The sequence below is a fragment of the Lepisosteus platostomus genome, chromosome 1 (genome assembly GCF_059453375.1).
Source record: "Lepisosteus platostomus isolate fLepPlt1 chromosome 1, fLepPlt1.hap1, whole genome shotgun sequence".
Taxonomy (NCBI): domain Eukaryota; kingdom Metazoa; phylum Chordata; class Actinopteri; order Semionotiformes; family Lepisosteidae; genus Lepisosteus; species Lepisosteus platostomus.
In genome coordinates this window covers 57,272,174-57,344,262 of record NC_142611.1, presented here as the reverse complement: position 1 = coordinate 57,344,262, position 72,089 = coordinate 57,272,174, and the positions used below count along the sequence as shown (strand labels likewise).

General features: G+C 36.1%; 1 protein-coding gene across 1 annotated transcript; it reads right to left on the bottom strand.

The window, feature by feature from the left end:
* Nucleotides 1-13,065: 13,065 nt before the first annotated feature.
* ednraa (endothelin receptor type Aa) lies at nucleotides 13,066-33,890 on the bottom strand. Its single transcript, XM_088633148.1, has 8 exons — nucleotides 33,532-33,890; nucleotides 31,088-31,579; nucleotides 23,965-24,092; nucleotides 21,222-21,420; nucleotides 18,576-18,728; nucleotides 18,042-18,175; nucleotides 17,005-17,113; nucleotides 13,066-15,301 (listed from the first exon to the last, which is right to left on the bottom strand). The coding sequence occupies exons 2-8, from the start codon at nucleotides 31,523-31,525 to the stop codon at nucleotides 15,161-15,163; spliced, it is 1,302 nt and encodes a 433-aa protein (XP_088489274.1). The 5' UTR covers nucleotides 31,526-31,579; nucleotides 33,532-33,890; the 3' UTR covers nucleotides 13,066-15,160.
* Between the last annotated feature and the right edge of the window lie 38,199 nt (nucleotides 33,891-72,089).

Genomic DNA, 72,089 nt, shown 5'->3' with positions numbered 1-72,089 from the left:
TGTTTATGCAATGCACATTGCAAAAATATTTTTTTAATAGTCTTGTTCAATTTCAATTATCATTTCTCATTTTGTGAACCAACCTCTGTTTTACTTACTGTAGCTCCCAGCAGCTCATATAATGAGCGTCATAAAACAGCAAATGTCGCAATGTGGTGAAGCGGAGCACCTTTAATTATCAATCTTTGTAAATTTACAGGTAATCTAGTAGTCTACATGTGATATAAATTTGTAAATAAATAACATTTACTCTGGTAAGCTTTTTTAGTCTACTTGCTTAAAGTCTATTTGAATTAATCCAAACAGGTCAGGATATATATAAAAAAAAGATTTGTAATGAATTAACTTGTTTGATTAGCCTTGTAATAACATATGACTTATGGATAATGTGAAGAGTTACAGCACACAATGTTAAAGAATATGTTCTATTTGTTATTTAGATTACAGTTGTATGATTGATATGTAGGTTTTAGGATGAAAAACGACAAGACTCCACAGGGAATCAAATACACATTGATGTGATATTCACATGTCTGTATTGGTTAATAAGTTAAATTATTGTATTTTTGTAACTTGTATATTTATGTTATACTTGAGGAAGTAATGAGAATATTTTCCATGAGTTTAAAACTGAACAAATGCCATACTGTGGTGAAACGCAGCAGCGTAAATTTACAGATCTACAGTAAATTAAATTAATATGATGTGCCTGGATGGGCAATTTGTAACTATGCTTAGTTCTGGACCCTATGCAGACGATATAATCCGGAAGTAAGTGGAAAAGGACAACGAGGAGGAGACGACGAGAATCAGGGCAGGTTGACAAACAGGGGGGCGTGACGACAGTGAACTGGTGCTCTGGGGGCGTGGCCATGGCAAGTCATGTCCAAGGGAGTCCAGGGGGAAATCCGGGGCAAAGTCCAAGGTCCAAATCCAGTTGATCCATCCGAGACGAAGACAAGACAGAGTTAAAAACTGGAACGGGATCCGGTACAGGGACAGGGTAATTAGAACAGGATGACAAGGCAAGGCACTCTGAGCCCCAGACTCAGCAGGGTTAGGACGTCGATAGGAGGCCTATGTCCTCAAGCTGCAGACGTAGGGCAACTTGATGGTAGGCGGGCCTCCAGGCGTCTGTCTTCCAATGCAGAGCTGGGAGTAGCGAGAGCGCCCGGCTTAAGTAAGGAGGATCAGGATTGAGGAAAGGTGCATGGAATCAGCAAAATGTGAAAGAGCCGGAGCGCCCTTTAGAGGAGGCTGAAGCACTGCCAGATGTTTACCTAATCTCAAATTTTATCTGAATCTTTCTGAATTTCATTTGCTTCTTCTACGGTTTTGGTCAATCTTCCTATCTGCAAATTTCACTAGTTTCACTAGTAGCCAGAATCCAGATCACTGATATAAAGTTGTAAGAGTATCTGTCCTTGTTCAGAGCCTTGTGGTACTGCACTAAATGCATTACCCCAGTTTGAAATTTCACCTCTTGAATGGGGCAGTGGGATGGTACAGTGGAAGTTCTGTCACTTCACAGATCTACGGTCTTGGATTCAGATCTGTCTGTCTGTGTTGAGTTTGCATGTACTCATGCAGGTTTTCTCTGGGTACTCTGGTTTCCTCCAAAACTTGTTTAAGCACAATGCTGTCCACGCTAATTGGCATCTCTACAGTGCCCGCTATATGTGTGTGTTGTAGCATCCTGCTCAACATGTAGTCGTACCTTGAGCTATCCAGGGCAGATTCTGGTTCACTGCAACCCTCTGAAGATAAAGAGAGACACTAATGCCAGGAAAGTAAAGCTGGGGAAGACATTTTTTTGTGTGACCTGGTTAACACACTAACACATTCAATTCCTTAAAATATCAATTATTACCACTAGAGGTCCTTGTAACTCAATAAGTCACACCAGCATGCTTATCTACCAAAACTTCAGAAAAGGCTTTCCTGTATTTAGCTGAAAGATCTGAAAAGGTTGTACATTAGGAAAGTATCTTTTAAGGTTATATGGTTGACTTATTTCCTCAATAATATAGTTAGAAGACTGTTGCTGTTATTTGTTATTTGCTTAACAGACACCTTGATGCAGAGCTTCTTACAATAAACCGTATTAAATTACATCAAATCTGAGAAAAAAAGAACATGTATGAAGGTACAATGAGGTTAAAAGAAAAATTAAAACTAAATGAATAATATGAGAATTAGGCTAGTACAAGCTGGGAAAACAATGCCACACAAACTAAATGAAGATGTAAGAACTAAAACAACATAGAGGTAGTGTGAATACTGAGCATTAGTGTCAGTGTCCTGTAGACATGCATTCTGTGTTCACAGTAAATAAAAAAGTTACACTGCCAGTTTGAGAATTAAACAGATCAGTGCAATACCGTGTGAGAGTTATTGAAGAATGCAGCTGATACGCCTAGGTTTCTGCCTAAATGTGAGTCTCAGGAGGACCCATGAAAAGGGGGTCAGGGACTGAGCGGTGTGATTTCTATGGGTAGTTCATCCCTGCTCTGGGGGGATGAGGGTGGAGATTGGAGGAGTTCTGGAAGTGAGGGAGAGGGGTACAGGACGTCTGAGGGAAGAGAAGCAGCAGACAGGGCAGTTGAAACAATAACAACAAAAGTTTCCCACATAAAAATAGTCAGCTGTACTGTACCTCACACATATTTTGGAAGAACAATAATGATAAAAGAAGATCCTGGTTACAATTTATGAAGATAGCTCAAGCTAACTAATCATATTATACAGTACATCTAAAATTAGGGATTCCCAAATCCAGCCCTGGAAGGCCATAGTCTTGTTGGTTTCTTTTCAGCATACCTATAACTCTAAATGATGAGGCATGAAGGAGTGTAGCCCTTCTGGAATGGAGCTGATTGGAGTTGAGAACTCTCTCTTTACATAAATTACGCTTGTAAAAGTTTCTTCATACTTTTTTTCTGTTGTGTGCCTGTCAGACTTGTAAAGTCTATATATGTTGCATATTGTGTGATGATGAGTATAGAGCAAGTGGAAACAACATTTAGACAGCACCCAGATGTTGGCTAAAGCTGAAAAAGTAGTAGCAGGAGCATGGAGGGGCAAGTGTGTATAGACCCAGGACCCGAAAATCTTAGCTGTGGTCCTGCTGATGTACCCTTGAGCAAGACCTTTGTGTAGATCATTCTGGTGATTGATCACCAGTTGTACAAAAGTGTTAGCTGAATAAATTATAAGTTTTTAAGGTTATGAATAGTTGTGAAGTATTTCTGTTTATCTTTAGTTACTGCTGCCGTGGCACCTATACAAATGGATTAACATCCATACTGTATGTCAACAGTACATTGCACAGTACTGCAGATTAAAGCCGTTTTACATTTATAGTTTTTTCAGCTCCACATTCTAAATACATATCCTAATGGCATTTCCTCATTAAGGGGTTAGTGTGGAAAATAAATTTAAAATTCCTTGTAAAACAATTTTTTGCTGATGATAGAGGATATGTAAAACCAGATTAAAATTATTGTGTAAAGGAGGAAATGATAATTAATAACATTAGTAATTCCCTGCATTTTATCCCTAAGAAGTTCTAGTTGATTTACACTGAAGAGCACACCTACCTGGGTGACACACAGGAGCCATCATGCACTAGCAGCTCACTATACTGTAAAATTTAGGTAGAGAATTGCTTCACCAATTGAATCGGGGGGGCATTAGGCAGGCTAGGTTGTAGAAGGCCAGAGTGGAATTCAGTCAGGACACTGGGATGATACACCTACACTTCCAAACAGTCCCTAGGGATCTGTAATGAATGACCACCATCTAATTTCTCATCAAAGCATGGTATCTCCTACAAGACAAAGGGAAAGAGTCCACCAGTCTTCTACTGGTGCACCAAGACAAGTTACCACAGCAGCCTGGTTTTCCTGGGGGGACTCCCATTCCCAGAATGGACCAGGTCCAGTTGTGTTTAGCTGCTGAAATCTGACAAGATTAGGCTAGATTGTGGTAATGCTGTTGTGAAATAGATATTTGTCTCTTTACAGGAGCATTGAGAAGAAATTTTCTGAAGTATGTGTTCTTAATTGGTTTCATGCTTATTGCACAACACAGAAAACAACAACAAAAACTACCTTATTTACTGTGTTCAAACATATCCACAGGGTATAAATACAGCACCAGTAGATGTACTATCGAGTTATTAAAATAACATTAATTATTGAGGATGTTGTCTTATTGCAGAGATACTTAGAGTTTTGGCACTTAAAAGACTAAATCCAAAATTTAGTAATAGATAGGAAACAGCAGTTTCACAAAGTGAAGAAAAGCTTTTTATGTAAAAAGAAAATGTTTTAAGGAGTCAGGAACAGTCAGAAGTGTTATAATCTGCTGGTTTCTTATGCATTATTTAAAGCTTTCTAAATCTGTGTTCTGACTATTTAGCTTTTTTAATGACTTTCATGGCTCACAGTCCACGAATTCTTGTGAACACAGAGCTGGAGAGGTTCATTGTGCCCTAAAGGTCCATTTCAATTAGCATTTTAGCAGCGAAGGAAAAATAAAGTTTAATTTAATTAGTTTCTGAGCATGAACCTTCAAGATTCCAATACTATTCATTATGATTTTTAGTAGATTTGTACTCTCTTACAGTATGTTCTCTAACAAAATTAATCATACATTTATGTTTCCTTTTTTTTCATGTGGAGTAAAATGTAACAGTTTTGAGTTAGAATAAAGGACAAAGAAAATTGCTCTTCAGTAGCAAAGTGTTTGAAATCCATAAAATCTATTGGATGCCATGTGCTTATGCTTTTCTTGAGATACAGTATATCCACAATTACACTATATATATACATTTAAATTTATTACCATTGTGGTGAAAAACACAATTAAAATGAACTATATGCGAGTTATAGCTTAATCCCTGAAATGAACAGCCAGTCTTTTTCTTGACTTGTGATTTTCCTAAAACGGTTAAAAGACAGAGAACATGTCAGAGCACTAAGGATCAAAGATCTCTCTAAGCCAATCGTTCTCCATTTTAGCTCTCACGGTCATGACATCCTTTTACAGGAATTTCAGGACTCCTACTCCAAAAAATCATCAGAAGCCAAGATTAGCCTGAAACTTGGATCGCACCTTCTATCGTCTCTCAGTGATAGTTTTTTTTTAAACTCTATATTAATTTACAGATTTCTGCTTTCTCCCAGTTATCCCTTGGTTTGAACCATATTTCTCACTCGTTTTTGTGCATGATCACCTGCTCTATTCTTTGTTTTCCTGTGTTTTATATCTCTGCTACATTCCTCTTTCATTTGAAGAAGACTCAACTGTCAAAATGTTGTGTTTCTTGTTTCTACTTTTCAAAGTGGAAATGACCTTTACTGTGACCTTTGTAGCCAATGCCCACCTGTAGTGATTAGGTGGTTTGTCAAAACCAAAACAATAGCTGTTCTTCTCCACTTTTTCTCTTCTCTCGACTATCACTTACCTTTATCTCACTCACTCTCCTCTGCACCTATCTCTACAATAAAACTCCTTCTTTCTACAGCAACTCCTTTCTCCCCAGTAATTAACACAGCACATAGACACAACTTTATACACAATGCCCCTTCTGCTTTTTCATATGTAACCAATTGCAGATTTGCTTGTTGTTATTTGAACCTTAAGCAAGTGAAGGACTACTGTATAAGACAGATAACACAAGGCTCACATTTTACTTATTAAAAGTTTCACAGGTAAGACAAAATGTAATATTGGACAGGGGTATGGTTGTATAAAAAATGTTGTTTTTTAGCTACATGTATATTTGTTATTATCTATATGCTTTCCTCCTTTATCCACACATATTATCATCTGGCAATAACTCACGTTGACAATGACATACTGGATTCAGGTAAGCACTGTATGTGTTTATTTCTCTGGTTTCCATGACTATGTCATCACCACCCTGAAATCAAAACATAGACTCTAATGTTTGGAAACAGAAATTATTTTCTGCTCCAGGAGGAAAGGGGAGAGGTCCAAGTTGGATAAGAGGGGGATGGATTACGGGGTTGGATGATGGTCTCAGTCTCTTTTCCCTTCCTTTCAGAATTCAGCTTACTTCAGGCTGGTGAGTATAGGAGACACAGGAATGAGCACATAAGGAATTAAGTAGGCAGAAAGCCCAAGTCTGATGGGAGGAAGGAGAAGAGGGTGGATGTCTGAGGGTACTGGAAGTTAAGAGAATAAGTCATTAAGGGAGAACATACAGATAGCAGAGAAAATGAAGTGAGGAAGGGTGTGACAACAGAGCCTGCATTGGAGGGTTAGAGGAAGTATGATGGTGGGAACTTGGTGGGAGTTGGTGGGAAAATGAGAAGAAGTGGTCAGTGTCTGTCTGTCAGATGAAACTAGCTCATTTAATTTCCTGACTTGTAGTTCACAATCTTCTAATTCCTGTTAATGGCCTGTTAAACATGTGTCCCATTTTGTCATCAGGCAAATCTCAGTCAGAGCTTATGCATTTCCACAGCATGACAAGTTGTTTGGTCCAGGGTAGTTATCACCTACACAGACTGTAAATGTCAGTCCTGGTATTTAGTTGCTCATCATTAACAGGGTTTTGAACTTCAATGTATGAGTACACACCACAAAAAGATCTTGACAGATGTGTCGTAGCAGGTTGTCAGGACTCATTGATGTAGCGATTTTCTTATTCAATGTCATTTTCAATGTCACAGCCCTCCAAGCGATTTTGATTGTTGAAGAATGTGAGGGGACAGATATTGCCCTTTGCCCACAGAGGACAAGTATTTAAATTTAATTGTTTCAAAAAAAAAATTACAGGAGAGGAATTCATTGGCTCAGTTGTTAATAACTGGTTAACATTTATATGCCGCTGTACTTAATTTCTGGAATTTCTGCATTTCTTGGTGATTCTACTTCAACATAATTTTTGAACAATAAAAAAGGAATACTGTATTCTCCATATAAACATGTAATCAATTTACAATGGTGCAAATAAAATTAAGTTTATCTAATAGCTGTTTTATTGCCCAAAATGATCTAAACTAAAATGTTGCTTTTGGTAGTTGTTAATTATATGATTTAATTTTCCAATGACAGTTTGGTCTGTGGTGTAGACAAGGTACTTTGACAAATCCATCCTACTTTGTTAATGTTGTTATTTGTTGCCAGTGTTATTCAATGTTTGTAGTACAGATTGTTCATTAAATTTATATATGTCCGTATGGCTTATATGAATTAGAAATGGTCTTAAAACACACACACAAGCATCAGGAGTATTTGTGTCAAGGGCTGTCTTTTTAAAAGTAACTAGAAAATAAGGTACTTATTTATTTACTAAGGTACTCAATCTTTGAAATGAGCTGGAACCAAGGGTGTTTTCCATAAAACTGCTAAAGGTGAAATCACTTATAGAAAATAAGGTACTTATTTATGACCAACCCAGGTCAGGTCCACCATGTACTGTACAGTTGTCAAAGAGATAGCTAAGGCTGTACACACATGAATGCATCCATTAAAAAAACAGGGGGAGTGTAGGACACGAGTGTTTGAAAGTACTGTACATTCTTTTGAGCACTGTTCACAGGCTTCTGGGAACTACATTAAAACAGTAACCACACGAGATTAAACTGACAATAGCTGCTGGGCCATGACTTGGACATTACAGTAACCTTCCTTTCAAGTACATCATTCCCAATATTATTTGCTTTTTAATGTGCTGTAGACAAACAAAAGGCACAGCAAACATACAAAACTGTTGCACTGGAACGTAGGAACATCTGTGATCTTCCTGCCATGTGTGCCAATTCAATAGGCTGAAGAGGCAGAGTCATTTTTTATAGTCTATGTATCTTCAAAGATTCGAATCCAAGTTGTTTGTCCATTAATAATTATTTACCGTTGAGCAATATTGTAGGATTATGAGGGAAAATAGATTATTCAAATTACAACAGCATGACATTCTTGGTGATTCTTCATCTCCATGCAGGATGGTGCACCTCCTGACTCTTGCGAAGAACTTGCTACAGACACATCCGGCCCAAATGTGGCTTTCTGACTCAGTCTCCTGGAGATCACCATGCCTCACTTCTAAGTATATCAGGTACGCCGTATTGCAACCATGAAATCTCTGAATATCCTTCAACATGTCATGCTGTAGCTGACAATCCTGGGGATTTGCTTATATAAGCAATTTATAATGTTCTAATACATCTTAAATGCAGGACTTGAACTGTCATTGTAACGAAATACCAAACAGGACTAAATTTTTTTGCCCAATGCCATTTACATCATTCATGGCAATACTATATACTGTATGTAGACCAAAGTTTATATTCAGCGAGAACACAGAAACACAATACCTGATTGAGAGAGCAGTTAAAGGTGTTTTAATCATTTATCATATCTGACTTAACACTGGTTTTACCTGACAGTGAGTAATCTCTTACACATTTACTGTAAGAAAACATTACATTTGTGTTGGGATTTCAGAATGATAGCAAAAAATTACTCTTCACTTTAATAAAAGACATTTTTATTAGATTCAGAGAACAGAATTCCTTCTTCATGCTAAATTTCCTTTTGTGTGTTGTGTTTTGCAGAATCATATGGCAATTTTTCTGTCACTTAGTTCACCGCACATTTACAATATTTCAGTTTATATTATGGTTTATCTATAGAACCCCAGTTGGTCCACATACATGTACTGTACATAGAAATACTAGGGGCCCACACCTCCATAGCAGATACGCTGTGCAGAAGAAATGAAATTCGCTGTAATGGGTGTAGTAAAAATGTGTGTATGGAATTATGCTTGCTGCTTTCTCCACTTCTTCACTGGCCATCAACAGATTTAAAAGCAGAAAATGTTTGGCTCTAAAAGCCACATTCTATATAAAGGGTTTCCTTGGCTCCTTTGTGTCCCTCTGTTATTTGCTTGAGAGTTTTAGTTGATTCTGTGCTGGCAGGAACTTTTTTCCCACCAAATTCCTAAGAAATAAAACTATCATCATCTCCCTGAAGGCAATGCCTTGAATCATAAATTGTGACACAAGAGCAAAGCTTTCTCTTATGACATCCAGACATTTTTCTAGACCTCTTAAAACACTCTTTTGAAACTGATTCTGACATATCTAAGCACAAACCCCCAAAACATCCCCAAGGCCTTTCTTAATGAGAATGTGACACACTTTGAATCTCATTAAGGTATGTGTCATGGCCTCTGCAGCCAGAGGGCGCTCCTTCTCTGTCCTGTCTCTCATTTCCGGTTCTCTGCTGTCCTTCTGGTGTTTCTCCTTCTCTGGGGCTATATATTTCCGGGTCTTTCAGTCTGCCTTTGCTCACCATTGACGTTCGGATGTCCTGAAACCCGCCTAGCACCAGGTCGCCCCACGTCCGCTACCTGAGGGCATAGGTTTCTATACGGCATTCCCTGAACAGCTGAACCTGGGCTAACCCCCGTCTCACCACTACGCATAGGGTCTTTTCGCTCTCCTGCCATTCCACGGTTCATCCTCTCCGACATCCGTGACAGTATGTTAAAGGGTTCATGTAAACTCTGTGAACCTATGGAAATATGGTTACCAATTGACCAGGATGCCCTCTTGTTTTAATAGCCCGGTTTTCAATTAAAAAACTACATCATGTAGTTCAAACTTTAATGATGAAAAATTCTGAAAAGAAATTCCATATAAGACATCTTCTGCCTAAGCTGAAATCTACTCCGTGGTCAGTATACATTACTTCTACAGAAGAACAAACCACATTTAAAATGCTACCCTTGAGCATTCTGTTCAGTAGGTACTGTAATAATATGTTATATAAGCTCATGAAGTTTATATAAACTTTCATGTTTTCAAAGTATAAGAGCAAATTATTATTTAATTTCCTGTATGTGTATCCATTAAGGACCCACAGACTGAACTCCATTTCCAGAATCTTTTTTTTTAAATTGTATCAGAAATTTCATTAATAAATCATGTCAAATAATAATAATAAAAATAATATCAAATAATAATGACAATCATTAGCAGTATTAGTATTTTTATGAATCCCATGAATATTTTATATACAATATATACAGTTTAATCAGAGTTTTATCTTCATGATGCTGTTCTTCACTAGGCATTAAGGTAAAGGACAAGACCATTTTACACTCTTAGCATCCAACTTGAGAACAGAATATTTATAACCTTTTAATTTTTACAATCGGTGTTAAGTAATTCTGTGATAAACCATGCAAAAAGTCAATGTTGTTATTGTAAAAATATATATATTTACATAATGTTGTTCTGCTACACAATTATATGTTTCGGAAAAGAACAGAATTTCACAGATTGCTACAAGGTTAAGGAACTGCAGTATTTACTGTACTCGTAAGTTAACAGCAGTTAACAATAGCTCAGAGCAAACATGATCGTTTTTTGTGATTACATTTTAAACCAGATGTCTCCTGATCTTACTGTGTCCATGCCTTGAAAAGCCATAATCAAGAATTATCAGATGATTTTAACCATACCTCATAAACTAACGATGGGGTCATTATTGTACCTTTGGTATCAATTCACTTGTGTTTTCTTCAATACCTGTGAAGTCGATAGTTTGTGACATACTGTAGCCTTGGAGTTCACTCCATCATTCCATTAGTGGGTTTGGAGTGGCTCCACCATCAACAACCAAGACTATCCGAATCTAAAACAGTTTCCACTCCTGCTGCATGCACAGCCTAAACTCTAATCAAGCATTTGTTACATAGTTGGTCAACCAGACATTATGTGTGGCTTGAATGCTACCAGACCAGCTACCAAAGTCAGAAATGATTCTTCAAAGATTACAATTCCAATATTGAGGAGTACAGAATTAAGAGAAAGGCTTTACGGGTTCCATGTTTTTTTTATAAAATTAATAATCAGATGTAATTATCTGTATTCCCTTAACATGAATATACAGTATGCACCCAGTAACCGCTTCTTAAATTCATCAACTTTTTCATTGAAAAGCACTGTTGGCTTCTGATCCCTAAAGCTGTCACAATCCCATTCCCTGGTCATAACAATATCCAGATCTCAAGTTTATGGAAAACTGGTGGAACATAGAGCTCAATCCCATATACCACTCCTCTCATCACAACCTCACCTGAAGGCAATTCTGTTGCCTTACCAAAATTCCCTTTTCAGGTGTACATGTGTATTTTAAACCATTTTACTCCTCAAAGGAATATATTTTGTTGTTGGGTTCCTTTTCTGAACCAAAGCAACCTTCATTAGATTACTTAGAATTGAAATTATTTGATTAGGACTCCTATGGGAGGTTTCTATGGGAATTTCGCTTTTATAGATGCAAGTGAAGGAAAGTGGCTTTAAGCAAGCAGTGGGAAAAGGAGCATAAAACCCCACAGCCTTGTAACCAGAATGTTACCAGAAGGCTGTGGATTCAAAACCCAGATAATGCACTGCTATTCAGGAAGGTGCTTAACTCAAATTACTCTAGTAAAATGCTTATCTGTATTGGTGTACACCACTTTGTGTTGTTCTTCATAAAATGGTCAGCAAAATAGTATTTAGCTTTAGAAAAATATGAAAGAAGAATGGCCCATGCAAAACAATAGGGACCTTTTTAGTCCTTTATAAATTAATTATGGTAATCACAGTAATTTGTGTCTCTCAGAATTTAATGACAAAAAAAACATTTTCTGAAATTCCAGTCCTTTGAAGTTACATCTGCGAAAATGTCAGAGATCTGCCTCATTTCAAATGCTCCAATACTAGGATGTTTCTCATGTAGCAGGATATGTTAAATTGCCACACTCCAATTACATCCAATTCCAAACATGTTTGCTTTTATTAGTGTACTTAAAGGTCCACAGCTGACTTTGTAGTCCGGTTGTTAACATACTATACACAACACTCTTTTACAAGTTATTGCGAGAGCTTTACGAGTCTGCTTTGGTTTAAGTTTGATGTGGTTTGTTAATTTTTTGTGTTTTTTGTAAATCTGGTACAGTACAGTATATGCATGAGGCAGGCATTCTGCTTTCAATATGCAATCAATATGTACACAATATGCACCCAATCTGCTATTGTGTACTTTGCACCTAACACTTACTGTATTTCATAAGTTGGGAACAGCCTATTTAAGACAGAGAAGAGTTGTGATTCGAATTAGTAAACTTCATTGGTGTTATTCAAAACAGATTGTGATTATTGTTCCTTAGCTCTTGCTGAAATCTTTCCTGTTTCTCAGAGACACCTACAGAATAGAATATGTTTTATTCTATTAATTTATTAGTCCTATAGCAATGCAATACTGCAAACCTCTACCCATACAAAACCCCTTCCACATATATGTTAAAGCAATGATTCCCAACCTAGGTCATAGACCACTGAGACCACTGAGAACTCTGGTTTTTACTGTAACCAATTTCTTAAACTAAACTGAAAGATTACTGACTTAAATTTTCTGTTCAGAGTAAATTTAGATCTCTTAAAAGGGAGGGTAGTATTTGTAGTTTATAAAAACCTTATACCAATTTATGTGTTCTGGAACTCCCCTTATTCAGGTGTATTGAAATGTATCTTCTGGGACCTCATCAGAAGGAAAACAAGTTCTTAGTGGGAATATATGAAGCTGAGTATTCCCTCCTGTGATTTCTCAACATAAACTGTTCACCTGTTAAGAGCTGTTCAGTCAAAAATATGGGCAAGCAAGCTGAGAGGCTGTGCAAAATTCTGTATGTTGTCACTATTCCATAAAAGTGGGGTGTTTTTGGAACCCAGAAATAAATGTAGATAGAAGTTAATCAAAAGCCGAAAAAAACAAGCTGATTTGTTAAAGTCGTCAAACATCACTTTGGAGATTTAGAGCAGAATTGGTATGAACACCAGCAATAACAGTTCTCCCCCAGGCAAAGGGTTGAGAACCACTGTATCTCACAAACCAGAGATGTCCGCATCTTCACATTTGACACATATGGCCCGGAAATCTATGAAGTCAAACAGCCCTAGTACTGTGTACTTTGTTTTTTAAAGCTTTAGCATTTCCAGATGTTACACAGATTAATTTCTTGAACCAAAAAAATATTTTTAGAAAACTGAAAATATTTATTTCCTAAATGTCATTAGATAGACAGATATAATACACTTTACCATACAATTAATATGTCATATCTGTTTTAACTAATAAAATCTTATTATGAAATCATCAGCACTTTAATATGGAAAATGAACAAACATGAACAAAGCATAACTTTACATTTACATTTGAATTTTTTCTTTTAATGAGGAAATTATATCATTGCTTTACTAAAGTGTCAAAAACATGTTTTAAAGCACAAAATATCAAAGTAACCAACTTGATGAAACATACTGTATCCTCAAGCATTTCTAAGGTTCAGATTTAAGGTATGCTGCTGTTGGTAATCCTGAGAAAATAAACACTTTGGAGTAAACTGATCTCTTTATTTTCTGAATCCTCTAGCAAAAATACTCCGGTATATAATGCCTTTCATTCCATTCAATAAGTGTTAAGGCAATTTTGATTTAATTAATGATCATGGCAGAAAGTTTACCTTCAAACATGCATGCACAGATGTAATCTCTCTATATTTATTTAACCAATGATTTCATAAAACTGATGTCAAATGACTGAATCCTTGTTTCCACCAGTTTCAACTAGGAGACAGTAAAAAGCTTATAACACAATAAAATAAAAACTGGTTTAAACACAAATAAGTAAACATAAAAATGTTTTCCCTCATACAGTAATTGCATTTTTTCACTTTTTTAACAATTTCTAGCACTTTCACTCATCGTGATATGAGCGAATAGATGATTCCACATGGATATGAAAAAGCTCAATAGTGACATCCTGCTTTAGGAATGGCAACAGAGATTCCACGTGCTGTTATTCGTGTTCATTTTATTTCTGTTTGTTGCCACATACTAAATGAGGCATTTTAAGGGCAATTTAGAGTAATATAAAATACAAATTCAGTTGTGATCTTCTTATGGAAAGTGGTATTCAGTTTTTAAGGTTTCATAAAACACAAACCTCATCCATCTGCTTTCATAATGGACAATACATTTGTCCTATTATGTACTTTCTGGTAAAATACTAGGACACAGAAAAGGAAACTTTCCTAGTATAGATAAAGAAATCAGTACCAGGATAGCAGAGTTTCTTTCAGTATACTGTAGATAAAGGGGACTTAATTCTCTAACATAGAAATGGGTTTTTGGGATTATCAAGGTGAAATATGCCACCTTTTCGTTCAAAGGGTGTAATAAACAATGTCTTGTTTCTCCTTTGCTTTCTGTGAGGGAGAAAGGTACAATATATAGATATGTTTGAGCACAGACAAATGATATACTGGATTATCCGCATAAAATGTATGTTTTCAGCAAAGCATTTACAATTTTAAAACACTATTAATACTATTTTTGGTATGATACTCCTGATTTGCCTCCAGAAAATGCTTTCATTCACATGCAAGATACGTGAGTTATTAGCCACCAAACACTCTTTTCAGTCATTAAAGAATGTATGTATCCAGGAACATCTGATACAAGTGTAGATTTATAGTGATTTTCCCTTGCAAAAGAAATGACTTGGTTTTCAGAAATCAGCTGTGATGCACCTCAGCTAGGTGATCAGTCCATTGCTCCTTTTCCTCCATTATGGCATTCTGCCATCCATTTTGTGGGGTGAAGGAATGTAACATCCCATGATTGATATGAACGACCCAGATACACCTCAGCTACAGTACTCAACCGAGTAAGACAGCTGTAAGATGTGTCTGACTTTGTTTTTCTGAATTGACAAACAGTGTTACAGGCTTTCAGTTTTGTTTTAACCCCATATTGAAAATATATTTGTTTGTATTACTTCATATATTAAAGTGTACATTACAATCCACAGCTGCTCCTTGTTCTCCAAACAGCTGTAGCCTTGTAACAAATTGACCTGCAAATGATGTCAGATCCTGAAATTGCTGGATTTATTAGGTGCCACAATAACAGAGTCAATGTGTCCTTTGTTGTGTGGCTTCTTTTGCTTTCATTAAAAGCTGAGTGCATTTAAGCTGCCCAAGGAAGAAACTTCCATCCTCTCTCCAAGCACAGTTGCCGGCCATGCTGGTACTCTGTGCTGAAGAGTGTGCTCCAGACAGATCCATTCAATTATCGCTGTCCTTGCGCAAGCTGCGATCAGGGTTGTGGTTGTTCGGCTCCTGGTTTTTGTACTGTATGCTTGTCCCATTCAAAGGCACCATACTGCTTATCAGATTCCCCGAATAGCGCCAGCAACAGAGACAGGACTGCAAGATAAAAGGATGAATCAAATATACACTTAAGAAACATAATTAAGCAATCGGTGAAGAGCTGAGAGCTACATTTTTGTGTGAGTTTAATTTACACTAGTTGGGTATACAGCATCAAGGGACTCACATGTGTAGTTGGTGTCAGGTTTGTTCAAAGCAAATCTTAGCTCAGTGAGAAAATGCTTTGCTGTCCATTGTGATTTCCATGTTTTCAGGCCTTACAAGGCATGTGCTTACAAATTCAATTATTTATTAATGGGCATATCAGCGGAAAATAGATCCAATGTATCGGACTGCTGGTACTGCATTAAATAACTATAGTGTCAACAGTGGAATGTGTCTTAGAGAGTTACCACCTAGTGCATGATGTTTCAATAGGGAGGTGGGTTATAGGGCTCTATTTATAGTGAAGATGTCAGTAAGGTTTATTTTCAGTCTGATCAGTTTCTAATCATGTAGTCAACTTAAAGCTCAATATTATCTTTGGAGAGGTCACTCCCCTGCAGCCCTGTTATCCTTCCACAGCTGTGCACTGTGAGATCTCATTGAACTTAAATTCAAAGCTCTGCAATCCAACAGTGTGATGTTATGAAAAATAAACTTGTGTAATGGCTTCCAGTATTTATTCAGAAACAGAGGCATTAATACAGAAGCATTATGAAAATGTCTATTGATTCATAATGGCTGTTTTAAAAATAAATATTATTTAACATCAGTACGTGTGAAATAGTGTTTACTTTGAAGCGTAAACACAATGATATGTTCATTTGCCCAACTTGATTATAATGTTCATAAATGTTTTTTCTGAAGTACTGGTCTATACACACTGGTTTCAAGGTACAGTAATATTCACTTTTTATGCAAAAGATTAGTGGGATGATCTTCTAGAGAGGACTTTTCTCTCTAGAATAAAGAAAAGTCTAGAGAAACTTGAATAAAATTGCATTTTGTACAGTGTTTGTTGTTATAAAGAAAACAATTCCACAGAACAGGATTGATTTTGTTATAAAGCAGAGGTTTAAAGTCACAGTGAGCATAGTTCATTTACATATGACAAATGAGACAAACTGGGCCCAACCAGCAAATTTGGTAGTTAGTAGCTATTTGATCCGAAGGTCTCATTCTGCTATCCAAAAACATGGCTGGGCAGTTTCTTCCATTTTCACGCAATCCTATTCCAAACTCCATACTCCCATAACCCTCAAATTTGAGAACTACCATTATTTTGCTTTTGAATGGGACTGAAAAGTATTTCTTACCTGTTTTTGCTGTATAATGGGCATGTACAGTACTGTAGTCTATTACAAATTAATAACAAAGCTGCCCAGGAGTCCTGTTTTAATTGATCTAAGCTTATTGTTTAGCATGTCTCGAAATGGCATAAAAGGTGCTCTGAAGTTTTCTACCGCTGTAGTTTAAAAGGAATACACTTCTCCTGGGAAATGCTAATCTTTGAGCTTATAAAATGTGTTTTTTCTCGCCCACACGTCCACTGGTGGAATGTGTGGAGTTGGTGACCTCTTCTCAGATATGACATTATAAATCACTGAACAAGTTTACATTTTGTGAAAGGAATGTGTTAGTGTGGATATCATTTAAAATACAGTCACCCGTCAACAAGAAATCAATATTTATCTTCAGGAAAGGGTTGAACGAGCAGAGGAGAATGACCCACTGTATTTTAGAAAGAAACTACTTACTTTGAAACAATTTTTAAATTTCTTGCTCACCAAATACAGAATTATAGGGTTTATACAGGAGTTCACAGTTGCCAAATTAATACCAGCATAGTCGAGTATCAATAGAAAGCTGAAACACAGAAGAGAAAGTACTATTAATGACAAAAAAATCCAAAATAGAAATATGAAGGGAATTATTTTCAAATACTGTATATTTAGTAGCATCAATCTTTTCTATTAGGTATATACTGTGTATATGTTTTGGGAGACACTATATAAGTACAAAAGTAAAAAAAACATTAAATATTAGTTCAGGTGGGTAGCTGCGTCAGCATGTGTAGGCTGCAAAGGAACAAGTAATACTGTAGGTTTATTCCATGCTGAAAATACAATGTTTCGGCTGTGGAGCCTTTTTCGGGTGTCAAAATTACATTAATTACATGAAATTACATATTAAAAATTACATGATTTTAATGTATACTGTACTGAGTTGCAAATTGGGTTTTTTTTTCCAGAAGGAACTTTTTATGTATACTGTAGGAAGCAATGTCCTTTGTGAATGAATTTCACAAACATAACATTTGATAAAATAATAATTCAAACATAGGTCTACTAAGATAATTACAAACAGGATGAGGCCATTCAGCTCATTTAGCACATTTGGATAACAGGATGGCTAGGTATCTACTGTATACTCCCAAAGGTAGTTCTATACTCCCAAAACCCAAATCAAATACATTATGAAGTAAATCTACAGTGACAAAACTTACAGTATATATAACTCCTAGGGTATCTAAAAGTAACAAAACATAAAATTAATTAAATGATCTTTATTAAAAATCAATGAAAAAAATTAAATGAATTCAAAAGTTTAATAAAACACAATTCAATCATCTATTTCTAATCTTACATCATTTGGGGGATTGATTATTCTTTTGTAGGTGTACAACATAGTCAGAAAGTAAAAACCCTATATGAGTATTCTGATTCCATTAAGACTGCTTACTATGTCTCAGAACAACTATTTTAAAAATTGTCATAATAGAAGCAGCACTTACTTCAGAAGGTCACATCGTCCTTTGTCAGTGTCAATGTACACTGTTTTTTTTAATATCCTGCTTATGTGCAGTGGGAGCCAGCAAAGTGCAAAAATAAGAACTAGGCAAAATACGGCTTTGGCCACTTCACGCCTCTGCAGCCCATGGAAAACGAAAACATAGACAATTCAGTGAGAACACTTTTTGTAGACATTAAAATATATAAAGTCAATACTGATATTACATATGGATTGGAAACATTTCATATTGTTTTCTTCTTCATTATTATTACTATGAAGTGTACACAATGTTGTAGTTTATACAATGTATGATTGTCCAATGGTGGGATGTCCGAACAGCAAAATGGCAAATGCGAAGGATTCTTCTTATGGATGGAAAGCAAGAAAGGAAGCAATAAAACAACAGCTACAAAGGTGGCCTGTATGTCTGTTCTGTTAGAGGAAACCTTTCGGATACTGTTTGTCCTTCCACGTCCATTGTCATTTCAGTTCAACATGCATTGTAATGAGCAGTGGTAACTGCTGGAGGACGTACCTGTTTGAGATGTTCGCTCAGGACGATTCTCAGACTCCCATTCCTGTGGTTCAGCATCTCACACGTCATGAGAGTGTAGAAAAAGGCTGTGCAGGCCAGAGGCACACAAAAGTAGAATCCAAAGAGCCACCAGTCCTTCACGTTCACATAGGTCTGCAGAAGCAAATTAAGACGTTGAGATCTGCAAGATCTTCTCTGAATACTGGAAACAGTTTATGTTTTTTAGTTTGAAAAGCAAAATGAAATCTAAACTGCTGCTTCTGGAGATGCAAATATGCTGTTGGAGACATTAAGTATGAGTACTCTGTATCCAAACAGAGCATTGGTGAACACTGAGTCTTCATGTGCAGAGCAATCAAATTCCATCCTTGGAGGAGCAGATGGATTTGGGGCATTTTTTGTTTGGCTCAAGCAAATAGAACACATGAAAATTCCACCACTGATTCTTTATCCATGTTTGTTTAACTAAATTAATCTCAAAGTTTTGGATGTGATGTTTCCTATCAAACTAATTAAATCAAGACTACAATACGCACAGGAGGCCTGTAAGTCCACAGAAAGGGAAAACAATTTGAATGAAAAGTGCATTCATTTAGCAGGTACAATAACATGTAGGCTATTAGATTTTAAATACATAACCTGCAACATTTTGTGTTTAGACTACAACATGGTACCCATCAATATTTCATCTACCGAGCTGGTATACTGTACAGTATATCAAATTCTAAGTACAGTATGTTTCCTTTGTATTTTAAATTGTTAAGGCAGTATTATTCATGATTTTTTAACAGATAGCAAATGGCGTGCTATCTCTGAACATATGGGTCTGCTTTGCAAATGTGTACATTAGTGAGTATAGTGACTGCAGTCTCTCAGTCTGTCTTCAATTACTGTATCTACCATGAGTTTGCCAGTAAAACAATGATTTTGTTTTTTTTAAAGAAACAACATTCATGTCTTTTCACATGTTATACAGGACCATTTTCATTGTGTTGACATTTTAAAATTAGCTGTGCTATGGGTGCTATTTATAAAAACAGGAGGTTACGTGGCACTTTCCAAAAGTGTAATTAATCCTCTAAATCCTGCTGAATTCTACTCTATCTTGTACAAGCTGGCCTTCCTAAAGTTCCTCCTTGTTTAAATTGGTAAACATGTTTCCGATATCTGTTGTGTAGTAGGGCTGCTGGCCCATAATATCTGCCAGAAGTCACCCAAGTGGGCACTTTACTTCAGGGTTGGATGATGTTGGTTCCTTCCTGTATATAAAGAACCCTAGGATGTGAAGCTATATTGTGATGAGTGGGATGTGCAACTAATTATTATTTTTTAATTATTAAATTCACTGAAATTAATATTAAGACTATACATCTGAAACTCAATTAAAACTAATTTAAATGATTCATTGCTGATAAAAACTCTTCTTTCAATATACCAATGACAACAGTAATATTAATATAATTAATACATGTTTTTTAGTATGTTTTCTGAGCACATATTTGTAGTTATAATCCTTATTTTTGTTTAGATTTACTTCAGACTTCAGTTTATAGTACTTCATAGTTTTACATTATAACTGTATAAAATCTAAATGGTCTCCTAATTATATTTTCATTGTTTCTGTCTTTTGAACAGCATCATTACAATTCTTCCCAATTTACTGGTGCTGCTGTTTTTCCGAGTGATCTTTTATTTACCATAAAAAGGCATAAAAGGCTTTAGAGATGCTGTTTAATGTGCATGGCTTTACATTAAGAGCCTATTGCTACTTCAAAACCAGAAAAAAAAGACTTTTTGTAAAAGAGGGCAATCAACAGTACAAAGGTACAAACCCTCAAGATGAATGTCAAGTTATAGTTTTTTAACAATGAGGTTTGACGTCTTTTTCCTTTTTCATATGCAATTTCTGTACTTGCGAGCGTGGGTACATTCCTGAATACTGCTGACAATTTCCTTATATTCGCTGAATGCTATTTCAGGAAGGTGAGAATTCATTTTTCATTTTAAATCCACGTGGGGATAGCTGTAAAGGATGTAGGGAGGGCATAAATTTAATTGAAACTGATCCTTCAAACTTAAAGCAAAGCTGTTGCTCAAATTTATTACAGTAGGTTAATGCTGCCAAAAAACAGATAAAACAAAGGCCTTAACTGAAATCATATACTGTATGAACTTGACACCAATTCAATTCTTCTTCAAATGTTTGTAGCACTTATAGACAGTATATTTATGAACACTTTTGATAATCTGTAGATTATTCTTAATACAGTAGCTCTTTCTGTATGAAATAATAGCCCTTCTGTGTATGTTCATTTTATAGTTTTTTTAAACATAAATATGATTAAGAAGTACACATTTCTGACACTACTCCAAAGCAAGTTTATTAACTAGCTAAACAAATAATGTAAATTCCCTTTTATTGTAACATTTTATGTGTTGAAAAATGTTCAGAACTCTATTTGAATAGTGTTGCCAAGTCTTAACTGAAAAATAAAAATTTAAGCTTATTAATTTTACAGCAGTTTCTTTAGGAGAGTGCCACATTATTTTATAGCATGTTGTGAATTTAAATCTGAACCAAACTTTATGACAGCTCAAACAATTCATGTGCCTTTTAATAATTGTAGATTAATGAATCTGTTTTACCATCATTAGAGTGGATTTTGGGCTCAGCATGCAAGTTGAGATTGACATGTTTTTGTATTCAAAGTGGACCATGTCAAAGACGATAGCCTCAGGCACAGCCAGGGTGATTGATATGACCCATATGGAGATGATTTCTATAGCTGTCCGCAGTGGAATCCCAGCTCCCTGGACTCGACTCCATGAGGCCACAGCCCTGTACCTGCAACACAGAATAGATCTCTCAAAAACAGCCTTGCAATGACCTGTGCACTCTTTCACTGACACAAGATCCTTTACTCTCAATGAGTTATTTCTTAAGTAAGTAGGAAGTAAAACAGCACAGAATGTGGTTAATAAATTCTTAGCTTCAAACAGAATCATTTCCCTGTCAATTCTATTATTACAAACTGCGGATCAACGTCCAGACAATATTTTTCTTAATCTTACTACAATTTATTTTTCTTTCAATGTGATGGTTGACCCCTTCATATACAGAACCCACTCAATTGTACTTAATAAAAACTTTGATCACTTTTATAAATAGATTTTACAATATTGATTTGTTTTTTGGTGACTTGTTCACAAGGTTTACAAAACAGCAGACCAGAAATTAATGTTCTTCCCTTTGATTCTCTTTAAGATCTGCTGAATGGCTTTACAGGCGGCAAAAGACACAGAGGAAAACTATCACAAGAAATGAAAAGATTTGCACTTTCTTTGAACCATTTGTATTTGCAGTGTATTTGTAATTCCCCACTGCAGTGAAAATGTCCTCTCAGAGTGATATTTTTTTGTTGAATTTGCTGATCAATAGCATTAGTCTCTTTCCTTTGTTTTATGAGATTATCACAACTAAAAGTGCTCTTTATAGAGATTATTCAGGCAGCAACTTTACTGCAGCTTGTTAAAGTTGACCCAGTGTTTTTGTTTTTTAATGAAAGGTCAGAGGAAGGGCACGTTTCCTTAGGTTTTGATGAACAACATATTTTTGAGGTAGACCTGAAAGGTTCTTTTGTGACTAAGAATATCCTTGAGGCACTACGCATTCACATGACCAGATAAACAGCTCATCTTGGTGCAGAGCACAACAAAGCTAAATAATATTAAAATAATTAAAATCTCCCTCCTGGATCTCTTTACAGAAACTCCCAATGTATTGTTTTTGCCAAGATTGGTCTTTCAACTTCACTTTCTTGTTACATCTATGGAACTTGTTAGTTTAACCTAATGATACTTCATTAGAAATGTCCAGGTAACAATTTATAATGTGATGGTTAAAAGGGTAAAGAAAGAGTTTTGAGACCACTTTTTAAGGTACATTACAGACATTACAGCAGTGAACACTAGAAAACAGTAAGACGCTAAGATTGCATATCTAACCTTTTTTATAGTGCTTGGAATGAAGCTCACCACAATAATACTACAATAGAAAAAATATTTTTTTTCTTGTTCTACAGCTTCCTACAGCTGTACAACATTCTTAATAAACTGAGGACACACTGGACTGTCTTCACACTTACACAGCTTCTTCCTTAACGCCTAGTATTTTATATTAAAAAGGAGACAGTTAATGTCAGCATTTCATAAAATATGAAAAAAGGAGACAGTAATCAGTTCAGGGCCGCAAAGACTTCAGTGGAAGTGAATGAATGACATTGTTCGAGGTCTAGCATCTCGGTACGATATACTTCACTTGGAGTCAGCCATTTCTCTTCACAGCTCTGCTCTGTCTCTTGTGCACATCAGATTAACATTTAACCACATGTCATAAACTGCATCACTGTTGTTTTCATTAACGTATTTTGCATAAATATTTAGTCCCTACATTAAACACTGCATGGTCTTTACTGTTTACATCCCTGTACACAAACTGCTTGTGTTTTTAATTACAAAACCAACAACAACAAAACTACAAGAATCAAGGAACTTAGAAGCAATGAAACATCACGTAATCAGTTTACTTCTGACTCCAATAATATGGAATGTTCTTCGCTCCAACTAAAATATCCAACTAGAAACTATATTACTTATCTTAAGGACAAAAGCCTTTAGCTTATTAGTTTATCTTTCAACCCAGAGGCAAACATTACCACATTAAGTCAAAAGTCTTTTATTTAATTTATTCTTATGTATCCCAAACTTTAAATATTTCTTATCAAAATTAGTTATGCAGTGTGCATATGGGAAGTCTTGGATTTTCCAGACAGTACCAATTCTGAGGTGATAGGGGGGCTCTGAATTAAAAAGTCAATGTGTAGAAAAGAATATACCTGTTTATGTAATCCTTCCTATATACTGTATAGTATTTTACTACTTTTAATTTTGTGTATAAGAATATTACACATAAAATATTCTTATATTTATATATATGGAAAGAGTTCTGTTCGTCAGTTACATCTACTACAGTTTGTTTACTAAGTAAAACTGCATTACTTAGGTACTGGGCGATTATTATATATAGCTATAATACTATAATACTTTCAAACACAGTTTTGTAATTCATTTTATATTTCTATGTCCTGTCTGAAAATAGGTGTTTGTTGTAGTTTATTGTGAAATACAGCTGTACATTTGCAAGTTTGGGCAGAGCTACTAAGTTGTGAATATGCTGTTGCTTTATTGTGAAGCATTTCTAGTAGTTTGGGAATCACAGATGGGTACAGTTAGAGTCTGACATTGATTTGACCACAAATACTTTTTATATTCTACCAGATGTGAAATATCCAGGGCATCTAAAAGCTCAAAGGGGAGTAAGGATGAATACCTGTCAACACTGAGGGCACATAGGTTTAAGCCAGTGATCCCCACTGAGGCCTTCTGGAGGAAGGGGAACAGTTTGCAGAGGAAAAGGCCCATTGGAGAGTCATCAAAAGGCCACCGGTGTGCCAAAATCTGAGGGTAGAACAGAGCAATATTACCATAAAAAAACAAAGGAAAGTTGAAAATGTCTGCACGTGCTTCTAAGATCTGGGTACAGGAAAAATGATTAAGTGAGGAAGAAAAAATAAAAAACAACAACATTGGTTTCATGGTCATCTTTGGGTTCAAAATACTGCATGTGTCTTGGGGAACAATCAACCACTCATCCTTGAAGATTTAGATCAGGGGTCCCCAGTCCCGATCCTGGAGGCCAGATGTGTCTGCCGTTTTGATTAAAGCACTTCCTTCTGAAGAGATCCAATGAAGCCAGCAATGAGCTGAAACTCAAAGACACCCTGAAAACCTATTTACACACATGGCCTCCAGGACCAGATCAGGGGATTCTGATTTAGCTCCTTCAGCTACAGAGAGTCCTATACTGGAGACTAAAGGTTTGAGAATGGCTGAAATTGAGAAAAAAATGTTGTCATTAGCAAAGAGAAACTGTATCTCATTTCCAGTAAGGAGTCACGTATCAGTACAAGCATGCTTACAGCTGTTGCATCATACAAGTCAGAAGCCACCTTCAGCTGATTAAAAGAAAGTTATTTTCAGTTCTGTCTGAAGCACTCAATTGTGGGTGACCCTTTCTGTTTGATAACATGGATGATAACCTTCTAACAAATTCCCCAGTTCCCCAAAGGAAATTTTGCTCTTTTCAGTTTCTAGGTTTGGTAGGTAATTAAAAAAAGTGTTTTACTTTTTTAAGTGCAACCATTCAAGGGTAAGAAGACTGCAAAGTAATAAAATGCTATTACTGCTTATGGTAATAATGGAGAAAGAATCTGTTACTGCTTTCACATTCTCAATAAATTGCTGGTGTTATTCTTCTTGGAAACGATTACACAGCTATTAAATGCGTGCAAGAATTGATGCTGTGAGTTTGTAGACATTGAAGAATTGTTTCCGCAGAACCATCCATGACTAATTACAATTATTCTCCTCCTCCTGAAGGCACTAACGTCTGTCCTGAGGGGAAAACATGTTCCTTTTCCTCTTGGACTCTTTTTCATCAGTCCTAGTCTGGCAGTGTTCCTTTCTCCGGGATTGCCTTTGGCCATCACATTCTGGGGTGATATCTGGCAACTCACTGTGGCCTGTCAAGGAAATGTTTCAGTGGTGCATCCTGTGTTTATGTTTCCACAAAGCATGTGGTTTAATTAGAAGTGTGTAGGACAATGGAAGAGGGGAAAAGTAGTGGCATCAATTGTATTGCTACATTCTTTACAAAGTGATCCACTTTCAGTAACATCAAATGCTTGTGATGCATGTACTGTAGCAGTAAAATGACTTTATTTTCTAATCTCAGAAAAGTTTATTTTAAAATCCCTTCAGAAAAACGCTGTTCAAAAGTACGGTTTTCAACTGCTATGTTTAATAACAGTAAACCATCAAAAAAACATTAAAATGGAAAGTGTGGCAAGTTCTTTTGATATATTCTGCAAAAAATAAATGTGTTCTCTTATCTTGAAGTAAATTCACTTTACTGATTTCATTTTTAATTCCTTTTAAAATACTGAATGCCCTGTCAAAACAGAATGCTTAATATATACTGAATAAAGTAAAACAACAACTGTAAGACTTATCAGTACGCTTAGAAATACTCTTGCTAAAATAAGAATTGTAGAAGACATGGCACCTTCCATGCCATGATTTATGCATGCATTCAATGAGCTGAATAATTTTGTAAAGTTTGTGGAAAATTCATTTTAAATGGCTAACCTCTCTCTTGAAAGATTATTCAATCGTTCTTGTCAGACTCAAGTGGTAGAATGAATCTTTTGTTTCATGCTTTTTGTTTCTAGTAGAGTAGGGCTCTTTAATTGCCTTTGGCCAGATTCCTCCATAGCCCAATGTTCTGAACAAACTGCTATTAAAGCAGGGTTTCCCCAACATAAACCTCAGATGTGAATTGCATTCTGTCAGAAAATCACTGTTACTACTCATGGAGTTGTACAGTATGTTCTTTAGATTTCTGATAGTAGTTTTAAAAGTGTACAGGCAAAATTCATTTTGAATTACAACTTAATACAAGCACTACGTAAATCTCTAACAGGACGTGTTATAATTTGTTCAGGTTCACATGTTGGATGAAAATATTTTTACATGACTTTTGTTAACAGGATAAAAAAAGATTTGAAATTAACAAAGACCACTCAAATTGTTATTTGTAAGGTAAGATAAAAAAGATAAAAGAAAAAAAGAAAATGTACTGTACAAAGACCTCTGGTTATTAAACAAAAACAAAATAGAACACAGCAAATGTGTGCTATTGTATAAACAGCATTATCTATGTAGTAAGAAAACCCATTGCAATGGTATATTTTGTTGTAGATAAATTGCATCCTGATTTTTTGTTTTATGGTTTAAGAAAGAAATTGTTATGAAACATCCATCTTTAAATGGCTGATTTGAAGAGTTGAAGACCTGTGTTTTAGGTGGAATTAAACTGATTTGTTTTATTCATTTTTTGGTCACTAAAAAATAAAACCTTGAGTCAAACCAATAATTATTATAATTTATATAAAAATAATATGCTATGTATAATTATAATTACAATTATATTCAAAAGATATTCTAAATAACACAAAATACAGTAATATCTGACATAAATTATTTACTAGATTCCATATTAAACAAAAGGACAAAAAAACTTTGTAAACACTTTTTTTTCAATGTCTATGTGTAAATAAAATAGAAAAAAGGAACATAACTCAGTAGGTAACATTTGCTTCCCAATTCAAATGTTTGTCTGTCTTTCCCCCTAATAATTTTAAAATTGATTCACAATAAAAGTTTTATACATTTTATTCTCTTGATTGAAAGTTAGACTATAAACTGTACAATGGGCTTCAAACTGGTATCTCATATCACTAATAAATTAAATAAATGAACAACAGTTGTATACTGTATGTGTCATCAGAGTGGATGTATCAAGACACTTAGGAGTACATTACGTATTGTATACAGTATAAAGGCTGTCTATCTATGTGCAAAAAATTGACTTACTGTACTGTACAATATATTAATAAAATTCCATCATAGCTAGATGAAAGTACTGGCCTGTTTTGAGGCTGGTATAATGATATGCTCTGGAGACATTTTTATGAGGAGCAACAGACAGTGAGCTAATTACATAAGAGCACACTGGGGACCTTTTACGTTTCAAAATTAATTTTCTGTTTATTTCAGGTCTCAGGTATGGGACAGAGAAAGCAAAACAAGAGAAAAACAATAACTTAAACAGGGTGGATGTATTAAATGTTTAAAGATCTTTTTACACATTTTTTAAATGGGTATTTCAAGGACATGCTGTCAACATTTTACGGATGTGTAAATTGTCACTGTTCTTGTGCATTGTACATAGCTGGTTTCCAGACTGTGCTAACTATAGGGCAGCAAGAGGACCTTAAAAAAAAGAGAGGAGTACCTTTCATAATGTGTAATTATTTATGTAGATGAAGCCGACACCATAAAAACAGTCAATACCCACAGTAACTGTCCTATTGCCCTACCTCCAATCTTTAACCCAACTATTCCATTTTTTTAAATGTATATTTTCTCTTGTCTCTCATATCTGAAGAAGTATTAGCTCGTCTTATCACAACACATTGGGGGTACTGTCACGGATGTTGGAAGGGACGAACCGTGGAATGACAGGAGAGTGAAAAAAGATCCTGTGTAGCGGTGGAATGGGGGGTTAGCCTGGGCTCAGCTGTTCAGGAAATGCCATATAGAAACCTATGCCCTCAGGCACACAGCATTATTCCAATTCAACCCTCAACTTTTGACTGGTCCCTACCTTCTTCTCACTGCAAGACTTAGTGAGAGTAGCACTACAATTTGTCTCATCAGCTGATTTATTTTGACATTTCTTTCAATGTTACTGAACAGGCTTAGTGACTGTGGTCTTAAAACAGAGAGAAAATCTGAAATGTTTTCACAATTATCTCCAATTATCTAATCAAATTCAAGATCAAGTGCAGTATGTGCTAGTTTAACTTACTGCTACCCATCCATGACAAAAGGAATTCTGCAAAGTTCTATATTGCGGTCACAATTCTCACTCTCATCTCCATCCACAGTAACAGCTTCAGTCCAGGAGCATACATTTCTTTAATTAATGTTTAAGAGATAACTTGATCGTATGCTCTGTAGGATCTTGTAGGGCTTTTGTAATACATAACCTGCAGTTACATCTTGACTTAGAAACTATTGTCTTCGAGTGAAACAAAATAACTGTTTGGAAATATTTAGATATCTGTCTGTGATGCACAATGCACTGGTTTTTTCCCACACTCCAAAAATATACTGATAGGTTAACTGGTGTCTGGGACAATGGCTCTTGGTGTGAGTGTGTGTGTCTGCGTTTGCCTTTCTCCCTCACGATGGGCTAGCTTCCTGTCCAGGGTGTATTCTGTCTTGCACTCTTTGCTTGCTGGGATAGGCTTTGGCTCCCCCACAACCTTGAGTTGAAAGAAGGGGTTACAAAATGGATGGATAGAGATGTTAATTATAACATTGTAGCTAAAATCATACTAAGGAAGCACAATGGTCTACACCACTCTGCTGCAAGATTTGTAACTAGACCTTAGTACAGTAATCTGGTTAATAAGCATCTGGCTGATGCTTCTATCCATTTTTACATCTATTTCTAGGTGGATATTTAAATAGAACAATCTTAGTACCTTGCTCAAGGATTCAATAGTATTCATATGCCTGAGATTTGAACCCAAAACTTTCCACTTACAAGTCCAGAAGCCTGAACACTACTGTTTTATGTTAGATGTCCTTACTGTTCATCTTCGTTAAGTGGCCTCCTCTTCATACAAGGAGACTGAAAAACTGATTTATTATCTGTGACATACTAATTAGGAAAACCCTTCTTTACTTGCACAACTTATTTCTCTCATAAAGTTTGACAGAAACTGAGCTAATTAAATTAGTTTTTGGCTTTTGGTCGTCGTTCTTTTCAGTTTCCAGCAGACTGGAATTCGTTATAGAAAAAAACATGAAACTAGACCAATTTCCCTTTGCAGATGCTTTTAGCCATTAGCTTGCCACAGTGCTGGTTGATATCTGTAACTGCAATACTTGTTTCATAGATGTTTTATTTATTTATACTCATTTTATTTATTTATTTTTCTTTGGACTTTTATTGTGTTGAGGTTTTGTTAATAGCCTTTTTTAATGTAGTGGGACTCCCATGTATTTTCTTCACTAATGTTTAGTGGTAAAATTCTGATTTATCTGTCTAATTCTGATATGAAAATAGGCTGTTCTATTCACATGTACTTTTTACACTCCTTGCTACTGTATGTCTTGAGAATAAAATTATATAAAGCTGACAACATATGCAAGTATAATCAGATATGTGCACTTGGGAGTCTTCATGTGGAAAAGTGTTACAGTATGTGCACTCATAAGGGCACAGAGGTTAGCTGGCTCAATGAAAGAAAGAAGGAATGAATGCTGGGAATAGAGCTATCAAAAACACTGCAGCATGAAGTCACTAAGGGCAGGAATTCCCAGTCCATGTCCTGGATGACCTGTGTGTCTACAGATTTTCAGTACAGCTGGACTTCTTATGGCCTTATGCAGGTCATTATTGGCTCAATTGCACCGGTTAAACAGCTTCTCCCAGCTCTTTAGGTGGTAATGCTTTAAGGAGACCTGCAGAAACATCTGGCCTCCAGGACCAAGACTGGGAATCACTGCACTAGTGGTGGTACCACCAACTGACAGGAAACACTTGCCATTTGCCCAGATACGTTGTGTAAGTGTTTAACCAATTGCTTCCGTGCAGCAACAATCACAGCATCCATACTGAACATTACTGGGCTATAGTACTGAAGATATCAGCAAAGAAAGACATTTTGCATGTGTCAGAAATCTATCTGCCATTTGGCGAGGGCAGAGGCTGTGAATACAAGAAAAAAACATAATGTTTGCAAAGGTCTGTTAAGGGAAAAATTTTGTTCACAAAGTGGTAGGGGACCAATAATGCCAGCTTTTGGATTCATCTTGCTTTTTATTTTGTCACACACTGCACAAATCTGAAACATATGTCAGGGTAACTTAATCAAGCAATTCCTAACAAACAACAGCTTTTGGTCTTCTGACATTGTTTGTATTGTTGATGCTATATGCCGTCTAGTGAAACTGCTATAAATTGACATCAGAATGAGAAAATCGCATTTAGTTACATATGATTCAAAGCTAAACCCTGAAACAAAACCAAAGGGGATATCACATTTCAGTTCTTTTTTTCATACATCAATCCCCTTTATATAATTTTGGAGCACTGTTCATTTAAGTGCACTTTGGTCAACCCATTGGTAAATCTACACCATTCCAATGTAGTTTTTTAATATTTCAGCAGTATTTCATGCCAACATGTCCTGCACTGGTCCACTATACCACCAGAGTTTGAATCAACTTAACAGCTGGATGGATGCATTCATCAATGCCATCTACAACCATCTAGTGCCACTGACGTCAGTTGGATTACAGATAGAAGGCAGAACTTCTCAGTTGTCTGTTATCAGTGTTTCTACCAGTCCTCTCCATGCCCTTTGCCTGTTTGTTTCTGGTTGTATGGTGGACATTCCCAGTACTAAACACTTACCTAGTGGTTCCTTGACTTGAGTGGGTAATTTGGCCCAAACCACACATATATTTTATGATGCTCTTGCCAGAAAAGTTTTTACTAGCAATCAAATTATGTCATAGCCAAAACATACAGAATAAACCCAACATTATCCGTCTGATATTTAATTTGACTCTGGAGTTGTTTCAGTATGGATACTGAGCCATTCTGAGCCATCAGGACCCATTTAAAAATCCAATTGGTGTATTAGAAACGTAGTTAATGGCCAAACTGCCTATTAAAAATGAGGAGAGGATGCGGGAATTACTATCCCAAATAAGCTGGGATAACATTATGGAAGAATGTAATGAATTCCTACCTTATAGACATGGATGGGGATGTCAATGGCAATGTAGATAAGATCCCCTAGTGCCAGGCTGGCAATCAGTGCATTGGGCCCATTCCTCATGCATTTGTTCTGGTAGATAATCCTTAGAAGGGTGGCATTCCCAACCATGCCAATGACAAAAATGCAGCAAGATATCACCGTGGTGATGTACTGGAAATAACCTTGGATTTTGGTTTGTGAACTGCACATGGGCGGTCTTCTGGGAACACTGTCATTCCACTTTTGTAATATTGTAGAACGGTTACTGAAAGGGGCTGCGTTGGGGCTCTGGGAGCTCGGCGGTAGAGCGGTCAACAGAAAGTTCTCCACCTTGGCGGCTCCTGAAGACACATTGGCAACATCTGCCTGACATGTTCCAAAACTCACAGCACAGATAGCCACAAACAACATGCTGAACTTAGATTCCATCCTTGTTAATGAAGAATGACCCAATGGAAATTCAAAGTCCTCTGGTAAAATGACCTGAATGAAATTAGAAAAACAACATATAAATGACACAGTTTTCTAAACTGAATAGAATTATACTTAATGCAAACATATTAAACACTCAGTTTCTTAGTAAGCAAATAGCACAAACCACCAGTATTTATAAACATTAGCTGAAATTTAAATAGATGTGTTTGCCAACATGTAGAAGAACCTAGTTAAAATAAATATTTGAGGGAGGAGCTGCAAAGGAACTTGCCTTCTTAAAGCAAGAAGTATCTTCTGTTCTAATTTTCAGATTATTCCTTTAAATAATTTTTAACTTTTTAACTTTTAAACTTTTTAAACTATAACGTTTAAACTATAAAACTGATATTTGTGTGCTACAGATCTTTACTGTAAATATACTGTACTGTACAACTCATTGAAAAACTTTAAAATTGTTGCTTGTAGAAGTGATCTGTCGTATATTCACTAATAATGTGATCTTGTATCCTTAAATGCAATGTATGATTAACAAAATAGTTATGATAGGACTGTCATGTTCAATATTACAGTTCTAAAAATGCTGTAGACCTCCTGTATATCTATCCTGTCTTATTTGTCAGATAATGGAGAGTGTTTTTTTAGAAACTGTCAGGCAGCTTGTAGCACATGTTAAACTCTTCTTAATGCAGAAAAACTGTCATACTTCAGTGTTGTTTTATTTTGTTTTGAAAGGAGAGTTCTTAAAAAAATATTGATAAAATGGAATGCTAGCACATTACTTTATTTGAGACCAATTCCTAATTCAATATTTAATCATATCTACCATAATTAAGTAAAACTTTAAAATACTGTAATTTACTGTATTCTCTTTAATAAAAATGTCTCATTTTGAACTTTCCTTAATTTTGATCTTTCCTGACTTTTTTAGTCTGAGTGGTCCAGTTACTGCCTGTTTTGTGTTTGATTGTTTGGACAAAAGAAGGATACTTCTTCATTGTTGTTTTGAAAAACATCCCTCGCTCAGTTTTCATTAGTGTGGTTTTCCTTGATCTCCATTTCCTTTCTGTTTCTGATTTTAGAACAGCGACAGTAATTTCGCAATCCTGTGTTTTTGGATCTCTGAAAAATACCTTGTTTGGTTATGAGAAAAGGAGAAATGATATACTGTAAATATTGAACATCTTAAATATATTTTAAATATTTTCCTACAGTACATAGTGTTTCCCGTGGTTTTAGTTTAATATAGAGTAAGTGTTCTGTACTATGTTGACCCATAGGGTGTCATAATAAATACTTTTAAGGAATGTTATAGTGGTTTAATTATGTTCCAGTACAGAAAAGTGAAAAAAACACGGGGTGAAACTATAGAAAACTATAGTAACAGTGAGGTAAAACCAGATAACTAGGGCAAAAAATATTTTAAAGAGAATAGGAATGTATTTTTGTAAAACCACCTGAATATCATTTTATATAGAACCTCTCATTCTTCTAAAAAATAGTGCCAATGAAACAGTACTGTAGGCCAAATAACTGACCTAGTGTTCTTCAAATAAAATAATTTCTCCTTCCTATTATATATTCTTATTTAACAATAAAGGAGGTCTTGCTTTCAATCGGTTATTACAAGGTTGAGGAAATGTACGTCAAATAAAGTATTCAGCTGTGCTAACTTTTCAAAAGTACAGAATGAATCACTTTATCAGAGTAAGGCTTGCTATTAACTTTCTTACAGAGACTTTAATCTTTAGCAGACCCTTATGCAATAGGTCAATAAATCCCAATAATGTCTTGAAAACCTTATCATGTCTCTGCCCTGATTTGAAATTAAAATTCTGCCTCCTGAACAAGGTCCCTGCTGCTGTCTAGTACACAAAGAACTATTTAGCTGACAGCCCTTCATCTAGCATCACAGTTTAGGATCACTGTAACGTAAATGGGCTCTGTGACAGAAATAAAACTGATATATTTATAAATAATAAATGCATTTGGTTTTCACCTACCGTTCGTAAAATGTTCTTTTCCCCTTGGAACCATCTAATGAAGTTTCACTTAGGCCCCCAGACATCTGTATCACATCACATGAGTAATTAACAGAGTATCAAAGTATAGAAGTATCCCACTTGGTTTGTATGTCTGCTGTGAGGTGCTGAATATTGTGTCTCAGGGTTTTCCTGTGGAGAGTTACTTTTTTTTTTCACCTCAGAGTCTGTCTGAAAGGCAGCAGAGCATTTTGACTGGGTGGGATTGAAAATCTCCACCTCCTTCAAGTAACAGCTTGGGCCCCCAAAGGAAACACCAGCTCCAACTGCACTGCCTGCTGACAGTCATCTCAAAGCACAGGCTCACAGGCATCTGGGAACACAGAGTTCCTAATCTGTTTCCCTCTCAAGATCGTGCCCCTGTGCAACAATTTCCTTTGCTAAAAGCTTCAAAGATAAAATCTAAAAATATAATAAAACAGAAACAGTTCCATGCCCACTTTTCCTTCCTTTGCCATACTGGTTGCAAAAAAAAGGAGTACCCATGGAAAATATAAAATAAATGATTGCTTGTTCAAATTCTGAAAAGCGCATTTTTTTATCTTGATGTTGCACTGCAATCAGACGTCAATTGGAATTAATAGGATATCAGCAAAGTTGTGAAACTGTTACAGCGAACCAATTGATATCAACATTCTTCCATTGCCTCTGGGAGACTTAATGTGAGATTAAAGTGAAATTGCTGCAAAGATGGTGTAGGAGGAACACTTAATGACCACTGTGCAAACCACACTGCTGCTTTCCCCAGAATGAATAAAGATAATGTCAGACTGTAGCTGTCCACCTCGCAGATACCATTCCTTTTCTGAAACAAAACCTTAAATACAAACTGTTTTCTGTACCATTCACATGAATAAGTAACATACTCTATAAACACAAGTTTGCTTCTTCTTAATAAAATAGAATTGTAACTGTTTTCTGTTAAAAAATGTTTTAAAATGTACACTATATTGTTAGAGTAGCCACTATAGATATGCTATAGAAGCATAAATGTTATGGAAGTACTAAGCGCTTTTTATACAGTATAGACACATACAGTTCATTTTCTCTATTTTTTCATAGATTATCAGAAATGATCTAGATGTACCAGTTAGGAGGGAAGTGTAGAAACATAGAATAATAAATCCATCCATCCATTTAATAACCACTTCCCAATCCAGGGTCGCAGTGTAGCTAGAACCTATCCGGGCATGCAATGGGTATAAGACATTGTACACCCTGGATGGGTCACCAGTCCATCTCAGACAGACACACACACACACTTACACCAGGGCTGGTTTTCCCAGAAGCCAGTTCACCTACCAGTATGTCTTTGAACTGTGGGAGGAAACCAGAGCACCCAGAGAAAACCCATACAAACACGGGGTTTTTGTATGGGTTTTTTTGTATGCACAATCTCCATGCAGATAGTGGATAGCAGATACTGTAGGTCCAGTACTGAACCCATGGCCCCAGCACTGTGAGATAGAAAGGCTAACCACTGCATTACTGTGCTACCCAGAATAATAAATCAAAATGTACAAAAAAATGTCTATTGAGCACACGTTCTGTTGGTAAGCTCTTCTCTACGAATACAGTTTCACATGAAAAAAATAGTAAGCAAGACATTTATAGCTTACCATTAATATGTACTGTTCATTAAAACAACATGCAAGCTATCTACCCTTATACAGCAGAAGAACGCTGAAGATGTTAAAAGCTCACATAACTGATATAAATATTTGCTCCTCAGACATATCTTCCTGAATAAATGAATGTTTTCAATATCCTGTACTTACCAGTATCAAACAAATCCTCATCACATGTTGTTACCAGAAGGTACTGTAATGAACAGCACCATTTCAAACACAACTGTAGAAATGCTAAAGCAACATACTGTAATTACCTGTGTTGCTATGTTCAGCTCATAGATGAAGTTTAAAACAAAATGGATAATAAAACACTTTCAAAAATAATATAATTTGGTGCTGCAATTAATTAAATCAACATTCGGTGCATTTAAAAAGAAAAAAGCAGACATTGAAGATGACACACATTTCCAGACGTACGTGTGCCCCAGTGTTACAACACTGAAGTTTAACCACAATGGAAATTACTCAGATATGTTCAAGCTGCTGCTTGTTCAACGTTCTAGGGCTGGCTTTAATTAAAAGCATTACGTGCGTAAGAAGCTATTGTAACATGACATGAATAACCTTAAATACTATATAACTCGGGCCTGAAAAGGAGCATTGGCAGTGCATTCAGGAACTCAACAGAACTATGCTGATTACAACATATTATTAGAGTACTCAGAGACATGAGTGAAAACCATGTAAACATTATAGAGATGTACAAAAACACTTCTCATCATTGTCCTGCATTATTTCAAATCCCTTGTTTCCTAGTAAAATCTGCTTTCTGGCTGAGTGGTGTGTCAGGGCTCACACCAAAACCAGAAGTAGTCTGTACTTTATGATAATTTCTAAACCGCCACCATTGGTGGTGAAATAACAAAATACTACCCCTAGAGTTGACACCCTTCAAGTGAAGACATTTCAGATAAGGGTGCACTAACATTTCTAAAAATGTTACAATATCAAAATCATGTTTTTTGGAGCTTTTGTTAAATAATCTCTTAAAAAATATGATTATCTCTGGAAGAGATACTTTTAATTTTTAGTACCAAAGCTTATGAGGTTTAAGGACATGATTTTCAAACTAATACCTGCTTACTATCAAACGTCACCACAAAGGTAGATACTGTGTATCCCTAATTTAGAATATGCATCTGAATTGTACTGGGGAATCAGGGCCATGCTTATCACAGCTGGGTTTCTTGCGGTTGCTGTTAGGCCCCTTGAAGAGTAAACGTCTTTCCTTTTGTAATTTCTCACACAGATCTGTGACTGTGGGTATTGTTTCCCATCTGGGTGTTCTTTCCTGGTGAAGTCATGTCGCAATAGTTACAATATGCTATTGTGAAACAAGCAGATTTCCACTGGCGTAACTTTGAATCAGTACAGAATATACAGTATGTGTGCATATGCCATTTTCATTATTCTTTTTTGACATCATTAGCTACTCTATGGAGGAATATGTGATTGATTGTAAAGCTGTTGACATCTGTATTAACTTTATATTGTTAACTACACTTAAACATCCTCACTATTCAATAGATACTGAAGAACCTAAAGTATTTGAGAATGAACACATCATTTCACTTTGCTAAATCAGCGAGAGTCAGATCATTTCAGAATTAAGGGTTTAAGAAAAGTCAGAAATCTCGTTTAAGATATGTGAGAACTTAACTGAGATGTTATTGTTGTATGAAGAGAAACAGCTTTCTATGACAAGTAGTGAGACAGAAGAGTAGCTCGAGGGTGTAGAACAGCATATAAATAAACATTTCCTGTTAAGGCCACCAACTTGGAACTGACCTCTGAGAAGGTTACAATACAGTATGTTAAAGGCCAAATGTTTTCCCAGAACTATTGTTTGTACTCCATTTTAATTTAATTTTAGATCCCAAGAAAGGTTTAATTTTTAATTCTTTTTAGTTAGTAAACCCACGTAAAACAAATTTGGTTTAGCTAGGATGTACAACAATAGTAATTGTATGACAGGTTTTCATATGAATGTCCCCTTTAATTAAATTCACAGTTAGGGTTTGACAAAGAGCCCTGTTCAGTAAGACATAGTCTGAGATTTTATAGACAGTGTACAATGTTTGTCTTTTGTTGACTGCATAACAAAATGACAGCATTTAATTGATCAAGAAAAAGTATTTTGATAAAATTATTTAAATTAAGGAATGAAAGGATGCTAGTGAAAAATAAATACTTAAATAGCAGCTTTACTTTTTCTTTAATACTTTATATTTTATGGGCAGATATAAAAATGTCCGAGATGCCTCAAATTATTAAATGTTCCTATAAGACTGACTTATTCCCCTTGTTTATAAAGAATACCAAAAATAGTTTCATTATTTTTAGATCAGCTTTTTTTTTCCAAGAATACATAGTAATTAAGACCACCCCAGAGGTTACTGAATAGTAGACATTTCATTGTATAAAAAGTAGTGTTTTCATTACAATGAGACTGAATATGTTTTATCCACTGCCCCAGTCATGGTCTGCAGGACTTTGTTTTTTCTTAACAGAATATGATTCTGGATTTGTGATCAAAATCTTGTGGTTACATGCAGTAATGTGTCCTTTGGAGGCCAAGTTAGGCTTTGTTAACAAATATATAAATAAATGATGAAACTTTTACCTGGTTCCTGTTGTTATGGCTTTCATGTTTTTACATTTTTTTTGTCTTAATAACATATTAATGTAATTCTGTCTGAACTAAAAGATGGCAGCCAGCCTGGTAATTTGCATGTGTGTTCTCTGACAGCATCTGTTTAAATGTGCTCTCTGCATGTTGGTACATACCCTCGGGGAAATTTAAACAGAGTACAAGTTGGATATAAGCAATTCCTTAACTGGGGCATTAGCTTAAAATAAAACAGAATTAGAAGTCATAGGACCATTTTATTATTTTTAAGGCTGTCTTTTGTACTGCAATATTCAAAGTAACAGTGGTCATGGAGTGGCGTCCATGGAGTGGGCTTCTTGTGTGCCTGCAAGTCTTAGGAAAGCCCTAACCTGTTTATCTTCTGCAAAACCCAGCAATTAATTCTGACCACTGCGAGCTGTATGCCAGGATGGTAATGCAAAGTTAAAGCTCCTATTTCCATCCACCCTTTTTGTTACAAAAATGAGCACTCTGCTGGAGCATTCAATGGAGCAGCAGGTGCTGCATGTAAAAGCAGTGAGCTTTGGAAGAAAATTAACAGAAAATAGTGCTACAACGCAGATCTGGGGAGTCTGGCATGTAAGGTTACAAAGATGGATTTGCTTGTGTGAAGCAAACATGGCGATTCAAATAGATTAATAGTAAATTCTCTCTCTCCCATTTACTCATTTGAGCCCTGGCACCTTGTGATTTACAAATTATCACCTGTAATATGTTGGTAGCAAGACAAGATATTTAATTATGTAACTGGCAATTACAAATATGGTGGGTATGCAACAAAAAATTGAGAAAGGTTTCAGAAAACAAAGAAGACAAATGATTACTATTCTCAATGCGAATCTTCCTTGCTCTCACCTCTCATCATTTTGTTTAAGGATAACTTGGTGTCTTGCTGCAGACACTGCACTGTACTTCCATTACAGCTGCATGGTTTTACTTTGGTAAGAAGCTTAGAAATCCTGTATTGATTGGTTCACGAGAAACTGTATAATTTGAGTAAAAAACTTTTTATGTAGCATTTTGTTAACTGAAAACAAAACTTCAACAGAACACCTGAGATTAAAAATAGTAAAGTCTGATAGGCGGAGCGGTGGCTCTGTGGCTAAGGATCTGCGCCAATGGCTTGAAGGTTGCCGGTTCAAATCCTACAGCTACAGCTGGCAGAGGAATCCTACCTAGGAATCCCTGAGCAAGGCCCCTAACCCCAACTGCTTGAGGGGTGCTGTACTATGGCTGAGCCTGTGCTCTGACCCCAAGCTTCTCTATCCCTGTCTGTGTCTCATGGAGAGCAAGCTGGGGTATGTGAAAAGACAAATTCCTAATGCAAGAAATTGTATAGGCCTAATAAAGTGATGTTATGTTACATTTGCAATGGTTTGGTGTAGAAAACCACTGCAAAAAGCTAACTTCTAACCAAGGTCTCCCCTATACCATTGCATTATGTACTACAGTATACAGTACATATGGTTGAAAGACAAAAGCAACCCTCCCTTACACCATATGATAAGGTACTAATGTGTTGGCTTTACACTAATTAGAAAACATTGATCAAATATAACAAACAATGGTAATCACAAACTTATAGTAATCAGCTAAAATAAACAACATGAATTCCTCCTCTGCATCTAGCCTGCACTTTCTCTCTGTCTTCCCATCTGTTTACATGCTGTGTGATTAGCATTCCCCACTGTAATTAAAAGAGGAATAAAACTTTTACCAGGTTCCTGTCAGTCAGTGAGGCTGTAAAGTCATCTCCAGCCTGTTGACACAGAGCTTTATACAGAACAAATGGTGTTGATACAACACCATTTTGAGATGCAGATGCAAGGTAGTAGGTAATTCATAGATGTTATGTGTACATCAGTAATATCTTGCTACTGTTTACCAATAGGTGGTGTGGTCCTTCATATGAGATGTTAATCTAAGGTCCTGAATACTTAATCATTAACGGTCCTTTCGTACTGTTCCTAAGAGAAGTGAAGTTAACTTTTGTGTCAACCTTGGACTCATAAATTGGCTAAAATAATTTTGGCCTGTTATAATCTGGTTTACCCAAAGAATTCCTTTAAAGCAATAATAAGCTGGTGGATAATTCCTGTTGTGCAGCACCCAAGTGCTGATTTTCAGTAATGCATGAACTGGATAACCTCCTGTATTTTAGAATACTTCAGAACATAGGAAGTTTGTACATACAGAGTTACATACAAAATAACTACTGTAATACTTCTGTACTCAGAATTACGTAGAAACAGTCCAGTTTCCTTTTTAAAAACGGGTCTAGCAGGCAAATCACAAACAGAATCCAATATTGAAAACCAGGAACAGGCAGAGGTCAAATTCAGGAAAACGTGGGAGTACAGTACCAAAGAGAAATACAGAATTGAAGACAAAAGGCAAGTCTGGGTCAAATACAGGAATGCACACTAAGGCACAGTGTAAGAGAATCAAAGACACAAACATGGTTGAGAAATGGGAGGTGAGTGAACTAGTGAATGCCAAGACCATTAAACACCTAGGACAAAGTGTGGCAAACAGTTCTTTCCGGACCCTATGCGGACGACAGGATCCAGGGAAAATTGAAGAAACACGGGGAAAAGATCATGCAGGATACGGGGATGAAAATGGGGCGTGTCCTTGGTGCGCTGGTGTTTGGTGGAGGTGTGGCCGAGTCAAACAATCCGGGAGAAAATCCAAAGGGGAATCCAAACAAAAGCAAAAGTCCAAAACCGGGCAGTCCATCCAAGACAAATAAGATTAAAAAACGGAAACCTGACCGGAACCGGTGGGAAACAGGAACAGGAACAGGAACAGAGAATAAAACCTTAACGGGACCAGACGCTTCCAGGTCCCGGACTCGCATGATACGGAAATCAAATGCAGAGCCCCGAATAAAGTGAGCGCCTGGTTTTTAAGGAAAACTGAAATGGGGTTAGAACAGGGAGCAGGTGCGGGCGATGAGTGGAAAACAAGGAAGGGCTGGAGCGTCCTTAAGAGGAGGGGTTACGAACGTGACACTAAGCACCAGAGAATGCAGAAGCAGGTCTTAAATAGCAGAGGAAATGAATAATTTTGAAACAGGTGGCACTTATGGTTCCTCAGCGCATTGTTGTGGTAACTAGTTGATTAACCGAGGTAGTACTCTGTGAGCATGGGTGCGATAATAACTATACAATCCAAATGCATATGGGCTTCTGTATGTGTGCAGTGTTCAAACAGTATTATGTCTGTTTTTCATTCACTTAATATATCTGGAAGGGATAAGTATTCTATTACAATACAAAAATATTCACACTGTATACATTTTTGTATGTTCTGACAAAGCAAGTCGATTTTCAATTACATGTTTGTATAGAAGTAAAATCTTTTCATTTGTGCCTGTTAATTATTTTTAAACAGAGACAAGTAGAATTTTCACATTTGAAACATTTTGCCAGAAATCTTTTACTAAAGTAATAAATCCAGAAGTTGCTGTGTTTTGCATTTACATATTATAGATTATTTATTTCAAAAACATCCAAGTTATGGTAACTTTCCTGAATCGTTTTTGCTTCACTCTGTCATCTTCAGTTGGCTTTAGCTGGGTTGTGATGCAGGGCAGTTTTATATCCGGGCTCAAAGGCTGTGTATTTTTGGCTGCAGGTTGTCAATGATTCTGGTTTCTTCTCTGCTCAACTATCTTGAAGACAGTTCAATCTTCTCATTGTCCTGGATGTGTTTGGAATTTCTTTGTTAGTCCAAATGACAAAGTACATTATTCAGGTAGCTTTTTACTTACAGTAGTTTAACATTTTCATATCTTAATCCATTCTTTATTGACATATTATAAGAGAAAACATTCATCATGGTAGCTCTGAAATCCATCAATTTTTCAGATATAGTCTATTATGACAGGTACTGTATGATGAGCCCATGTAATGAGATGACTGTGTAAAAATCATGTATTTCTGTAGAAGCAACCACAGTGTGCATATTAACTTAAATCAGGAGTTCTGTATTATTAGCAACAGACAGCGAAATGGGAAGTGTGTAAAAAGTCCTCTGTCTCTCAGTATATAAAAAGCTGAATAGAGTTTGAAAACATCTGAAAGTCTATCAGTATATCAAGTTTTAATACTTCCTTAACAGCTCTTAGACATTGTTAAATTGTTAAAATATTAAATGCATAATGTGACTTGCCCATCAAATATGTGTGATTTCTAGATGTAACACCTGTGCTCTGGTATTGTCCCCATGTGTTTTTACATTGTATACTATGAATTGGGTAAGCATCTATGATACTGTAACTGCTTGGTTGTTATGATAATTCAATGTTTTTAAACACAAACAAAAGAAAGGAAATGCTATTTCTATATGTTCTACTCCTATGATAACTTTAACTGTTAATGGAAATAGTACATGAATATAAATGCCTTGGCACTATTATTGATTGTAAATTAACTTGGATTGTCAATATAGAGGCAAGGTATTTGAAGGCACAACAAAGGTTGTATTTTTTTAAGGGGAACTGGAGTCCAATTTCTCAGACCAGTTATTAAATATGGGTAACAAAAGTCCAGTACAGTTGCCATATTGTTGGAAACTATTGGTCCCGCCATGGGCAAGAGTGAAAGTTCAAGCAAATTGTGACGTGTAGCAGCCCTTCTTGCTTACTCGTCACTGTAATGACTGATCTAAGGTCACGTACAGTACGAACGATTAAGTACAGGTTGCGCAAGCAGACATTTTTTCACAGTTATGTTCCAAAGTAGACTGCATGCAGAATTAACAAGTATGGTAAGTAGTATATGTCAGCAAAATCAATACAAATATTTCTATTGGATTAAAAGACGTACAGTATTCACAAGTCTGCTTGTTTACAATTTAATACAGTTGGTTCATGTCACCCGAAGTTTTGCTGCCTCGTTCTGAATCGCAGAAAATGACGGCAATATGGCACACACTGTGCATACCTGGAAATTTTGTTTATTTTGTGATGTAAATTGGAGGTTTAACACATTACTGCGTACTTTTTACTTTCATTGTGGTTTAAAATGCACTCATCAATGCTGATTCTTTCTAACCCCAAAATATAAAAATAGCATTGCAGTTCCCCTTTAAGGAAGTTAAGAAGTTTTAATGTAGAAAGCACAAGTTTTTTATAGGAGTTTTATTCAAAGCATTCTAACCTTTTGTATTCAGAGCTGGGGAGGAGCCTTGTCCTTGCAGAAGACAAACAAGTTGAACACAGTGATCAAGACTGGTGGCAAAATCCTCAATACTCAATAAAATGTCTAATGGAGTGACATATTAATAATCTTGCACATAAAGTCTTAGATGAGCCCTCTTATTCACTCTTTTTGGAATATACTGTACTCTCCTAACCTCTTGGAGCAGGTGCCAGATCTCTTAAGACTATATAAAGACTAAGAGAGCATTTAATTCCTTTATACCTTGTAGCGGCGAGGCTTATTAATAAGGCAGAATTAAGTGTTTCTGAGCTTCCCAAATGAGGCCCCATTTCTCTGTTCATCTCTGTGGTGCAGCCACAGAGAGACTATTCCCAGGGTGATTTAAGGTCCTAGGACAGCTCCCAAAGGGGGATGCACTTAGCTAAGCCTGGCTATCATGATCAATGGTCATCCATTGGCGCCTATCTGTCTAGGGAGTGCCAGTTGGACATCTGGACTGCATTACTAAGTGTCAGGAGTAAGTGACTCATATCTCACCTTGATCAACCAATCAGGGACTGGTAGGGCCGAGTAACCCACGTGGGACTCTGATGCCCATGGAACTTTCAGCCAATCAATGAGCTGAAGTTCCTCCAGGTAAAAACAGGCAACACAGAGATTCAACGAGATTCAACGAGATTCAGTAAGATTCTGGAGAGGATTCTGTGGACTGTTCTAAAGGGAATTCAAAGGAGAATTCCAGGGCAGGACGGCCCAGGAGCAGAAGGCTCCCAAGGGCAGGACATCCTCGCAGCGCGCCTCCTGACCATCCTGAGACTCAGCCCGGACAACCACGGAACGGCCAGTGTGTCCGAGTGCCAGAACTTTCCTTTGTTCTAAGAGTCTAGAGTGGAGGTTGCCCGAGGTTAGCACCAGCAGCAGGCCTCGTGAACAGGTCGGAACTGTGGACAGCTGAATCACTATTCAGAACTAGCTCTTCATCAGGAACGAACCGGTCCTCTTCCTGACTTGCTGGGACCCACAGTCATCTTTTCTCCTGTGCACAAACTTTGCTAGTTAAAGCCAACAGTGAACATCAGCAGCGCACCGTCGCAAGCCGCACAGCACAGCCTGGCACCGAGCCAGAGAGCGCGGATTGGACAGCAACAGCCTGCAACTGTTCCTTTGTGCCCGCAGGAAATCTGAATCCCCAAAGATTGGATGAGTATTCAACTTCAATGCATTACAGCTCGAGAATTCAATTGTTATCCCAACCAGTTGATATCAATTTAATTCCTAAGAGTTATGTACTTGTTTCGAGTATCTAATGTAGAAGTTATAACCAAGTTCATTTATGAAACGGTCTTAATGAATGATATACTGAACGTATGTCCTCTTGATATATGTAACTCTTTGTAACTGATTGAATATATATCTTTTGTATTCTGATAACCCTCTCGATAAGATCTGTTAGGTTTACATGCATATTCTATGTATTAATAAATGTATCCTCGTGTATTAGTACCTGTGCGTGTGCGTTGTTTGAGTTATGTCGCATGGTTGGATTCTAAAGCCATCAAAAGAATCAACTTTGTGATTTACTGCTACAATTAATAGTTGTCTCAGTAAATGCCCAAACCCTACAGAACTGGTGCCTTCAGAGAGCCACTATGATTACATATTTGGCGTCCCTGAACCGGTTTTCCCTACAACCTAAATGAATTCAATTATTGAACAATGAAAAGATTGTTTGCAGGCAAGGATCTTATTATTGTTGATTTTAGACTCTTTACGAGTAATTTTGTCTGTTTTTTTTAATCTTATGGTACTGGAAAAATTCAGGTTGAGCAGTGTTGTTAAATGTTGTTTTGTATCATGGTATTGTACTGTTGTATTGTATTATTGTCATATGTTTTATATGTTTATGAGCTCTTGAGTGCAAAACAAATTCCCTTAGGGGCAATAAAGGTTAAAGGTTAAAGGTTAAAAGGTTGAGTATGAGACAGTATGAGACTGCAGAAGGTCTCTATGTTGTTAGCCCCTCTTCTAATGCTTGAAATACTGCCAAAATGCGAAATATGCAACCTGAATCTACTGTATATTTGTACCACGGCTACTGACAATTTGTGGTTTTTCATTTGTAAAATCTGTTGTAGCAGTTTACTACAAAGGTTTCTAAATTGAACATATTTTAAATAAACAAACCTAACAAGAGTATTAGGGCAACATTAGAACATAAGAAAGAGAAAACTTTTGCAAATGAGAAATGTTAATTGCATCAGTATATACTACACAAAAAGACTGACATGTGACATTACTTATTAGCAAATTTCTGTAATTTGTCATTTATTTAGCTGCCTACTTATTAATAAAAATCAAATAAAAACTTAAAGTAATCAAACACTATAGAGACTAAGATTATGTCCAGCAATTTTTATGTATGTTTAAGTATGTTAGCAATGTAGTTGAACTTTAGATCTGTCAAATACTCTTATCATTGATGACTAAACATAGAACTGTTCAGCTGGAAAGGCACAAGCAGATGCAGTGGCATTGATAACGGTATAATGCAGTCATCGTGAGATGCCTTCCCAGAACACTTCAGCACTATCCAACCTCCCGTCAAGCTAAACTCTTCAGATAAGCATGAGAGCTGCATCTCTATTTTGGTGTTTTATTATCAGTTTGGTAGTAATGTTCTTTGGCTTCAGAGTCACAAGCACCTACGCCCAATCTCTTTGTCACAGTGCTCCTAAGCATTGGGGAGTCTTGGGAACTTGACAGTGTTTTGATAATAGACATAAACATTCAACTACTGCTCTGGCGGAGACAGCAGTGCTTTAAATCTGCTGTTAAGCATTCTCAAATGAGAGATTATCTCTGGTCTTGGTCCTAATGAGATAATATAGTTGCGAAGCTAATCATTTGTGAGATGCAACAGTGGCTATTTTGCTTTTAAATTTAGAATATCCAATTAATTGTAAATATACAGTACTGTACACACTTCACACTGATTTAGATCATGGAGACAGATAACTATCAGTTGCTGTTGTGGAGGAGATGGAAAAGTTTATTTAGCCCTGAACAGAAAGAACCTTAGTTGGTAGTGTTGAGGTTAGCACTTCAGATTTTTCGATATGTTTCGATATTAAATGCTTTAATCATTATGAACTAACAAGGAATCATAGTTTATTGAAAATGAACTAAGTATTAATTGGATTAACAGAAGTGGCATTTATGCCTTTGTTATCTTTGATATTTGTGATTTGTTCATTCTTTGTAAATGTTTTTGAAATAGGAATAAACACAAATTCATAGGTTTTAAAGAATGAAGTACATACTGTATTAACACACATCAACTTATGGCTCATCTACACATCTATACCATCTTAAACATACTATATCCTTAGTAGAGGTTACATTAGTAGAGTGTACATTATAAAAAGGCTAAAATTCTCCAACTGCAATGAAATCATAGCTCAATCCAGACAACTCTGTTTATTTACAAAAGAAAATATGTGGAAGGTCAGGAGCAAGGAAGGTAATGCAGCTTTGGTCATTAGTTTTATAAACAACGCTAAATGGATTTTGTTTCACAAATATTTTATTTCATTACATCCTCAGTTATATCACAGACAGGCTGAGAAAAACTGCTTAGCAGCTATAAGTTTATCTGAACACTTTAGTTCTATATTTTGGCTGAGAGCAGAACTCAAATGGTCTATATTGTAATTCAAATCCTCCCTTGAGGTTAGGTTGTGAAATACTGTATACTGTATCTGCCTAACTTTTAAACAAAATCATGTGAAAACTTCTCAACGAGGCTTACTTTAAGAAATTGTCCTACCCAGGGAAAATAACCTTACCATACTTTCTGCAAACCCCATTTCTTGGCCAAAGGATTTGCTGCAAGAGCTCACGTGAAAATGTCTCTAAATACTAAAGCACAAATTAAAACAGATTATTTTCTATTTTAAAATATCTAAGTATATAACTCTAAGTATTTTCTATTTTATATCATCCAGAGGGTGCTACATTATAGACAACTGTTACTTAAACTCATTACCCATTACTTTAGAAAAGTAATGAAATTCTGTCCTACTTCTCACTAAATACCAAAATTACAGGTTGAAACTACAAACATGTATGTGTTGTATGTTTTGTCAGAATCTGCTGATCTTCCTTTATCTAATCTTTATATAATCTTTTGCAAGTGATTTTGCAGATACAGTACTGTATGTGCTTCTGTCATGAAAGAAAAAATTAGCAGGAAAGATCCCATAATTAAGCCTACCCTGTATCAGAAGTTGTTAATGTATTAACGAGAAAACTTTAAATAATTTAAAAAAATCTAAAAGTCAGTGAATCACCAAATAGTCCTTAATGTTTGTAAAACATATGTCTGAAAGCAAAGCCACAAGCAAGATAGTACTGTGTATAGTGAAGGTTTCTGAATGTTTCTATGGTTTTATGTCCTTTTGCACTGCCTTTTCCAAGAATATGTATTTCAACCCACTTCTTAGGCTCTGCTTGACAGAACACCTGTCAATCCCTTGTGAGCCAAAAGTTTGTTTGAAAAACATAAGCAGAAAGTTCCCATTCAATGAATCAACACAGATTTATTACAGCATACAATTCCTGCATTTCCTCTCGCATTAAATTCCAAATAGGGAGTGTACTGGTATAGCATAGCATAGCATCGCATTTACTTTTAAAATAATTCTATCAAAAAAGAAATTAAATTCTACAATTTACAAGACCATGGAGATTATACTGTAGGAAGGTGCTTTGAATGGACACAACAATGTGGTAGGGCAAAATTAAAATGGCCTCTGCATTTTTCTTCTGTTATTTTGGATTGTGATCCAGGCCTTGTAAAACTATTAAATAAAAAATAAGACTACAATCCGTATACAATTCTTAACATAATAAGACTAAATTTCCACTCCAGACTATACAGTGCACTTTCACTTCTGACACATTATAAACACAGAGTGTGGCCTGAATTTTCTCATAATCACTCATAGTTAATCATGCGCAGCACTTTGTGACTCACATTCAGTTTACTTTTTCACATTTGTATTCTGAAACTGCTTTTCTAACTCAAAGAAATCTGTTTCACACATGTCTTATTATCCTTTATGATGAATCTTTTTCTCCTTGGCTGACTGAAAAGATCTGACATATCGCAAAATGTTAAAAGAGATAAAGTGAAGACGTGGTGGACTTTGAAATTAACGGGTCATATTAACTGCATTGAAAAGAGAGGCAAATAGAGAGCTGCCAGAATAAGATTGTATTCTTTTTATTGTTCTTGTTTAATAGTGTAAGGTATTTCACCTAATGATACAAAATATTTAAAATAATTGCAGAGAAAAGATTTTTGACACCATGGCTAAATAAAAATCTTTTACATCTGTCTTAAGATACTTAAAATACTTGCTTTTAACAATAAAAAAGGAAACCGAATATATTCATTATGTAATGAAAAGTTGTATACATGAGAGTTCATAAAACTTCTGCTCCTCCAGCTACAAGACTACATGTGTAAGATCCCCTGAAGAATATTCCAACATTGTGCTGAATAACAGAGTTGAGCTGCTGTTACAAAGGAAAATATAAAATATTAGAAATATAAACACACCATCATAATAGCTCAACATGTTTTATAAGGATTTAAATTATAAGCTTTTTTTAATGTTCTGTTTTTTAAATACAGTATGTCATTTTGCCTGGTTATTTGGCCAAAAGCCTTTAAAGAAGGCAAAATGAAACATTTGTCATGTTTAAATAAATTTACTATTGGTGTGTAAAAAAGCATTAAAATTAATATTCCCCCAAACTAAAAAAAGTTATTTATTGTCTTTGCTGCTTTACTATCAACTACTGTATACCACCACTCCTTTGATCATTCATACCAGGAAATGAGAAGCCTACATCGGACACTTGTAACTTCAGACAGGAAGTCAGACTTCATCTGGAGATTATGAAAGGCTAGAGCACCATGCGCGAAGAAACAGCATCGACTGGAATGAACCATTGCTCTCTCTATGGTGCAAACTCCATTCAGTGACCTCTCGGTGTTTTAATGTTCTTTTCATTAGAATGGCTTTTTAGTTTGTCACACAAAAATGCACGATAATTATTGTTAATAATAAATCTGTTAATGGTTTTGGATTATCTAAAAATGGTAATCAATGATTTTCCTACAGTATGTCCATTCAGTAATCAAATACCAATTTGTAAATACATGTCTACCATTTTTACCATTATTGTGTGGTTAACACAGTTATAATTCTATAGCAAGGCATTAGTACAGTAGATGTCTTTTTATACCATAAAAAGTGATGCTGTTATGAAAAGCAATGACAGGATATTGACTCCTTAATATTTCTATAACCTAACTGTGTGTCTCTGTGTAGAAAACAAGGAACGTAAGAAACTCAGGATATCTGATTTATCAGCTCTGAGTTCTCACCTGCTTTAACTTTCTGTTAAAGTAAATTAAATTGTTATGAAATCTGAATAATTCTGTGCTAGTTACAGTAAATAGTCTTTTTTAAGTAGTCTGCAAGTTTCCTCACAGGATCAATAAAGTATCTATCTATCTAAATGTGTTTCTGTACTCTGTGTGTGGTAATATTTATTTGAGTTTTATATTTTAAAGTTTTTTACTAATACAAGAAAGATTTTTTTTATTTTTCATATGTAATTTATGAAGTTTTTGTCTGGGGGAGCATCAGCTAATCACGGCTGTAAGTAAGATGTTTTCAAAGCATATAATAAAAAAAATCAATATGAATATATATATATATTATTAGGTTTCATCTTGTAAAGCCAAGAGAACTGTTTCAAATCAAATACATATGAATCATTAGTTTAGGCACTTAGTCACAGGCAGGTCTGCAGGAACATCTGGACTAAATTTATAAAGTTATCAGCACAGCTGTTGTACATCCTGAGCCAACTACAGATCTCAGGTACCGTTCCAAAACCACAAAGGAAAGTTATCATGCTGCTTTTAAGAGCCTCTGTTTTGAGGTATTACGTCACATGCTCAAGATGTTTTTTGAAGAGTGTACTGACAGTTGCAAGGTTTTCTTTTTAGTCTAAACTGGCTTCATTTGACCAGCCATTCCAGATGCTCCACAGAAATAACACACTAACACCTCTTGTGTTTCATCCCTAACTTTCTTAAAAGGACATATTTCTAAGAGGCAAAATATATTTCTAAAACCTAATATAGCTAAAGTATGTGCTAACAACTGACTGTTAACGTTGAGAATGTAAACGCCTTTGAGCGACAGAAAAATTAAACTGACCTGCTGTTGGAAACTCTAATTGCTTAGGATAGAATTTAAGACATCTACTTGTACTTAGTAACCTAACACAATCTGTTCTATTGTGAGACAATCAGTTTTTATGTTACATGTATCTGCATGTTTAAAGAAATGTATAAAATGTTGGGAGCCCTTTAGCTCACTGGCTGCTCTGCAGGACCATTCCAAAGCTGCATTGCTGTGCTTGAACTCAATGAAGTGTCTGAAACATCACCTGCATCTGAATGCCCCAACAACAATCAAGTGCCAAAAGTGATGAAACAAAAAAAAATGATATTCAAAACTGCTATAGATCTCAGGTCTTTGTGATCCTTAAATTGCCTCCAGCCCAGGTAAAAAATGCCAGAAATCTATCAACATGGATATTGTTAGAAGGATGTAGGACTTATTCTTGAGTTACATTACAGAGGCGTTTCATAAAAGGCTCCTATAGTAGTCCTAATGAACACAACCTTGTGTTTTTATTTGCATTATATTATTTCTTTTAGCAGTTTTTACTGCTTTTACTGCTTTTTAGCTCAAGCAAATGCTGATAAGGGGCCATTTTGTCCTAACTGTCTGCTTACTAGCATAGTGTATCAGTATCACTTTGGCACTATGATTACAGCTTATGGTCACTGTACCAGGTGGTCTAATGTAGTGTGTGTATGGCAGGGTGGAATGGACAGAAAATTATATGGAAACAACCTACTGGAACTGAAGACTGTCATTCTTTTAATGAATGGTAGCCCACGATAATCCCTTACAAATGTCACTCATTCTCTGATTTACTACAGAAAACACATGCAAGTAGCAGATGATCAGAATCAGCTAAAATGCCCACCCCTGTGCTAAAAGTGTTCTCAAACTATAAAGGCTCTTTCAGCAATATTCCAGTTTAAAACATCTCTATAGGGTTTTATCTGCATCTGTTTTTCATACAAATTAATCTCCTTCTTCTCTTAGTTTTGAAGTCCACGACATTTCATTTGCCATTTGTTTTCTTGATTACAAACAGCATAAGACTGCAATTTGATGATTACCATATGAACCTTTAATAGGCTTTCATTACTGCAACTTACGAAACATTTTAAAATTGCTCTATCTTTCCCACCATTGTTGAACATTAAATATTCATGTTAAAATGGTTTCCTTTTACTGTGCATGGTTTTCATTGAGCAAACAAATCATAAATCTAAAACATATTTCTCCTGTGCAGCTCAATTCACTCCATTCTAAATCTGAAAAAATATAGGAAAATGTTGTTTAAATAAATCATTGTTTCCTGAGACTTTTATTGACTATATAACGATATATTCAGATGCCCAGGAAATCTAAAGTCCCTGTCAAAACTGAATTTGATATGACATCATGCCTAATGACATCAGATTGTGCAGGCTATTTCAGAAGGTAGCTTTTCTAAATGTTTTTTTTAATCAGTACTTTACAAGTTAATTGAATTAAAATGGATAATAATAAAGACATTGAGGAAGGCAATACCAAAAACCATCTATTAGAAAATTAACTGAATCCTACTTGTGAAAATACTAATTAGCCCACATTAAAAAAAAAACATCTTTATGACAAGAACTAAATTGATGCCAGGTAATGTCCCACTATATTAGAACTTGTTTATAAAACCACAAACAAGAAACGTCTGTGTAATCACGGAGCACAGATTCGCTAGTTAAAGTGTTATAATTGTGTTGCATTTGAAATTGAAGACCACACACATAGGTTTGCAGTATTCATATTCTTCCTAATAGAAACCAGTCACCTGTGAATACTAAACTTAATGCCAAGCTTTAGAATTGTTTTTTTTATTTTCTGAAAGAACTATTGTATTTTGGGTCAAAATGCACTGTGCTCAAAGTGTACTAATTTGTCAGTGCTTTTTATGGTACAGTACATTCGTCTAGTTCAGAACTAATACCTAACATAATAAGTTTGAATTATTTTAAATGTCACCAATTAGGGGAAAGAAAAGAAAATTCAATGGTTCATGGTTATTTCAAAGTAAGCTCTAGTTTTGGTTTTATTTTTGTTAGAAAAATCTGTTATTTTTGACAAAGTTAGACAAAAGCTCTGTTCTTCCTCACAATCCTTTCAAGTTATTCCTGTAGAACAGCCTGCATTAAGCACCTGCTGGATTCCATTCCTGAGGTGGCTGTACAGTTTGTGCAGGATTAGTGGTTAAGGTGGATGAAATGTGTTTGGAAATAAGAACATTAGAATATAAGAAAGGGTACAGATAAACGGAACAAATTTGACCTCTCATACTCATTTAGTTACTAGTAGTTAATTTATCTAAGGGTCTCTCACAAGTTGAAGACTTGGTTGGACAGTTTAAACATGACTGGGAAATTTGTAGATAATAATAAGAAGACAAATAAAGGTGACAAACAACTTTAGTGAAGAACAAGGAATATTTCAAACATATGTCATAGGAAACTTACTGTATGTTTACAGCTTTCCTGGCCATTTCATTTTCACTGGGGAAGGTCTATTTTAATTACTTGTTTTGAACTTCAGACAAGTCTGAGCTTTCTAACATTTTATGACAAAACCACAAATAGAGTTCTTTATAAGTTATTCAATGTTGTTATAGAATATTGAATTTGTTAAGTTAATAAAGACAGATGTTGCAAAACATGAAGTAATAAAGACAAAGCTAGACACTGTAGCACGTCATAACTATTTTTTTTAATCTGAAAACCATTTCAAGTGGTCTGTTTACAGTGAAAAATAAGATTCTACAAATATGTTTTAAATTCTGTGATAAATAGAGTAAACTAAGTAACATTACACACTCTGCATATCTATGAAAGCTAAACAACTGCTAAAAGAAAAAAATTAAATACTAGAGGTAAGGCTTTATCATAATTATCTTTCATAACATCTTTTGATGTACAGTAATTGAGTCAAAGTGAACATGCAGTCTACACTATCGTTAGTGGAATAGGACTGGCTTACTCACTACTCAGTACTGGTTTAGCTCTGACTTAAAATAATCTATACTGTAAGTTCTTGTAAAAGGCAATCTAATTAAATGTATCTTGAAGAGTTAATTGCCATTAGCTTTGTTATAAAAACCATTTAAGGTTTGCAATATAAAGAAACGCTGGAAATTCAGTCAATGTCAATTATCTCAACTACTCTGCTTTTTGATGCTTAAATTATTATACTGTAAAAAATGGGAGATTCCTGCAGTCTCAAATCTGTGTGACAGCATCCAATCTATGGGAGAAGCCGGGAAGGTCAAGTGAAAATGGATACGAGTCAAATTCAAGCTCCTCAAATAAACAGTGACATCTGGTAAATCACAACCTCACAACTTGATTAGGAAAAGAGGAAAAAAATAGAACAAATGACCCACTGTAGCTTTCTTGGCTCATTGACATGTTGATAGCAAAGCAACTAACTATGGGAATGCAGTTTGTGCACAGCATTCCAAGTACAGCACACCCATCAACATTTACTGTAGTAATGTTTGGATATACTGTATGTCTGCAAAGTTAAAAGAAAAAAATATTCACTAAACATATTATTACACCAGAAGTTCTAAAGGGCTCACTTGCAAATACACAAAACATTAAAAAATTCTAATGAGAGGAATAAGAAGATGAAAAAGAGGAATGAGAAGGAAGGCATAAAAATGTCAACAACCAATTTTCTAAAAGCTTGTAAGAAGTTGCCAAATGTGTATGAACTTGTGAAGATTTTACATTCAATAAGTAATTTAACATTTAGTAAGGCACACAAAATTATATCTGCTTCGCATCTTTACAGAGACTTTTATGTGGCCTGTCAGGAAACAGTATGGAAAGGGACTGCAGGGCCATAGCAGACCTCATAGCAGGGTCTGTATTCTGTATACCATCTTAATGTGCTTCAGAGAATACTCTCTTGCCAGCGTGCTACCCCTTTTCAGAGCTACATCGTGTGGTTCAGTCTGGGCAGAGAAGCTGTGCCGTAGGCCTCCCTTTGAAAGCCTAAGCAGACAGAAAGAGTGGGAGAGGTCAGAGTGTATTGCACAAAAAAAAAAGTCTGGTAATAATTAAGTAACTAATAAACTACTCCTCACAATCAAGGCATTATATTTCACTACTTATGGAAACTGAAAGGTGAAGGTTTGAGGGCAGAAGCTTGTGGTGCTCCATCCCTTCCTCTATCATTCAATTTTCTCTTTCCTATTTAAACCCTAACCATGCTAACACACAAGGCTAAAGTTTTTAATTCCCTCCTCCTCCTCTTTCTTTCATGTTATCTTTGTATCCAGGTGCCCTCTGCAGGGTAAGTGAAGCTCACTTCCCCAACCTGAGGATGGCAGCACCACCCTGAACCTTCTGGGGAGGTATGGGCCATAGGGGACCCCCTGCCACATTATTCTTGCTAGCTCTAACTTACTAATTCTCCTACCCTCGGTGCCCTGAAGTCGGGGGACTTCTTTCGGTTCCTTCTCAAGCACCTTTCTCTTCATTCTCAACCCCTCGGGCAGGGCCTCTCAAAGTGATTCCTCCAGTCAGGGTTCTTTCTCTTCCCCCTTGAGGGATTCATTCCCAGTCATGAGGCAGCACCTCTCATGCGACTCTCAGCGAGTCAAGGAGTTATCTCCTCCTTTCTATCCCCTGAGGGCAGCGCCTGGTTGTGAGGCAGTGCCTCTCAAAGCGACTCTCAAGGAGTCAGGGGAGTCTTCCTCTTCCCTTTCTATCCCCTGAGGGCCCAGCTCCCAGTTGTGAGGCAGCGCCTCTCAAGTGACTCTCCGTGAGTCAGAGGTGTTTATGTTTTCATGCCCCGGAGGGTGCAGAGTCAGCTAACCCAAATGGATCACTTGGTGTGGTCCGGCTGCTACTTTTCTCTACTTTACTAATCCCTGCTTTTTCCATTGAAACGTATTATCCTTGCGTGTGACTGAAAAAGCATCTTTTTAGTATCTGTACTTTCAAAGAAAAAGGCATTCATGGTAATGTCTCAAGCTAGAGTAAGGATCAGACAAAATGTTCAAAAACCACACTTTAGTAAATCAATCAACATCTTTCCCATACTGTGTCACCAACACGTTAACTTTCACAAATCAAGCTGATAAATGCTCTTAATCAATGTTTTGAAATTAAATTTCAAAACATTTATTTTCCAAAGCCCTACAGAGGTGGATGGCAACTAACCACATGCTGTACATCACATCAAAATACATGAAGCATGTGTTGTTTGTGTCTAGTATTTTGCAGTATGAGTCTGCAATGCTACAGTTTAATCTTAAATTGTGTTTTACTGTGTGACACTCACTACAATATACAACTGAAGGACTGAAGTAAAGGGAGAAATAGATTAGCTCATACATCCATTTTCTAACTGCATTATTCAATACAGGGCTGCGTGGGAGCCAGAGCCTATCGTGGCATGCAACAGGCACAAGGCAGGATACACCCTGGACGTTACACCAGTCGAATGCAGAATACACAAAGACACACACTCACATCAGTTCTTCCATAAGCCAATTAACCTACCAGTTCCTGTATGTCTTTGAACTGTGGGAGGAAACCTGAGCATGTGGAGGAAACTCACATGAAAACAGGAAGAACTTACAAACTTCATGCAGATAGTACCCCAGGAATTGATCTCAGGGCACCCAGTGCGGCAAGAAAGCAATAATAACCACTGTGCCACAGTGCCCACAGTATTCCTACAATATACTGATTTTGTCCACACTTAAAAAAAAGAATATTAATTGAATACATTCATGCAGTTCATTCACAACAAACACCATCTGTAAAATAAAATATTGTGTTTAAAAACTGTGTTCCTGTACATTTCAATATGATATGGCATTTCACAAAATGTGAGATGATAAGAAAGGGTCTGAGCACTTTTGCGTGGCAGTGTGTACATTATAAGTTTTAATGGAAACATACAGTAAATCTTTAAGCATTTTTTTATTTGTTACGTCACAGAGTCTCTAATGAATTTGAGCAGTAAATTCCACAGGCACTGTTCTTCCATTACAAGGTTGTCTCCCATTGTGTAGTACTTGGTCCTTAAGGTATTGTATAGCTAAAATTCATAGAGCATAAATACAATTTACAGAGGGTGGGACTTGTGTACTGATGCAGAATACATGAGACAGAATTTTGGAAATGCAGAAGCTGATTTAACACTGTCAGTATCAAAAGCTGCACTTTAAGGCCAACAGAATACAGAGAATATAGAGAAAGTCCAACAGAAGAATATTAAGTGACTCACAGACAACAACAAATCATTTACTACCTTAAAAATTGATGTTTCAGTTGAAGAAGGTCACTAAATGCTACAGGAAAATGTAATTGAGCCACCAACAATGCATTCCAGATTTTTTGCAAGAAAAGAAAAACTTGGACTTTGGAAATTCAGGTCAGGTTTTATAACACAGATGTAATAACAATAGACTTTAAACTGACAGAAAATAGACCAGATTACAGGAACCTATTGATCAGGTTAATAACAAATGGACAAAGAGCAGGAAACACTTTGAGTAGGAGCATAGCAGTAGGGTCCAGGACACAAGCAGTAGCTTTCATTTTACCTGCTAACTTACACCAGCATCATTAGCAAACAGTAGCAAAAAGAGAATGCCACTCAAGGACTTTTTTTCCTTATTTTTAAAGCTTTCCAGTCTAGCTTTTGCATGTACGTTGTGTCATTTTCCTGCTGATAGGTGAATTTTCATCACAGTTTTGAGTCTTAAGCAGACTGACTACAACTCTTTCATTGAGGCCAGAGTTGTAGTCAGTCTACAACATTTTCCATCTCAGCCATTGAATTCTGTAGCTTTTTCAAAGTTGTTGCTGGCCTCACAGGGACATCCCTATCCATTTTCCTCCTTGCCAGTTCTTTTATCTTTTATAATTATAATTAATTTATGAAGACCTGTAGAAGACCTGTTGATTTTACTTTGACATTACAGAGTTTGCTGCGCTGTTGTGTCTATCAACTGCAAATAATCCCAATTAAATACATTATGATTCCATACTGTAAAGCATTAAAATGTGACAAATTCCAAGGGGGATCATTAAATTTGATAGCCAGTGTACATATATAGCAAACAAACTAGCTGCTGCTATATTCCATCTGTTCATATATAATATATTGTTATGGAGTATTTTTCATTGAGGCTCTGCATAATTATTATCCTGCTACTGTATATGATTCCACTTAGCCCAAGACTTAAATTACATCAAAAGTAAAGATTTCCAATGTGATACAAATTTGGCTGTCTGTACATATTTTAAGTGTTCTTTATTGAGGATTTTTAATTGTTTACACTATGAAATATGTTCTCCATGGCATGTATCCAACACGCAGGACAGTAGCAGATAGGAATTAAAGTTTACAGAACTTGAGGGCTTGTCGGCCACAGATTTTTAATTTGGATCTGATGGAACATGTTATGAAGATCTAGAAGTCAGAAAATTATTTTTTTCTTAAAGTGAAGTAGATGCATTAAAAAGGTAAACAAGTTTAAACTTTTTCCGTGCTAATGCACACTTTACTCTTTTCTTGCCACCATCGTGTTAAAAACTTCTGCTGTCGATCCTGTAACTGGAACTGGAGTGGTGTCATGGGATTCCAGTAGGGGATGCCAAATATAGAGTAGTTTGTAGCTTACTCATTGTAGATCATTCAATATTTGTTAATTGAAGTGATGTATACTTTGTTTTGACCTTTATATAAGAGAATTCAGTTTGTTGGGGTTATATGTCCTAATGGAATATATTTTGGTTATTTTCTAATGAACCTAAATAAAAAGAAATAGAAAACATTTTGGACTCTTTTTTATGCCTCAGCAGCACAATTATTATTGTGTAAACAGCCCCATATGATCATCATGAGAAGGGGATCTTCCACCCTGTATAGCTAAGAAAACGCATTACTGTGTGCAGACTCGCATAGAAATTCAAGCTGCAATCAAAACACACAAAATATTCTCAATTACAATCAGCAGCTCTGCTGAACTCAGGTCAACATCCTAACTACAAAGTGTCAGGCAGCACTGTAAGCTACATTAAGGATCATGACATTTATCCACTGAAATTCCAGAGCTTCTGTAACGCATGCCTGTTTGAAATTCTGGGTTAGTTTCAGGGTCAGGGGCCGCCTTGTGTGAACACTTATGGTCAGGACCTCTGCTTATGAAAATCCCTTGGTCAGATTTCCTTCAGGCTAGATTCACCATCAGCATTTGCTTAAACATCCAACCTTCAACTGCTGAATTAAAATAAGACAACAAAACTAAAATAATTCCTACATACTGCATACCAATGTTTTTCCATGTTATCCTAGATGTAGACAGCAAAAAGGTAGTTTATAGTTTCAGGTCCTTTTTGAAAATGTACTGAAGATATCTATTCTACAAAATGGGATAACAAAAGCATTTTCATCATCTGAGGATTTTCTAGCTGGGAAAGCAGGTCAGAGGCATTTAACCTGCAATGTAAGTGAGAATAGCTTAATCCTTTCAATGTTTTTAGCAAATCAGAGCCATTCATCTCATACTATAAAGGGAGCACACTGGCTTCTCTGAGATTCATCTCCAATTATAACAGTAGATTTGTTCGTGTAGAACCTGAAAAAAAACAGCTTAATGGCACATGATAGGATTTAAAAGGTTTTTATAGAAAAAGAAAATAAAGCTCTTACTATTTTACTACTAATTATTTATTAATTGCTTGCATTTGTATGGCGCATTCCATCCAAAAGTCCTTTGTGTACAGTAGGGCACTCATTTCTCCCATTAAGTACAACACCTATAGTACCTGACTGACGGGTAGCAGCCAACATGTACGAGCAGATTCACTAAACAGCAGATCAGGAGAAGTGAGTAATCCACCGACTACAGTAAGGGAGAAAGGGAGAAACGGAGAAAGGGAGAAAGGGAGGAATTTAAAGAGGCCACATTATGCAAGCCTAAGAAACCATGATCCCAGAATTATACCCCAACAATTACAAACGGTGCCAAGGCACGAAATTGAAGTACTCAGGACCCCCTTTCATATCTCATCCTCTGTAATTGGAGACTGAGATTAGTGTTGGGGGTCAATTATTAAGGCAAAAAAGTAAGTGATAGAGAACATAAAGCAGAGTGAACCTTTATATTGTGAATAGTCAACAGTGATTGGAATAGATAAGTACATGGAACCTGAAGAAGGACACGCATGGAATTAACCTTTACTTGTTCCTAGATAAGAACATAACTGCATAATGTACTCAATGTACTAAAGCTCTGGACAAGTGTGTTGTTTTACATACTAGAGAGAAATTATATAAAATATATGTAAACGTGTTGTGCAAATAGTTACTGAATTTATTATATGTAATGTATCTATTCCTTTCTCCAGCTCTGTCATATTATATTATGAACTGTTAAGACAAAGTACTGTGTATTTGAGGAAATTATTGTTAAAAAGATACCTTATATCTAAAAAAGGGTTAATGAACCTTCTGCAATGTTCACCTTAGAAACCCAAGGAAATTAACTCAGGAACTGAAGAAACTCTAGAGATGTTGAAGAAAAAGTGATTAATGAAGCATTATTAATGGATTAAAGAGAACGTAAATTAGCATTGTCGAGGAAACGAACAGACAGGATCTGTAATTGCCACAATCATGTGTTCCTTTTCAATTTGTAACTGTTTGTTATTGGCCTGAGAGCATATGAATTAAAGAAATTCAGCAGCAAAGTCATCTCTTACCTTCATCAGTTTTAGTTAAGAATAGCATATAATGGAGCTGCAGTCAGAGATAAAAAATGGAAATACATGATGCATTTAATTAGTTTACTATATTTAAATCATTATGGTCCCATTATCATCCTTAATATTACACTGAAACATTAGATTTTTTGTACTGAGGTCCTGAAATGAGGGTGTAGCGACAGCAGCTGAACATTGATTCAGGAAAAATTGCAAATGAAAAAAGTGCACACATTTGAGATCTTTTAAAGGGGAACATGAGTTCTTCCATTTTCTTTTTTTAAAGCCAGCCATCAAAATTTTGTTTACTGTAAATAAAGTTGACCTTGTATAACCTGAATTTGTTTACAGGTTAATTGATGTCTCTAAATTATCCCTGTGTGCTTAAGTGTGTGTCCTGCGATGGATAGGTGCTCCTTTTTGGGTTTTGCCCTATGGGTTTTCATGACCATTACCAGGGATAAGCCTCCTTCTGATAAAGGAACAATTTATCTGTGATAAATTTCACAATATGGAAAAATTCAAACTTAAAACACCCCTGTGGGATAGATTGATATTACAGTCAACCTGCCACTAGAGACTAATTTAGATTAATATTTGTACTGTAAATAGCCACAGTGTGGATTAATTAGTTAATTAGATACTGTAATTGGTGAAGGTTTAATAGACAGATTCTCAAATGTATGTGATTAGTTATGTTGCCACTATATTTAAAGTGCTTCATGGTGGTAGTTGTTTTATTTTATTTTTGCACAGCCAGTGTTTTGTTTGTGTTATAAATTTACTACAATCAAAACTTCTAATACTTGTATTCCTTCATGAATTTGCATGTGTTCATGTCCTGCTAGGGGCTTTATTCAGGCGGTGCTTGTCACTCTTCATGCCTTGAAAACATAGTTAAGCGTGATGCTTTTGAAACAATGTAGTTTTATTGCATGAGGTATGTTAATAGTGCAATTAATTTAGCAGCCATGTTAAATGTCAGCACATATTCTCAGTGGGAGCTAAAAGAATTACATATGGATTTAACAATATTTCTGTTTGGGATATGCTAATCATGCAAACATGTCTTTTTTCATGTCTTTAGCAATTGGCTAAAAGCCATTTAATAATTATAATTTATACAGAAAATCATAATATCAAATTTTGTTAACTGACTTTTGGATCAAGGGTCTTGTATAAGATAGAAATCTGGAATAAGCAGTAGCCAATTGAATTGAAAGTCCAGTTTCATTGTTGATTACCTGCCCTACGCAGTTCTGTTACTTCATCACAGTTAAATTGTGTGCGTCATTCAAAATTGGTCAAATTTATTTATGTCATCAATCAATTAATTTTGTTACCATGATTTAATGAGCAGTCTGAGAAATTGGGACTACAGTTCCCCTTTAAGGGGAATTACACTGCTAATTATTTTGTTTGATTCCTAGTACTCTGTTAATTTTTTTTTTAATTTCTAAAGTCTCATGGTGAATTCAAATGAATCTCTCCAATGGTAAGAACGAGAACAAGTAAGAAAATGTCCAGTTAAATTGGCTTATGTTTGATATTACATTTTAAGCCTTGTTTATTTCTCCTCCATCAGACTTAGAAATACTTTTATTTTTCCACTGTCTTAGTCCAAATGCAAGCCAACTTGCTCAAGTCCAAGTGCGAATAACAAATTCAGGAATTTATAAAACTTAAAGGGGCAGCTGTTCATAAACAAACCTAACCACCAAGAAGCACAGCCTTTAGTATTCAGGCATTCTTCCATTAAACTTAAATTCAAATTCTGTGTTCATTTGATCTACACTGATACCAATGTAAACCAAGATAGGAAGTCTTTATCGTGTAACCAGTAGCTACCCAGCAATAAGCCGTAAGTGAACCTGAAAAAATATTCAAAATAACAAACCAAACTTCCACAGTTTACATTATATTCTCCCTGAGGACATTAAAGTTGTGTATGAAATTGTATGCCTATTAGCAGGAATGAAAGCTGGAAACACATTTCAGTATCAGACTGGTATCAGTTAGTTCTTGTAGCCTTCAGAATTTGGAAAAGAACAGCAGTAAAAACAAATGCCATTAAATATATTTCGGGGAGATGAGATTAGGACTGGAGAAAAAATGGTATTAGAACAAATTTAAGTTACATCTATGGAACCCCTTTATCGGGTGCTGTACTGTGTTGTAAGAGATTTTTTTTTAAACAAAAAATTCCAACCAGTGAAATTACTTTGTTGAAACTTTGATGCACTTTTTTGAACACTATGAAATGAAATCATCCAAAAAGAGCAAAATACTACAAGTCTGTTAGAGTATAAACCAGAAAAACTCTAGAGGATGCAGTGCACTTAAATATATTCAATCCACTTGAACATATAAAGAATATAAGGGAAGTGGTGTAAAAGGATAATGGAGTAATTGTTTGAATTCTTGGTGTAACCTGTTGTAAATTTTAGTTGCATAACGTGTTTCAGAAGAACCATAATTAATTTCAAACATTCTTATGTATTCTTATACAATGTAGGCATAAAACAGTGTTTTATTCCTGCACTGTTTTTTGTTATTAAATGTTAAATACAAAATATGGCACAAAGTGATGCTTTAAATAGGGTCACTTGTGTTGGTAAATTGCAGTTTGGCTTTCCTGTGATTAATTTTTAAGGTTTCCTGTTGCAGAAAAAAAAACTGCTTAAAAGCACAATTCTTTTAAAAGAGACGTTTTAAAATAGACAGTTACATTTAAAATAAAACAATTAGATACTTAAATAAGCAAGAAAGCTACTTTGCAGAATCTCACCAAGCAAGGTTATAATATTAAATTGTAATGAAAGAAAATAAAGTTGCTTCTGAATGAAGGGTCACTTACCACAGAGTACTCTACGTCTGTCTCTGGATAGAGGTTGTCACACATGATAAATGATGGGAGGTGGTTTGTCTCTTAGCTGCTACGTGACTCAGTGAGTGATCCAAAGAGAACCAGAAGGCCACAGCTTGGGAAAATACACAGGAAGAGGCCAGACATGCAGTACACTGACTCACGGGCCAGCTCCTTTTGCCATAGTGCGTACATATGAAACAGCATTTTCTGAGGGGGCTTTCTGAAGCAGGGGGACTGTTTATTATACATTAGTGCACATAGTGTGAAACCTTTGGTCTCCATTTTTTTAAGACTGTGTTTGCTTAATAATGACCAATAATTTACATGTTGTATATCCATGGGAACCAATTTTAAGAGGAGATGGAAGATATTCTAAGGCTGGCCTTTTTATATACAGTTCATTGACAGTTAATGTTTTTAAACGTAGCCAATACGAGTGAAAATCAAAAGATATAAAAGGATTTGGAATTCACTGTATGAGTTTTTTCATGCATTTTGGTTATAACTCCATTTATTGCTTCTCGAGACAAGTCTGTTAACACATACTAGATGTGGCATGGAGTTTGCTTTTCATCAGAGATGGAGGATGGACAGTGGGTTAGAACACCACCAAGATTACTGTTACTAAGAAATGACTGATGGGTGCAGTCTGTTGTTGTTTTTTTCCATCAGTCTCAACCTTTTGTTTACTATAGTGCTCTTTGCAACAATTTCGCACTTTACAGAGTTTCATAACATTTTAAAATCTAGCAACAATGAGCATGGACAAAGGATAAACAAAATTTCCCACTGGAAAAAAATGGTTTTGGGGGTTAAATAATCTATGGTTGCCCCCTGTCTAAAGTGTTCATAATTTGTGACTGGAGACCCCGTTTCCAGATCACCTGACACTCCTGAGGTATCCAGATGAACACATACACACACATACGCAAACACTTCACTATCTAAACAAAGGCGATAACGCTGGTTTCCAACGTAAACAGACTAGTCTGGAATTCCGGGGATAGCTTTGCTTTCTCTGTGAGTGCACACACAGAGTAAAGTAAGGTTTTTCCCGTTTTATCAAAATTAAACATTAACCCAAACCAAACACCTGTTTTCCTTTGTTTTAGAAGTGAAATGAACCAAATCGGCGATCAACTCACGGGTTTCAAATAAATTAGTTGTTTGGATTTCTCACCGGGAAAATGGTTTCTCCCGCAACCTTTAGGACCCAGTTCTTGGCAAGGCAACAACGGCTGGCTTAGTAGTGCCTGTTTCAGGTTTGCGCTTGGGTTGATTGATTTGTAAGAAGATACCATTAAGAGGGAGTAGTGTTTTTCACTTTGTTTTTTGGGTGTGGACTTTGGGAACACAGTTCCTCCTCATAAACACCATTGCACGTTTTTGCAATTGGGGCTGTGCCATCGTTATTGTTACATTCTATCTACGCCTCTAAACTCTTCAAGGAGGAGACTGTGACATAATTAATATGATTGATTGTAGCTAAATGATTGTGATTGAAGTAGCTAAAGTTGCCTGCGTTGCCCATCTTAGGTCTAGTGTTCCAGGTTTTAATGTCACAGGAAGGACAGTGGGAAAAATAAAAATGGGAAAGACTGTTAGAAAAACTGAGTGGAAAATCATAGTTTAGGGTTTCCATGTACTCTGGTGCTAAATGAATTATTTCTGAGTCTAATGAAACAACGAATTTCTGCATTTCATTTCCTTAATGCTTTATGAATCATCCTGCAGTGAAAAAGATTGTTAACATAAATGGATACACCAGAGAAGAAGTTTATAAACCCATTTTACACATTTAAGCGAACAGTAACATTAATTTTTTGCAGAAATAGGTTTTAAATTTGAAAAAAAAATTAACCTTTTCTACAGTTTACTCCATACTATTTAACTGTTTCCTTTTTATTTGAAAAAAATCCTACTACATTTACACATTGAAAAAGGTTATCACAACAACTCAAGGTAAACTACAAAAATGTAAACATCTGGATAAATGAGTGACAGCATGCTAATTGGCTTCTGGAAAAACTGGCCCTGGTGTGAGTATGATTGAGTCTGTGTGTCTGCCCACAGTGTCCCAAGCAGGGTGTAACCCGCCTACTGCCCTCTGCTTGGCAGGATAGGCTCCGAGTCCCCTGCGACCATGGATAGGATGAAGCAGCTAAAAAATGAATGGAATATTTTCTATCTAGCTTTCATTTTGAAGCTTTCAAAATGAATGCCTTAATGCTAAGCCATTTAGCTTGAATAGGATGTGACATTACTAAATAGCATAAAATATTTTTCTCAAAATATTGCACCTAGTGTTTTTTTATACCCGAGCTTTCATTTTTCTATTTGTATGCATTGTTACATAAAAACAAGTCTAGACCATACTCTACGGCACTTTGTTTAAACACAGACCTTGAAAAATAAACAAAATGTGCTTTTAATATTTCTTATCTTCTAGTTGAAAAAGATAGCCCTCCTGGACAGCTGTTTTGGAAGTTTTCTGCATTCAAAAGTATTCATCATCTCTCAGTAATGGATGATTTTTCATCAAGTTTTAAAAACTAATGGGGAAGTGTAAATGACAGAAACATCTTTCCAATATTCCTCATCTGTCTACATGAACTGCTACTCTCATGTGGCTTAGAGAATTTTTTTTCTGCTAAAAAAAGGGAACATTTTTCCTCTGTGTATTGTTCAAAGAAACTCCATCAGGTTTGTCTTTCACTGAGTCAATTGTGTGGCTACATGGGAAATTGTAACATAATATTATCAGGGGGATTATCAGGAAGAAGGTCTTTAAGTTCAGTCATTTCAGCAGTAGAAATTCATATATTATGTGACTTAATGTTACAGAATGAAGTGTACATATTAAAAATGTATGAAATAGTAATTTAGAATATTAAGAATGGTCTTCAGAACAAAATTGAACACTGCCTACAATCAACTTCCTAACTGCCTAACTTGTAAATGTACTAGTAGCGTGCATTGGAACAGCTGTTACACAATCAAATGCAGGATTTTCATCTTTATACTCACTTGTCAAAACTACAATAACCCAGTTGCAAATCCATCCATCCATTATCAGAAAGTTGGTTATTTATGGTGAGGGTTGTAGCAACGTGGAGCCTATCCAGGTAGCTTAAGCACATCTGGAGAGCCCTGTCCATCACAGGGTGCACGTGCACTCGATCCTTAAGTGCAAAAGGGAATCAGCAAGTACTTTTCTGATTGCGTATTTCATAAAATAAAGTATTAAAATAAAATATAAAATAAAGTATTTCATTTTCTTTATTGCGGTAAACAGTATACTGTAGCATATGACGTCCCAGGTTTACAACTTTACCATGAAGGACCCTTCCAAGATTACAATCTTTCTAATAAAGATATAGTCTCTTCTTGGGGCTTCAGTGAAGCACATGGGATGTAGAAGCATGCCCTTGACTTGTGTGGGTAAAGCACTTCTTTTCAACTGGGAGACCACCTAGGGTTGTCTCCACACATCCTCGTTGCAGCTCAGAGCAAACTCCAGACAGATTCCTGTGTACCCATCCTCCAGTGCCTACATCACAGCACTGTTTTTCTAAGGCTGATTCCCAGTGAAGACACACAGTCACATGAATTACATCCAACAAAAACAACAACCCTTTGACCTGTAGGAATAGTCTGCCTAGTTTCCAAACCCTTAGAAGAAATATGTTAGCTTTTATCCCCTATAAAAGCATCCCCTGAGGCAAGCCATGATTTAATCTCATTAAGATTCATAATGATTTGTTACGAAGGTTGCTGTATATCTCTTTTTTGAAACTCAAGATTGTAGCCATCCAACACTGTGTACCTTGCCTTTATAAAGCTGTTGTTAATGTCCCTTTCACTTGTTTGATCTTCTAATTAAGGGAAACTTCCACCACATCTGTTTTTGCTGTAGGAGGAATGTTCAGTCTTCCATGTCATTGTTTGTATGTTCTAGGTTGAAAATACTGAGATCCATTAAGAACACAACAAATGCTACTGGTTCCAGTATTTATCATTTTTGTTTTCTTTCATACCTAGAATTGTACTAGGACATTTTTATGATAGATTTTAACATTTGCTCAATGCTTTGTTTTTTCTATAATATATAAATATAATATATAACAATTGTTTTTCTCTCTTTAGACACATATTTGCACATATTACATATGTACACATATTTGTATTCTAATACATTAGTCATCTTTCATGCCACAGGGTTTACAGGTATACGCTATATACAGAATGTATACATACATATTTACTTTATACTTAAATTACTTATTTTTTCTGAAAATCAAATTAGTTTGTAAACCAAACTCAGTCACAAAGCTGCATGGTTTAGATAAATCTACCAAAGTACTGGTCTTTCTAACCCAAAAAATATTATACATTTTGATAAGATTTTCCTTCTTCCAGCTTTGAAATTATCTGCTTTTTAGTTACAGTGATTGATTTGTTCAAATTAACAGGTTAGTTGTGTTCTTTCTTATCTGTGTATTGCCTGTGTTTTGCATTTATCCATTTAAGTAATATATCTTTATCTGTTGTTTTCACTGTTGTTTTAACAATAAATCTGGTGAACATTGTCACAAGAGTGTTACACAATGCATCTTTTTGAAAAAAAAACATGATAAATAAAATTACAGAGTAGTGTGAGAGTGGCTCTTATCTCATGATTTGCTTTTTAGGAATTATTGTTTAATATGTGAGATTCTATGAAATATGCTTTTTTACTAGGGATAAAAAGGAAAATTTGACTTCTGAAAAAAAGGTTCGATATAGACAGGATAAAGCTGAAAAATAAATCTCCATCTTTATCAGTCCATTGCTATACGATTTTGCAATAGCAAATAGGGGATACATTAGTGAGATGATTCATTATGGTTCTTGTTGAAATACCCCCCCCCCCCACATCTCAAAATACTTTATGAAGCTACAGTATGAGGACAGTTACACACTTTGCTTTAGTATGCAAATCTGAAGGTAGATTCTTGCCCAGAGAATTAACAAATTAAGTAACAAATAAAACAAATTATGTTTAAAAATAATGTGAAAGAGGTGCTGGCTTTCCTTAAGAATTATTTAGTATGAAATTAACAACCATAATTATATTCCAGTTGCTTGAATATTTTGTACTTTTATAATTAAGGTCAATAATCAAAAGCACTAAGCTACCTGTAGATCAGAATATGGAACCAAAAAATAAGTTAAGCAAGTGGAAGCAAGTTATCTTTTAAAGGAATTCCATTTAATCTATAGCAGGATCAATAAAAGGAGTTTTAAACCAAAGATTGCAAAGAGGTCAAACTCTTGCCCACATCCATCTTATTATGTTTCTCATTTACTCCTTTGTTTATTGTTTGCATTTAGAGTTTAGTTTTTCCTGAGAAAGTTCAGCTTAAAGTGCAGCTCTTTGTGGCTTCCCTTTTTACTTCCACTGTCTCCAGGAAAACCAAACTTCAGCACCAAGTCAGCAAGCCGTGGAACTCCAGCTGATTTGAAAGGGAAACCAAATCCCAACGCTGCCTATTCGCAAGTCTCCCAAGTCTCCCCGTCTCTCCAAGCCAGCATCCCTAATTTTCCTTTCTTCTCTTCTTGCCTTTTCTTTTCTCTTTCATCTTTGGGTGTCCTACCCACCTTCCTAAGGCCCCAGCCATAGTGTTTTTCCTCCCCAGCCCCCATCCACCACTTTAGTCCTTCCACAAGAGCCCACCTGGCAGCTGATGCTTGCTCTGCAGTCGGGTCTGGGTCCTCCCCCTCTTCACTCCTTTCCCTGCTGGTGTCCAAGACGGTGTGGCGCAGGCTCCTGACTCCCTCTGCACCCCCTACCTTCAGCTCTGGTCGGTGTCCTCCTGCATCAAAGGAACCAGTGTGCACCTCTTTCTCCTGTTCTTCTGGAGCACTCGTGGCCCCTGAGGCCAGCTTCATCAACTCCCCTTTTGCATTCCATCCATGGCTGACTTGCCATTGATTTCTCAGTTTCATACCTCCCTCACCCCCATGCCCATGACATACCTGATCAAAGCAGCAGGACGGAACAACTCGTCCAAGACTCTAGATCACTGATGCACCTCTATTGATGCTAAACCTCAGGCATTTCATCAAGTGCACTGGCAAGATACTGTAAGTATTGTTTCACAGTCCATACTTACTTTCAAGGCACCTTCATATTCCTTCAAATTCACAAGTCAAATTTCTCTGATAATTTTCTTCTTATTGACACTGCTCCCGCTTGAGTTTAATCAACGCCAACTCAGTTTTTTTGATCTCTTAGTTCCTCTGCTGAAAACATAGGCAGTTCTGTCTTCATTAAAACAATTCTCACCACTTCTCTTTGCTTTCACTCTTATTCAATACCTGGTCACTTAAACTATGAAACGAGCATGTTCTCTCACTTCTTCCATAGGATCTCTGTACCATTGTGTTAAGTCAGACACCAACGTAAAGGCGAAATTAAGTCTATGGCCTCTGCTCTTGGACTGGCATTGGCTTTGGCTTTGCTTTCTATGCTGTACAGTATGTCTCCCTTATGCCTCCCAAAGTTCCCCACCTTTTCAGCGATGCAACACTATTTATAGGATTTAGTGTCTTTGAGAGGAAAGTAGTTCTTGGATCCTTGTTTGGATTTTTACAACTTGTAACCAGTCATCACTGTCACTATTCTTTGGGGTTTCACTTTAAACTAAAACCTGTCCTCATCCACTCACTTGTATAGCTATCCTGCACAATAAGCATGCACATTCTCTTCATAATTCTCTGCATAACATGAACCTTTCTACACATCTCACCTGACAGATGGGTTGTCATTCCCTCATTCCTCTCTGCCGGGGGAGAACAGCAATAAAAACTCCTCAATTCAAGTCATGCCTCTTCTCCATCTTTAAAAGATGGAGACAACTGCCAAACTTATTGAAATAAAGTGAAAATTAATTTTACCACATGTAGTACAAGGACATTTAAGAAGAAACTTTGTTTATGAAAAAGGAATACACATTCAACTCCAACCAGAATTTTTTCAACATTTTGAGTCAGCAATAGGTTAGTATACAGCATGCCTGTGCATCCCATACATAATTACATTTTTCATAAGGAGTTAAACACAGCAAGATTTTAGCATAATTAAGAAATAATAGTATTTTTACAAACAGGCATTAAGAATTCAGTTTATTTTTTTCACCAAAGCGTTATTTTTTTACCAAAAGAAGTAGCTTTTAACACTGTTGATTAATTCTGAAAATCTAAGTGAATACTACTTACAGTACATTATTCATCACATACTGTACTGTACACATACAGGGCAATCCTTCACAATCCAGATCTTAGCAGAGCAATTTTAATGATTTAAAATTAAAGAAAAGGGATTTCACTGCACCTGCTCTGTACAGCACACAGTATGAGTCTACACTGAGATGTAAGAGACTTCCTGCGATGTCAAAAGTTCTACATACTGTATACCTGATGTGTCGCTATGCAGAAAATAAAATATGTTCGGCTTAAATATATTGTCAGAAGAACTCAGCACTGCAACAAAGCACTCATGCACAATTTAATTGCATTATTAAATTTAATTTAAAATGTCAAATTATGTGGGATTCAGTAGTGTAATGGCAGTAGTGAAATGTGTTAAAAGACCATGATTAAATACTTGAATATCTGAATAAATTAAAACCTGTAGTAGGAGTAAGGAGTTGTGAACTATCTCCCACACAAAATCACTGTAACAAAACACTACCTCTTATAGCTGTAGAATATAGAGAGGTGTAGCCGATTAAGAAAAAAAATGTTGAATTGCAATATAAAGTATCAATCCTCAGAGTGCTGAATTCTAACAGCCTACCCTCACAGGTGTTTAAGATTTTTTCATCTCTTAACTGTAAAAGTCGAGTTGAGTATTCTTCACATATTCTTGATCCTATTATGTTCTTAGTTCACATAGAAGCTTGAGATTCATATTTTGTTAAAGTCAAGTTGTGGATTTACTGTCCTTAATTAAATTAAAGGATCTCTTCTAAATGGTGTTACATTATAATTTTTCCTCTGTGAAATAAAACTGAACTGAACCAAAAAATGTAGTGTAAATCACTTGTTGGACCTCCAAGTGAACGTGTACGAGAATGAGAGCTATGCATTTACTGTTTGTGAATTGTTTTTAATAGAAACCGATAGGTAGAGTTCTAGGGGAGAAGTGGGGGGTGCTCCACCCCTTCCTCTATCATTCAATTATCTCTTTCCTATTTAATCCCTAACCCTGCTAACACACACATAGTTTTTTAATTCAACTTGCAAGCCTAATTCTCCGTCATTTCCAGGCTGCCTTTCTCTCCTCCAGCATCTTGAACATTTTTCCATGCCGTTCGTTTTCGCCATCTTGACCTTCTAATTTTCAATCTAACCTCTCCCCCGTCGCCGATGCTTCTGCTTCTCCTATCCAGCCTCCTGTATTACACTGCTTAAACGCCGCAGCACCACCTTGGATATACCGTCCCGTCTCTTTTACAATGACTCCTCAAACCACTGTTGGACAGATGTATTCCTATTCCACCTCACTCTGACCGTTTAACCCCATTTTTTTCCGTCCTTGTACGCAATTCCGTTTCCGCTCAACCAGGCCTCCATCCTTCTCTCTCTGTACAGCAGTATTTGCAGCGCCGCCTTCTGCAAATCAGACAGCCCGTCCTCTTTCTCTCAACTCTCCAGTTCTGCCTTCTCCTCCTCCACAGCTACCCAGCCCTCTAGCAGATTTCCCAGCATATTTCTCAAACTCTCGAACCACTTTCTTGCTCTGTAGCCGATATTAACTCCCATCTGCTCAAGCTTGAAAAATCCCTTCATTCAACTCCACCTCCTTTAGCCTCGCCCATCTCCAGTGTTTTTTTTCTCGATCCTCAGTACAGCTTAAGTCTCACACTCTATGCTGCTCTCAGACCACCCTCATTTTTGCCTCCAGATCCTTGAAGGTAAAGATATCAATTGTGTTTCTCTCATATCAGACAGCTCTGATGGCTATTACTGAGTAGTGGAATCTGGAGATCTCCAGTTGCTTTAAATCGTGGGATCCACAACTCAAGTTTCGTTCTCGGCGAATGTATTCTGAATTTCTCTATTTTTCAGGGATGCATCTGTTCTTTTCACCATCCGTGACGCCAGAGTGGACAACTACTGCTTATCTTTAAGA

Excerpts from the sequence above, each read along its gene's own strand:
- ednraa (XM_088633148.1), bottom strand. The coding sequence starts at position 31,525 with ATGGAATCTAAGTTCAGCATGTTGTTTGTGGCTATCTGTGCTGTGAGT. Across the intron at positions 24,093-31,087 it reads TCCCCATCCATGTCTATAAG|ATTTTGGCACACCGGTGGCC; the intron begins GTAGGAATTCAT and ends TTCTACCCTCAG. Across the intron at positions 21,421-23,964 it reads TGTGCCCTCAGTGTTGACAG|GTACAGGGCTGTGGCCTCAT; the intron begins GTATTCATCCTT and ends TCTGTGTTGCAG.